The following is a 72,089-nucleotide window of genomic DNA, read 5'->3' as shown; positions in this document are numbered from 1 at the left end:
TTAGCAACTGATCCTTCAGGCCTAGCCCTATTCCTTAAAAGATTCTTCAATGTGCCAAGCCGCCATTCAATTGGATACATCCAACCATACTGTACAAGACCTCTAAGCAGTGCCTCATCAGGTAAATGGACTGCCAAAAGTGCACCATCACATCAAAGAAGGCAGGAGGGAAGATCTTCTCAAGCTTGCATAGGATTAGTGGGATCTCCTATTTCAGGCATTCGACGACATGTACGGAAAGATTTCTGCTACATAGCTCCCGAAAGAAGTTCCCAAGCTCTGCAACTGCTTCATATAGATTAGGGCGCACAAGTCCTCTTAAGCCTGCAGGTATGATTCTTTGTAAAAGGACATGGTAAGAATGAGTTTTCATCCGACCTTGGACCTTTGAATCATCTGCATTAATGTAACTTCCTAGGTTGGCTGCAAATCCATCTGGAAACTTTACACCTCTTAGGTACTTGCAAAATGTATTTCGTTATGCAGGCTTGAGGACATACCAAGCTGGTGGAGTCTTTACCACGTGACCCTCCTGGTAAGGATGCAATTTACGTCTTATGCCCATATCAACCAAATCTATTCTGCTATTCACTGTGTCCTTTATCTTTCCCTCAGTTTCAGCAGTGTGCCAAGGAGGTTGTCGCATATATTTTTCTCTATGTGCATGACATCAAAATTTTAAACTCAACATTCACATCAATTGCAGATTCCCCATGATGAGTCCACCTTGTATATGCAGCTGACATTCCAAACAGAAGAAGGTGAACGTGGACAACTGCCTGAGCCCTGTGACTTTGGTTAAGACACCGGGTGCATGGGCAACTTATGTGGGCGTGTGTAGGATCAAGAACACCGACTAGAGGGGGGGTGAATAGGCGGTTTAAAATCTAAAGCCAACAACACTAGAGGTGGATTCCAAGAATCAACCGCTCCTCTATCAAGAACCTCTTGATCTTGAGCCGGCTTGAATCAAGGAACCGCTCCACACCTCGATTCCACTAGAGTTGCTCTTCACCACTCCGGTGAGGTGAGCACTAGACCTCTCACAACCGAAATCGGGGCTCCTCAACAATCTCCTTGGAGGAGCTCCACGAAATCCTCTTCTCCAAGCCGTCTAGGGAGCGGTAACTCCCAAGAGTAACAAGTCGATGACGCTTGCTTGAAGTTTCCTTAGTGCCACAAAGCTCAAACTCTTGATGCAATGCACTAGGAAGCTCTCACACCCTCAAGAATGCAATCTTTAAGCAAGTGTGTGTGAGGGAGGGATGCCTTAGCTCTAAGATGTCAAGTATGCAGTCCAAAAGGCCAAGAGAGACACCCAAAGGCCGGGCAATGGGTATATATAGACATCCCTCCAAAAACTAGCCGTTACACTCTTTTCTGCGAAGTCGCGGACCGTCCGCGTTTCAAAAACCGGACTTTCCGCCGTTATAAACCAGTGAGTCAGAGTGCATTTAAAGCGTGTCAGAACTAGCTGTTAAACCCCGGCGGACCGTCTGCAGTTAAGAGAACTGACTCACCAGAGACAAACAAGCTCCCTGGTACAAAATTGAATTAGCCTGCAGACCATCCGCGCCCCAAGGGGGGACCGTCCGCAGTTTACTTTTCAGCCCAAACCAGAGAAACAACCACTCTGGTACAAAACTGAGATTAGTCGGCGGACCGTCCGCGCCCCATTGGCGGACTGTCCGCCATTCAACTTTGAAGCCCACCAGAGAGACACCCTCTCTGGTACAATTTTTTAAGTAAAGTGGCGGACCGTCCGCCCACCTGGGCCGGACCGTCCGCGAGCCCACCAGAGACTTTGCAAGCTCTCTGGAACGGGTGCGGACTGTCCGCCCCTCAGGTGCGGACTGTCCGCCGTTACTCAGTCAGCTCTCAAACTTAGTCTTTTTCAAATCTTTTCAAAACGCCGTTAGCCCTCATGCATGCAACTAGACATTTTGAGCAAAATGGCACTAAAGACCCGTCAAGCATGAGTACACAACCTCTCTTGATAGTACTGCTATCTATCCAACAAATCCGGTCACTTTTCATCCACTAAACGCCTTGTGACCAGTAAAATACAAAAGCCCTATTTTACCTTTGCCTTGAGCCCGAGCTTTGCTCATCATCTCCAAAACTCCATACGTTCACAACCAAATCTCTTTCATTCGTGGATCAACCTATACTCATTATCTCAAATGAAATCGTTAATCCACAAACTGTTGTCATTAATTACCAAAACTCGAATTAGGGGCCTAGATGCTTTCAATCTCCCCCTTTTTGGTAATTGATGACAACACTTAATTTTGGAGTTGGAATTGAACTTTGGAAGAACTTACTCATTTTCTTGAAAATTTCAGAATATGGTATGAATAAATTCACCAAGTTCGATGAGTAGAGAGAACTCCCCCTTGATATGTGCATATAAATTTTCATGAATACCAATTACACATATATATATTTAAAAGTTTTGACGGAGTTTTCCCTACAAGTGGAAGTCGAGGCATACAAGATACAAGATATATATGATATGAAATTTAGCTTGGTTAGCACAACCTCACAACCACAAGATGAACATAAATACATAAGAGTAGCACAAACCAACATAGTTCATCACACATTACAAACCAAATGTTCAAATCCAAACACAAGTCTCAAACCAAGTTCATGCAAGACACAAATCAAAGACATGTAACGCAATAGTTCAACACAAATAAACAGGAGTGTCAAGCGGAAGCCGAAAGCGAATGATCTCCATGAGAAGTCCATGAGCTCCCCCTAGATCCAAGCGCTCCAAAGCTCCTTCTCCCCCGTTGGCATCAATTGCCAAGAAAGTCAATCCATCGGCGGTGGAGGAGGTGGCGGTGGGTAGAACGGCTGGTGCGGGTAGAACTCTGGAGGCGGCACTGGAGCCGGAAATACTGAGTAGAAGTGGTCAGAAAATCCGGTGAAGGCTGTGCTGAAGGTATCAAAGCACTGCTCTAGCTGCTCCTGTCTCTGCTCAAGCTGCTCAAACTGCTCAGAAGAGGGCAAATCCTCAAAGCGTGAGTCAAGAGCTGCTATGTCTGAGTGTAAGCTCTCCTGAACCCCCTGCATCCGAGCCATCATGGGCTGGAACAACTGTTGTTGCATGTTCTGGAAGTTGAGGTTCATCTGATTCTGCATCTGACTAGCCAACCCCGCAATCTGAGAGGACATGCTCTCCTGCATGGATGCAAAGTACGGGTCAAAGTAGCCAGCTGGAGGAGCCCACTGCTGCTGTACTGGAGGATGCGGTGGTGGCATGGCATGCTGAGCTGCAGCTGCTCCCATGTGAGCATCATCATCACTGTCATCTTGCCCCTGTGCTTCAGCATCCATATCATCTCCAGGGAAAGGAGTCAGAGGCCTCAAAAGAACTGACGTATCACAGTTTCATAGAACTGATGTATCACAATTTCATTCCAATCACACCTATGCTGTAGAAAATTTGCTAATCCCATTTGCTGAAATCTATCTACTAGATCAGTCATGACTTGTTGTTGTCTCATATAGCCTAGATCAATGGTCTGATATTTGAAAACATTCTTCTTAACTAGATGACCAAAGTAAGCATCTTTTTGTACCTCAGTTTTGAAGAAGAGAATGTTGGTGTCACGAGGCAAGCTGAATTGATCCACTGCTCTTGCATTGGCATAGCTCTCTGCAGTCCACTGTCGGCTAGGAAGATCTAGCCCCATCAAATCTGTAACATCATCCTCAACTCCCTCAGTCTCTTCCTCTGAAAATTCATCACCAACATCTCCCACTGAAGATGCAGCAGCCATCTCACTGAGATTTGGAGCATAGTCCACATCATCAGAGTCATCACTGTCTCTTTGTCTTTTGGAAGTCATAACCTTCTTGATTTTGGAAGCAGTGGCCTTGATGATCTTCCGGGGTGGCCTGAGATCAAGATTTAACCATAAGAACAATTACTCAAGCAATAGAACCAATCCATAATGATATAAGTTAATTCAGCAGCCATCTAGACAATCTGACACTTGCGGACCATCCGCTCTTCTGAATGCGGACCGTCCGCGGTTCATGATCCACCACAGCGGACCGTCCGCGTCCAGCAGGCGGACTGTCCGTGACCCATCTGTTCTGCGCAGGAACACAAAATCGTCCCCAACTTTGATTCACTCATATTTTGAGTTTCAATTCAAATCCACCAACCAAATTTTAACCATAGCATCTCCTCATCACTAGGAACAAGATCCCCCAAGTATTTTCAAGAAACCATGGTCCAAAAACAGATCGGAGCATCTAATCCTAACTCTTTCCAATAAAGAAATCCAAGAACAAGAGTTAGGGATTTGTCAAAATACCAAGAGGACATGATGCACAATCTTGAGAAGAGTCCGGGGATGTTCTCGGACCGTCCGGGAACCACGCCAAAAAGCCTTGACCTTGTCGTCTCCCCCACGTGCTTGAGAGAGAAAGAGAGAGAGCTTTTTGACTATGTGTGCGGTTTGGTGGGGGAGAGTGAGAGGGACATCCATTATAAATCAAAGTCTGGCCGACCCCACCATTCTGTCCAGTTGCGGACCGTCCGCGGTATCCTGGCGGACCATCCGCCTTTGAATTTTAACACTGACACCCGACTGAAACTGCCTCTGGCAAATACTGTCTGACACAGGCGGACCATCCGCTATGTATTTTTGCGGTTGACAATTTCTCTGCAGAGCCTCTGGGGAACAAGTCTCATGAACGGTGGACTGTCCGCCCCTTACCCGCGGACTGTCCGCAGTATCAGATTTCAAACAGTCCAGAATTTTGCCAACTTTCTCAATTCCAACTCCAATTTGGGATCATTGCTCATATAAAAATAAAAAAAATCTCAAATCTTGCATGAAAACCTTCAAAAGACTCATATGAGCAAGTTTCAACAAGAATTCAAAAATTAATCGAATAAAATCATGAAAACTCATAATTGGCTCAAAAATACCTCAAAAATTCATAAAAATGAAACAAAGAGTGCATGAAAGAACCATATGCCACATGTGCTAGCTTTCAAGCAACATTTGAGAAGTCAATGATATTTAACTCATTTCTTAACTTGCAAAACCGAGATTCATCCAAAGGCTTGGTAAATATATCGGCTAATTGATCATTCGTGCCAATACCATCAATCTTGATATCACCCTTGTTCACATGATCTCTAAGAAAATGATGGCGGATATCAATATGCTTGGTTCTTGAATATTGAACCGGATTAGAAGCAATCTTCACGGCACTTTCATTATCACACAACAAGAGAATTTCATCAAATTTCACACCATAATCGAGAAGAATTTGCTTCATCCATAACAATTGTGCACAACAACTTCCGGCCGAGATATATTCCGCTTCAGCGGTTGAAAGAGCCACGGAATTTTGCTTCTTTGATGACCAAGATACAAGAGATCTTCCAAGAAATTGACAACCACCGGAAGTGCTTTTCCTATCAACCTTGCACCCCGCATAATCCGAATCCGAGAATCCAACCAAATCAAATTGAGCACCCTTGGGATACCATAAACCAATATTAGGAGAATATTTCAAGTATCTCAAGATCCTTTTGACGGCGGTCAAATGACATTCTCTAGGTGCGGCTTGAAATCGTGCACACATGCAAACACTAAACATGATGTCGGGCCTAGATGCGGTCAAATAAAGCAAACTACCAATCATAGAACGGTAAAGCTTTTGGTCAACCGGATTACCTCCCTCATCTAGGTCGAGATGCCCATTGGTGGCCATAGGAGTCTTGATTGGTTTTGCATCTTCCATACCAAATTTCTTCAAGATATCCTTCACATATTTTGATTGATACACAAAGGTGCCTTCCTTGAGTTGCTTGATTTGAAGTCCAAGAAAGAAACTCAATTCACCAATCACGGACATCTCAAATTCCCTAGACATCATTTCACCAAATTCCTCACAAAAACTTGGGTTAGTTGAACAAAAGATAATATCATCAACATAAATTTGACAAACAAACAAATCCTTACCAATTGCTTTAGTGAACAAAGTAGTGTCAACCTTACCAATATTGAAGCCCTTAGAGATGAGAAAGTCCCTCAATCTTTCATACCAAGCTCGTGGAGCTTGCTTAAGACCATTAAAGAGCTATAGAGAGCTTGTATACATGATTTGGCTTTTTGGGATCTTCAAAATCGGGAGGTTGCTCAACAAAAACAAGTTCACTAATCTTGCCATTCAAGAAAGCACTTTTCACATCCATTTGAAAAAGTTTTATGTTGTGAGAGCAAGCATAAGCTAATAAAATTCTAATAGCTTTTAATCTAGCAACAGGAGTGAAAGTTTCACCGAAATCCAAACCTTCGACTTGAGTGAAGCCTTGAGCTACCAATCTTGCCTTGTTTCTCACAACCATTCCATCTTCATTTTGCTTGTTTCTAAAGACCCATTTAGTGCCAATAACATTATAATTCTTGGGCCTCTCAACTAAATCCCAAACTTGATTCCGGATGAAATTATTTAATTCTTCATGCATAACATTCACCCAATCCGGATCTCTCAATGCTTCATCTATACGGTTAGGTTCAAGAAAAGATACAAAAGAATAATGTTCACAAAATGAAGCAATGCGAGATCGAGTTTGGACACCCTTACTAATATCACCCATGATTTGATCCATCGGATGATCCTTTGCAAGAACATGATGAATTCTTTGAGGAACAATGGGTTCTTGAGTTGATGAAGAAGGTGCACTAGATGAACCAACTTGATCTTGCACTTGAGAATCATTATTACTTGAATCTTGTACAATTAGTTGTGCTTGATCATTTGAGATATAAGTTGAAGGATTAACTCTAATAGAGATAGAAGGATCATCTTCATCTTCATCTTCTTCTCTTGGTCTAACATCACCAATTGACATATTTTTCATTGCATTTCTCAAACCATCACTTCTCACATCATCAAGATTTTCTTGTTCATTGTGAGACCCATTGGTTTCATCAAACTCAACATCATATGCTTCTTCAACAATGCCATGTGTTTTGTTGTAGACCCGATAAGCCTTGCTACTAGATGAATATCCAAGAAGAAAACCCTCATCAGATTTGCTTTGAAACTTTGATAACCGAGTTCCCTTCTTGAGAATATAACATTTGCAACCAAACACTCTAAAATATGATATATTTGGCTTCCTTCCAATGAGCAACTCATATGGGGTCTTGTTATGAAATCTATGGCAATACAATCTATTAGAGGCATGACAAGCCGTGTTGATTGCTTCGGCCCAAAAGCTATCCGAAACATTGTATTCGGAGAGCATTGATCTTGCCATATCAATTAAGGTTCTATTTTTCCTCTCAACAAGACCATTTTGTTCCGGAGTGTACTTGGTTGAGAATTCATGCTTGATTCCTTTCTCATTACACCATTTCTCAACTCTTGTGTTTCTAAACTCACTTCCATTGTCACTCCTCACTTTCTTCACCTTGAGCTCAAATTCATTTTCGGCCCTTGTAAATAATTTCTTGAATGTGTCATATGTATCGGCCTTGTCATGAAGAAAGAAAACCCATGTATATCTTGAGTAATCATCCACTACCACAAGACAATAGCAATTCCCACCAATACTTCTATATGTTGTAGGACCAAATAAATCCATATGCAATAATTCCAATGGTCTCTCAGTTGACATGACACTCTTAGTGGGATGAGAATTTGCAACTTGCTTTCCGGCTTGACATGCACTACATAACTTATCTTTTTCAAACTTCACATTCTTCAACCCAACTACCAAGTCATGCTTCAAAAGTCGGTTGAGTTGCTTCATGCCAGCATGACCAAGCCTTCTATGCCATAACCAACCCAATGGTGATTGAGTGAATAAGCAAGTGGACAAGTTTGCCTCTTTAGTAGCAAAATCCACAAGATATACATCCTCATGTCTAAATCCCGTAAAGATGTGATCTTTTCCATCCAAGCTAGTCACTACAACATCATCTTTAGTGAAACTATACTTATATCCAAAATCACAAAGTTGAGTGACCGCTAAGAGATTAAACTTGAGAGAATCAACCAACAAAACTTTTGAAAGAGAATGATCGCTTGAGATAGGAATTATACCAACTCCTTTGACTTTGCCCCGGCTATTATCACCAAAGATGATGTCACTATAGCCACCCACATTCTCATCTAGAGAGGAAAACATCATTGGATCTCCGGTCATGTGTTGAGTGCATCCACTATCAAGCACCCAATGTCTTCCTCCGAACTTGTAATTCACCTACTAAAGAGGAAGTAACTCTTTTAGGTACCCAAACTTTTTTGGGTCCTTGAACGTTAGTGACCACGTTAGTGACCAAGCCTTTTGGCACCCAAATGGCATTCTTTTTAGCACCATTTATAGGTATCCCAATAAATTTTGCACTAACATTTCCATTTGAATTTTTCATAAGCATGTAACTTGAATCAAAGGATATGACTTTCTTGTTGGTGTAATTCTTCTCAACATGACCAACCTTCTTGTATTTTTCACAATATGGCTTGCCACTACTCTTCACAAAAGTAGTTTTGGTTTGCACAAAAGCCTTCTTCCCTTTCTTAGGAATATATCCAAACCCTTGCTTGTTCAAGGTGAACTTTTGGCTTGCCCAACAATGATTAAACTTTGCTCTACTATCATACCACTTTCTCAAATCATTAGTCAAGCAAGTAATCTCTTTCTTTAACAAATTATTTTCCATAATGAGAGATTCATTGCAAGATGGGTTATCAATTTTGGTGCAAAAAGAACTAGTAGAGCTAGAGCCACAAGATTTATCATTAATTAAATCACAATTAACACCAATGCTCAATGTTGCTTTTCTTTTATGATTAAGCAAGGCATTGTGAGCTTCCTCAAGCTTCTCATGAGTTTCTTTGAGACTCTCATGAGAAGTCTTTAGCTCCTCATAGGAATCTTGAAGAGAAGTAAACTTCAACCTCAAGTCCTTTAACTTAGCCTTTTCCTTTGTCATGAATTCATCGGCATCATTTAGCATTTCAACAAGATCATCATATGAAAGTTCATCAAGTTCACCATCTTGTTGTACCTTTGTACCACCCTTGGCCATAAGAAAATGTGGTGTAGAGAAGAGTGATGGGGCCTCCTTGATGGCGATCCCGGCAACTCCCTTGGATGTCTTGTCATCATCATCATCATCATCATCGGAGCTTGCATCGGAATCCCATTCAACAAAATAAGCTTGGCCATTCTTCTTCTTCTTGATGAACTTCTTCTTCTTCTCATCATTTTTCTTGTCCTTTTTCTTGTTTGGACAATTGACAATGATATGATCTACTTCACCACAATTGAAGCAAGTCTTGTCCACAAAAGGATTTTTTCTTGATGATTGACCTCTCTTGCCAAAGTTCTTCTTGCTCATCATTCTATTGAATCTCTTGACAAAGAGAGCCATCTCCTCATCCGATTCTTCTTCTTGGCATCCACTTTCTTCTTCATTTTTGCTATCTTGAGCTTTGAATGCCACACTTTTCTTTTTCATATCAATTTCTCCCCCATGAGCTTCATCTTGAGATTTCTTGAACATGTCATGGGTGAGGATTTCTCCCAATATTTGTGTAGGAGTTGCGATCTTCACATTTGACCTTAAAAGTAAGGTCACAATTGTGTCATATCTTTCCGGAAGACATCTAAGAAACTTGTGGTTGAAATCCCCATCCGGTACCTCAAATCCATGTCCCTTGAGATCATTCACAATGACATTTAGCCGGTTGAACATCTCGGCTATACTCTCATCCTTCTTCATGGTAAATTCACTAAAATTCCCTTTAAGCAAATATAATTTGGCCTCCTTCACAGTTGATGTACCCTCATGAATTTCCATGAGCTTCTTCCATATGTCATTTGAATTTGTGAGGCTCTTGACTCTATTGAATTCATTTATATCAAGAGCACTAAAGAGCACATTAACCCCTTGATCATTTAGTGTCTCATTTTCCTCATCTAAGGGTGTCAAACTCTTTGGGTCCAAAATGACATATCCATCACTTACTACTTTCCATAGCTTTCTACTCATGGCTTTGAGATGAGCCGACATCCTAGTCTTCCAATAATCATAATTGTTCCCATCAAAGAACGGTGGCTTCCCAACAAGAATCCCATGATCACTAGTCATTGTTCTACTCCGAGATGGTTAAATCCGCAATTAATGGAGTACTTAGTTCTAGTACCACTTGTAGGATCAAGAACACCGACTAGAGGGGGGGGGGGGGGTGAATAGGCGGTTTAAAATCTAAAGCCAACAACATTAGAGAAATTTAATTAGTAACAAAGCAAAGCACTATGTCATGCTATAACTATCTCTAGAAGGGTTTGCAACCTAGGGTGACAAGATACAAATCAAGCTCTAGTAAAGTAAATTGCTCAAAGTAAAAGCAAGAATTAAAGTGAGTAAGAGAAGTAACCAAGCTTGACACAAGAATTTATCCCGTGGTGTCGATGACTTGCCGGTCACCCCTAATCCACGTTGAGGTGGATTCCAAGAATCAACCGCTCCTCTATCAACAACCTCTTGATCTTGAGCCGGCTTGAATCAAGGAACCGCTCCACACCTCGATTCCACTAGAGTTGCTCTTCACCAGTCCGGTGAGGTGAGCACAAGACCTCTCACAACCGAAATCGGGGCTCCTCAACAATCTCCTTGGAGGAGCTCCACGAAATCCTCTTCTCCAAGCCATCTAGGGAGCGGTAACTCCCAAGAGTAACAAGTCGATGACGCTTGCTTGAAGTTTCCCTAGTGCCACAAAGCTCAAACTCTTGATGCAATGCACTAGGAAGCTCTCACACCCTCAAGACTGCAATCTCTAAGCAAGTGTGTGTGAGGGAGGGATGCCTTAGCTCTAAGATGTCAAGTATGCAGTCCAAAAGGCCAAGAGAGACACCCAAAGGCCGGGCAATGGGTATATATAGACATCCCTCCAAAAACTAGCCGTTACACTCTTTTCTGCGAAGTCGCGGACCGTCCGCGTTTCAAAAACCGGACTTTCCGCCGTTATAAACCAGTGAGTCAGAGTGCATTTAAAGCGTGTCAGAACTAGCCGTTAAACCCCGGCGGACCGTCCGTGCCCCAGGGGCGGACCGTCCGCGCCCCAAGGGCGGACCGTCCGCAGTTTACTTTTCAGCCCAAACTAGAGAAACAACCTCTGTAGTACAAAACTGAGATTAGCCGGCGGACCATCCGCGCCCCATTGGCGGACTGTCCGCCGTTCAAATTTGAAGCCCACTAGAGAGACACCCTCTCTGGTATAATTTTTGAAGTAAAGTGGTGGACCGTCCGCCCACCTGGGCCGGACCGTCCGCGAGCCCACCAGAGACTTTGCAAGCTCTTTGGAACGGGTGCAGACTGTCCGCTCCTCAGGTGCGGACTGTCCGCCGTTACTCAGTCAGCTCTCAAACTTAGTCTTTTTCAAATCTTTTCAAAACGCCGTTAGCCCTCATGCATGCAACTAGACATTTTTGAGCAAAATGGCACTAAAGACCCATCAAGCATGAGTACACAACCCCTCTTGATAGTACGGCTATCTATCCAACAAATCCGGTCACTTTTCATCCACTAAATGCCTTGTGACCGGTAAAATACAAAAGCCCTATTTTACCTTTGCCTTGAGCCCGAGCTTTGCTCATCATCTCCAAAACTCCATACGTTCACAACCAAATCTCTTTCATTCGTGGATCAACCTATACTCATTATCTCAAATGAAATCGTTAATCCACAAACCGTTGTCATTAATTACCAAAACTCGAATTAGGGGCCTAGATGCTTTCAGCGTGCTCAGGAGATCGTTGCTTAACAAACTCCATGAATAGCTCCACTCCAAGGGTGTAGGAAGGTGTGAATTTTCTGCCATTAGTTATCTAATTTCTGTCCATCTCGATATTTGAATTTCCAATACAAAGCAGGGTGAGGGAGTGGCTGGATTGGAACTAGTTCAACATCTACTAGAGGGAAATCAAAGCTATCACTTGCCAAACTATAGTCATATCAACAAATGGATGTTTGCGGGGCGAGGAGACTTACTTCCAGATGAGGTACTAGCCGGATTGGAACCGCTAGTGGAGGCTGAGTACCGATTGGGCGGAAGGGTCTGGGAACACCAGGATCCACCACTGCCGCTTCCGCCGCCACATAAGATTGGGGATTCTGGCCGGAGTGGGTGGTCGTACCATTCGGTTGAGTCTACCCTAGGTTGACTACGGATCGTGACCGTTGATTTACCATCCAGGGGGCAAGAATCCCCCATTGGTGGTCGCGTATGTTAATATGCAACAACAAACAGTTGAACAATACGATTACATTAATTGAACAACAAACAATTGAAAAACACGATTACATTAATTGAACAGCAAACAATTGAACAACACGATTACATTAATTGAACAACAAACAATTGAACAACACGATTACATTAATTTGAATGCATACACAACAAAGGAGTTCAAATCCCGATGGATTTCCTAATCAAACACAAATTAATTGTGCACACGGTCATAGGGATCACAGCATCCAACCAATTGTGCACACAGTCATAGGGATCACAGCATCCAACCCTTGTTCCGAGCCAGGACTCGGTGCCGGCTGTACTTCTTCTTCTTGTCTTCCCTCAGGGAGTGGGACTTGGCCGTCCCCATGACATGATCCCTGACCTCATTCGGACGAGTCCATTGGCTCGCCAAGCCGGGGCAAATAGGGCACCGAAGGTGCCGTCACTATGGCAGATGACATGCAGAGCAGGGCCTCGGGGTACTGCAAGGCGATAGCCCCATCGGTAGTCGTCGTCTGGGTCCGTCTCCGTCTGGGTATCGGTGTTGGAGTCGAATGCCTCAGCAGGAATGTTGACGGTGGAGGACAACATCCGGGGCGGCGACGAAGCAGTGGAGGTGGACGAGGACGGCGCCACCACCACCGGAGAATACTGGGAACGTGGTGGGGAGCCCGCAGCCCCTCCGAGGCCTGCATCGGTGGACGATGGCAGGTGCCTGAGGTCGCCGGCGTCGTCGGAGTGGGGCGAGCGCCTAGAGCGGGACGACAACCTCCACGCATCATGCCGAGATAGTGGTAGTGGAAATGGCGAGGACGCCGATGGTCCTGGAAATGTCGATTTAAAGGAGTTCGTGTCTTCCACAAGAAGTCAACCGATTTAAATAAAGGAGTTCGTGGCTTCCACGAGAAGTCAACCCACGCCGAAGAACAGCAACTGAGTAGGCAACCGGCTGCGGCCATACTTGGGATCTGAATCATTAGTCGTTGATGGGCAGATGAATGGCCACGAGGAATCGGACTGGACTAGAAAAAAAGGCCCACGGTATGTTTCCGGCCCATTTAACCCAACGGTCTAAATATTGACCGTTTAAACTTTCAAGTAATTTGAAAAGTATATTCAAATTGAACTACGTGTCCCTCCAATAGAACCCATAAAATATCAGAAAAATTATAATCAGGATCATATATAGCAGCATAAGCCAAGTGCTACATATGGAATGAATATTCAATTGGTTGGTATGGGTAATTCAAACATCTATGTCTAAGGAGCTACCAAAAAAAATTAATCAAATCAAAAGTTTGTAAGAAAATCGTACAAACTAATACAACAACATAATGTAGGTTCTTAATATTGTAAAAAAAATCACGGGGTTTTGACAAAGTTGGGTCATACATTGTTAAAAAATGAATACATCACCCGCATGGTTACCTATAACTCAACACAAAGTTTCAAGTTTCCATAGCGCAACAATACATGTGAACTCATATACTCTTCAAATTTGGACACAATGTCGTATTTACCTTACAAATGCCAAATATGAACTTATATTTGCTTTTTTTTATGAAAATTGAGTTGTTTCTTTTAAGTACTTATGCGTACTAAACTACGCGATATGTACAAGATCTAAATAACAGTACATAACTTTGGGATAACACAAATTAATGGAAAGAGGGTGATTTAATATAAAATTTCAAAAAAGAATCATCAAATTTCGAGTTAGTATGAGGGAGAAATACCAGTTACAAGTTTTTATTAAGGATTGAAAAGAGAAATATGGACTACATACGACCACTTTTGGATTTGAGCCAAACACGCACCATTCATCTGGGATTCAACTCGAACCGACACGTGGGGTCCTCTGGTCAGTGGGGCATCTGGCCCAAAATTTTCGATGGGTGGCAAATACACCGCCGAAGCCAAAAACATTTCCTCGAAATGACCCTTCTACCCTCAACCAAAAGGCACACCGCTACCCCATCTCCCAAGGGTATTTGTGAAAATCTTCCCCCGCGCACTATATTAATTGCCCCTTGAATCAGTCCCCGCCTCCACCTCACACCTTTCCCCACCCCCCCCACCGAAGGCCACCACGCTGGAGCTTCCGCTGCCTCCGCACCAGATCTGCTTCCCCGTCGTCCACTACCTCCGCACCGGAGCTGCTTTCCCGTCGTCCACTACGTCCGCACCGGAGCTGCTTCCCCATCGGCCACAACCTCTGCACCGGAGCTGCTCCCCGTCGTCCACTACCTCCGCAACGGATCTGCTTCACCATCGGCCAATACTTGCGCATTGGATCTGCTTCCCCTTCAGCCACTACCTCCGCACCGGAGCTACTCCCTCCGTAGGCTAATACCTTCGACGAGCAGCTACCTCGATGATTGACCATGGTCGGTCAAGGTATGCAAAATCCATCCTCTTTGCACAATCCTTCCCTTCATCCTCCTCCTCTATGGAGCCTATAGTGGGTCTGTATTCACCCTCGTGTCAGCAACCACAATGTTCGGCTGGCTGTGCCTGGTGGTTGGTACTGATTTGTTGTGAGAGAAAAGTACTGCTGGCTGGCTGGTGGCTAGGGCTGATTTGGTGTGAGAGAAAAATACTGTTGGCTGGTTGTAGCGAACAGAGTACAACCAGTCACCAGCCAGCCAGATGTACTTTTCGCTCACAACAAATCAGTACCCGCCACTAGGCACAGCCAGCCAAACAAGATCAGGACAAAGAGAGAGGGCGGGAAGGGGGAGTGAGAAAAAGTAACATTTTTATTCTCTATGGGTACCTTTTGCTATGGATTACTGTATGGACTGGTCTCACAGTGTTTCAGCTATATGGTAGATTATATTTCAATAACTCTAGATTGCTTTTCAACAAAATTGTGGTTGCTCTTCTCTGAACTTAGGTTACTAACACTTAAAATCTATTTTGCACATTTAAGAAATGTCTTGTCAATACGAAATGCAATGAAATGCCAACATCAGGGCTAACAATAGAATAATGGAGGAGCTTGGCATTAGTGTTCTGGCATCAACTCTTAGTTCATTGCCAACAAAAAAAAAACAACTTCAAAGGGGGGAGGTTCAGGCACTAAGGGGAAGAGCTCTGGCAATAATGCTAGTCAGGGTGAAGGGTTCGATTTATCAGATTGTATCCCTGAAGTTGAGGAACCTAATGATGGAGATGACGATAAAGACTTAGAAGAGGAGGCGACACCCCTAGCAAATGAGGTGCATTTTCTATCTTGGCTGAGGGAGAGGGATGCGGGATTACATATTTCCAATGCCTATAGAAGCTGCACTAGTGCGTGGGGTACATATCTGCAATACATAATATTGCTTCTGAGTTATTCATTTAAATAACTGTTTTTTAATTCAACAGGGCCCTATACGAACTCGGCGTAGGAAGGTGTCTGAAAAGAGGAAGAAAAGACTTGTTGTCATGGCTCCTAGAGGCAGACAATCCAAGAGGGTCAGGTCAATCCCACTGGCACAAGTTGTTCCTGAACCACATGTGCCTGAAAACATATCACTAGTGGCAGCAAACAGTACCGGTTGTGACAATGCTCTGCAAGTAGAATCGACACCAATTACAGAAAATCGGGACTGGTCATATGCATATGATGGCGGCCTGGACGAAGATGAGACCGAGGGCAATCCCATCCCCGAAGATGATCCCATGTCCGAAGGTTTGTTCTTATGTTACCCTCAAGACTGTTGCACTAATGTTTGTATACTTGTTCAATAATGTGAATTTGAATTGCAGTACCTCAACAAAGAGGTGGCCCGAGGAAGGCGAGGGAAGCAACTAGGGGAGTTATGCTTGATAGGATGACCAAAGCTATGGCGAGAAGGTTGCCCGTAAATGTTGCTGAGGGGAACTTAAGGCCGCATGATCCATTGCAAGCTGCCAAGTTTGCATCAGAGGCTGATGTTATTGTTAGGGGTCAAGTTCCTATCTTGACCATTGGAAAGAATACAAGAAACATACATAACATTTCAATGGCTTCGTGGGAAAGCTATCTGTGAGTGCCTATCTGCTAGTTCCTCTTTTACATTGAACTCTTATATGGCTCTCGTGTAACTCAGATGTCAATTAAGGTTAGCAATTGACCCAAGCCACAAGCCAACAAAAGATGCTTGTGTCAGTGTATTCAAGTCAGCCATACGATAGAGGCGGTATAGGTTGAAGAAGAAATACTTTGTTGGCCTCCCTGCTAATGAGATCCCCACAACCTCTCCTGTCTCCTACATGACTAATGCACAGTGGTCTCAACTTGTTGATAAGTGGTCAAATATGCGCAATAGGGTAATTGCTCTTGCTATTCTTTGAAATATGTATGTATGATGGAGACTAGATAAGACATAATTTCTCATGCAGGGAGTATCTGACCAGAACAAGGAAAACCATGGATGTGTCAAGTGGCCTCAAGCAACAGGATCTCGCTGCTATGTTGCCCAATTGCATAAATATGTAAGTCTCAACACTCTTCTAATGGAAGCTTTTCATTATTTTGCTTTCTTAATGAAATGACCTCACACACACACATACACACACACACACACACATGTAGCAAGTACTATTGTCAATTATTCCTGCTTGATCATCATGGTTTCACTGTTTGTTTGACCACCATTTTGGTATGTCCATCAGCACAATAACAAGAAGAATGATACCGAAGGCAGTGAAGTCAATGGGGAGGAACCCCAGGAGCCAGTTAGGGAATCTGATGATGAACTCGATGCTGTGGAAGCATTCAAAGTCTGTCATACCAACCATAAGAATGGAATGAGTGATGCCGCTAGAGAAGCAGTTGTAATTCCCCTTGCATGGTTCCTTGCTCTTCCATGATTCGGCTAATTTTGTTGACATTTACAATTACAGTTCTTTAGCAATAGTTAGAATTTCATGATTAAATACGCCTTTTAGTTGTTTCTGCAAGGTTTTTGTCATGATTTTCCCAATGCTCTGTACTGCTGCATCATATAGTTTTAATATGCATGGCTCATGGCTGCCCCTTTCACTCAGTGGTGTGTCATGTTAACACTATTTAGTAGCAACTATCCAATCTGCCTTTGTTCCCAGTATTTTTGATACACTACTTTCTTTTACTACAATTAGTGAAGTAATAGTTCATCTATGCATTTTGTAGATGTCAGTGGAAACTATCTAGCAGAAGCTGTTGCTGATGGGCAGGCACCATTGATTAGTGCTGAGGTGGTTTCCAAGGTCATCTCGCCTAACAGCTCCAACTCCACTTTCTTCAAAAATGCTGGTTTATCCACTCTCTCCTTGAAGCCTCCGTCAGCTGCTGAACAAGTGCTACTTGAAGAACTTGCTGCGCAGAAAAAAAGCTGCTATCACTGAAGAATTTGCTGAGGTCAGGAAGAGAGTGAAGCAGCAGAGGAAGCGCTGCTGAAGACCTAACAACTGTATGATGAAATGAAGAAGTGACAGGAAGAAAACAATCTCGTCCTTCAGAGAATCTGGCAGCCTAGCATTGCTGGTATCTTTTCTCAGCCCTGATCCTATCATTACCTCCGGTGCTTGTGGGTTCTGAACTATTTTGGTGGTGCGACGAACTATCTATTGTGTTGTGGTGAACTATAGATCCGTTGTCTGTAGTGGTGTGATGAACTATATGTGGTTGTAACTTATGTGGCTCCCTTTCTGTGATTTCCTGCCGCATCATTTCTTCTGTGACAGAATGTAGTCCGTTCGGCTGGCTGGGCTGAAATAGTTGGCTGGGCTGGAATGGAATGATAAAAATGAGGCTGGCGCCAGCTAGAACCAGCCCAGTAAAAAGTTCTGTGACGAAATGGTTCTGTGATGAAAGCACCACGTGCAACTGTATGAAAATGATGCGTGGAACAGCCGGAAACCGACACGTGGAACATCCATAAAACGCCACGTGCAGCACCTCGAAAGTGACATGTGGACCAAGAGGCACACGACATGTTTACAAAAAAGGAAACGACATGTGGGTCACCGAGAGAATGACACGTGGTCAAATCGAGAAAGGACACATGGAAAAACTGGAAGATGACACATGCCAGTTGCTCATATCGCCACGTGGACTGTTATCGGCTCGCAACGTCGCTATCCTCTTTGTGACACATGCTGCCCGCCATGTTACCTGCCAGCGTGGACAAAGCCACGTGGAGCGCCAGCGTGTCCTATGGCGCCTGCCAGCATAGAAGTGCACACGTGGATCTGGGTGTTTAGTGACGTTTCAGCGACGCGTCAATGAAGCAAAAATGGTTTCGCGACAAAATTTCCTTTCGTCGTGAAAAAAACATTTTAGTGACGTTTTGGCTGTTTTGTCAAGGTAGACCTAACTCGATGCTCTGTTTTTGACGAACTAAATTTTGTCACTAATCGTCACAGGATTGTTTACACGACGAATTTGGATCCTTCTGTGAAAAAAGTTGTTCGTCACTGATGCATCGATTTCCACTAGTGAGAGCCGAAGGTCAGAAAATTTGAAAGGTCGCATGGGTTGTGTGTGTGCCTGGAGAGTGGAACTCGAGGCCTGGAGAATGTCTTCTTGGAGATCACATGGGTTGTACGTGATTTAAGAGTTGGGGCCGATGTGTAACAGATGAGATTGTTAGATTTAGTCCAGCATCAGAAATTGATGGTGGAAGAGTACAACATATAAAGTGGGGCTGTCCTCACCCATCAGACTAGTTGAATTAGGCCTGAACCTTGGTTTGTTAGGCTCCAGTGGATTTAGAACTAGTAGGGAGCTGGCTCGTGGGTATAACAGGTCGGGCTGCATTTCGCTGTGCACTCTAACAGTTCCATGGGTGTGTCCCAAAATGGATTTTCCCATAGCTCTATTCTTTTGCAAAGAATAAATCAATTTCGCTACAAGGAGTGGCTAGCATTACTGATCTGCAAGAAATTTTTCACCTACACATCTCAATTGAAGCTTTCAGTCAGTTAGAAACTCTCTTAGGCAACATGATAACTGCAACCTTCATAGTGAGAATGATTCTTGGGTTTACATTTGGGGCAGTCCTCTTTACAGTTCACACAGAGCTTATAAATACATGAAAGGTCGTTGGAAGATTCATCCTGTGTTTCAGTTACTTTGGCATTCTTGCAACCAGCTTAAACATAAATTCTTCTTTTGGTTGCTCTTGAAAGATAGATTAAATGTCAGAGGAATGCTTAGAAGGAGGACAATGCATCTAAATGATTATACCTGATTTCACTGCCCCTGTCAAGATGATGAGACAATTACGCATCTGTTCATGGATTGCCCTTTCTCTCAGCAGTGCTGGATCAATATTGGGTTACATATACAAATTAATTTGGGTCCTTTAGCAGTCCTAGAAGACTTGCAGAGGCAATTGCAGAACCATTTTTCATGGAAGTGATAGTACTTATGTCATGGAGTATTTAGACAACACGGAACAACCTCATATTCAAGAATGAAGCTTTCTCAATTCAAGGGACCAAAAATGCCTTCATAAGGGAATATGCCTTGGTTATCCATAGAGCAAAGAAAAAAATATTTTCCAAACATTGTACAATAGCTAGAATCACGAGCTTAACTGTCAGTTTTGAGTGTTTTTTTTTCTTTTCTCCTGTACTCAGTCAGTTGTACTCTTTTTGGTGTTTTCTTTTTAATATATAACCATTAGGGGTTCAAACCCCTCATGTTATCTAAAAAAAATAGTTTCATGGTATTTTAGATGATGTTGCAATATTGGAAACAATGAGATGAAACCATCCACTTGGAATAGCCTAATGCTAGGTATCAGAAGTCTGATGGATCGGATGTCCTTCCAACCGTTCCATTTTAGACTCGGCTCCCTCATTTCATTCACCTCCACGCTTCTTGTCCCTAAGATTATCGTTATATATATGTGCATGGTACAACATTGGACATATATAGACTATCACTACTACACATGTCTCCTGCAATAACACAGCCCCTTTTCGAGTAATAACGGGCACCGTAGCAAGCGTTATTGTAGTGGGTGGATGATGATGTCATAAGAGCGCCTGTTATTACTGTGAACACTGCAGTAATGGGCGGCCATGATGTCAGCGCACCGAGCATTATTAAAAATGGAGGTGACACAATAGTAACGGCCAACGCTGATGTCACAGATACCCATTGTTAAAAATACAATTTTCAATAATGGGTGGGGCTTACTTCACTACTGCCCGTTATTAGAAAAAGCATCCCCAATGACGGCCAGGGATGACGTCATAGCCGCCCGTTTTGACAAATCGTGTCTACAACAACAGTCAATGGATGATATCATGCGACCGTTATTGAAAACTCTTTGCAATATCGGGCACATGATGATGTCACAGAGCCCGTTACTCCCACATCGAGCCCAGCCCGATAGAAACCCACGCCCTCTCCCTAAACCCTGTCGCTTTTCCCCACCCAACCCTCTTGCGGAGCCCCTGGCTGCCGCCGCCGCCGCCCAAGGGCTCCTCCACGCCCGCCGCTGCCTTCCTCGTCCCCTCCCCGAAGCCCGTGCCGCCACCCTCATGGTTGTCCGCGACGGCAATGCCACCTCCACCGGGCCCTCCTCGAAGCTCGCACAGCAGCCCCCAGGGGGACGTCCGAGCCACCGCCCCCCAAGGGCCTTAGGACGCCTGCGTCGCTGCCGCCCCCAGCGGCGTCCAGAGGCTGGGCCTCTCCGGCACCGTGCCACCACCACCGCACGGGACCAAGCCGCGCTAATGCCACCACCGCACGGTGCCCTCTCTTTCTCTCAACCTCCCTATCAGATCTGCTCTCCCAACCTCAAATCAGATTTGCATATACCGTGGCATGTGTATGCATATATTGTATTTCACTATCTTCTAAAGGCCAGTTTCTAATACACTCCATATATTTACTATTTTTTTATCAAGGCCTGTTGTTTTTTTTGTTGTGTGATCATTCTAATACACTGTGCTCGTGCCAAAAAATAAAGTGCCTCACGTGTATATTGATTGATATATAGTTATGACTTAAGTTCTTCACACATAATGTTTGTCTCATTTTTTTAAAGTTAGTAAAGCAAAAATGCTGAGTTTACTGTCAAAACATACACCTTACACACTCTCATTCACAGGTGCTGCAATGCTCCTTTCTGCCTTAACATTCTTAAGGCATTGTAGTATATCATTCTTTCTTGGAGCTGCATCACCGTATAGCTATCATTCACAGGTGCTTGGCTATCTCCCTTTGCTGAATATTTGATCCATGCCTATCTGCAGCAAAGAGCAGTAAGTACTTAATTGGTATTAGTATAGTGAGCATTGGGTAGTAGAAGCTGTGACTTGATTTATTTACCTAGAAAAAAACACAGAAAATGACTTGATGAGTTGTTAATTCTTTATCTCATAGATTTGTTTTGCAATTGTAGTCCAACTTATTACAAAATTTGTTTATGGATTCCAGAATTCAGTGCCTAAATTATTGCAATTTTAGATCTCTATTGGCACAAGTAGATTATTTTGTTTATTTCATGAGAATGGAGACAACAATTATATAGACTTGGAATAGCTAGATTTGATTTAATTTTCCTGTGGTTTGTTTTAAAGGAACTATTGGACATACATCAGTATTGTGTGATCAGCAAGATAAATCATTCTCTTTTATAACATTGTATTAGTGTACATGGTTATTCATTCATGTCACTCAGGAATAAATCCATCTCCAAAAGTCTCTACCGTCATATATCTGATTGCATTTTAAATATTTATTCCAGCTATGCATAGGATCTGGTATGCGGCAAATCTGTCAAGAACTGGACCTTGGAGGTAACCTTAGATTATAAATAGGATATGTTGTTGATGTAATCTGGATCATGTAATATGTTGTTTAAGGACCCACAGTTAGCTATTAGTGTAGAATAGAAGCAACAATACTGTCATTTTTGCTTGTATGAACCAATGCTAGAGATGAGGCCGAGTGAACATATTGATGTAACAATGTAATGATCAAATGTGTTTTTTTTTGTTTTTCTATAATTATTTTCCCTATCACTATATCCCAGTGTGTGGTTAGAGTTGGAATTGCAGTAGCATTACCAATTTATGTACATTGTGATGTTGTAATGCTAATGTTTTTGTTGTCCTGTTAAGCCTCTGTTACCTCTAATCTAACAGTGGAGTAGATTAGTGGTAACAGGGGCATTTTTTATTTTCTTGAAAAATCACTGCAACAACAGGCATGTTGATGTCATCATTGCCGTTATTACAGCGGCCATTTTAAAAAACGGGCAGCATGATGTCAATGTGGCCGTTATTGCAGTGTGTATTGTCAATAACGGATATTATGATGTCATCATGCTCGTTATTGAAAATAGACACTGGAATAACAGGCCAACTGTGACAGTTATTGCAGTGGTGGAGCCTGCAATGACGTTTACGTAGCAACGGCCACGATGTTCGTTTTTGCAGTGCCATTTTGTCCATTTTTGCAGGGTGCGATTGTAGTAGTATGGTAAAACTACAAGTAGTACCTGTGGGGAAAAAGATAAAATCAAGACAAACTTTTAGTCTTTAGTATAAGGTTACTTATCCGATACTAAAGTTCCATTCCGCGCATCTTGCATACCTTCTTGCCATCTTATATATACAACAAATCTGGTTGGAAAAGGGATGTTTCCTTTTTGAATTCACCCATGAAGCACCTTTTGGTATGCGTGGTAGATTCTTAAACCAACTCTCTCTGTCCCATGAAGAGTGCAATTCTATTTTTTTTCAGACAGATTAGTGATGCCGTGAATGCTAGAACTTTTATGCCCTCATTTGTTTGCCTCATGCGATTAATTTTGGCATGCAAATCAAATCTAACCACTTAATTATGCAAGTAGTTGATATCCAATCTCTAGGATCCACTCTTTATGAGATTTTTTCAAACTCAGGACTGCACTATTCATGGGACGGAGGGAGTATATACATTAGTATTGGTAGATGTTACTAACTGGTATTAATGTGAGGTGGACATCAGTACCAGTTGGAAGACCAACGTACTAAAGGTCTTCAGTACCTTTCGTCCACCACAAACATACTGAATACTGATAGGAATCGGATCTCGTACTAAAGATAGCATTAGTATTGGATCCATTTGTTGCCGGTATATTTGTGGTGGATGGAAGACACTTTCAATCTAGTAATGATAATAACTATACATTAAGCTTTTTATTAGTGTAGTTGTATGGTCTACTATAATGGATGTGTTTTACATGGTGCTTTGACTCCTCGTTGCTAGCTAGGCTTCCCCTTTTGCACATCATAAGTCTAGCTAGGATCCCTACCCACCCATCCAAACATATCCAAACATGTTGGGCTTGCACTATACAAGTCCGGTTGAAGGGATATGCAAGCATCCAATCCCGACACCCATTGTAATTTCCACATCCCATCCATCTTGCCACGCAGATGGGGTCACCTGTTGCCGCATCTAACTATTGGCGAATGCCCATGAGCAACTGTTATAGCATTGACACAATAATGCTATAACAGTTATAGCATTGACAAAATAATATATTATGAATTTTTCATCATTATTTTGTCAATAATTTTGTGTCATAAAGGTTAATTTATTATTAAATATAATAACCTATCATACTAATAATGAAATTTTTTGACATATTTCTCTAAAATATTTTATGATGTCCGCTAACATCTTGCAAAATTTTAAATAAAAACTTTGCTTGTGCATGGATAAACAAAAGATAAATCGTATTAAGGGGTAAAATTGGATCAAATAACATAGTTAGGGAAATTGAACTAACAAATAGTTCAGGGGGTTATTTGGACTTTGATGATACTTAAGGGAATATAATTTGAACTTTTTCCTATAGCATTGATCAGGCCGCATACAAGCATGATGTGTCACCATGGCGCTAGCCCCCACTGTCTGCTTCTGTTCGGTCAAACACCAGCTCAGCCGCTCATGGATGAATTCGTCAGATCGAATATGAATCAGATATGTATAGAATATTTTACAATGTTTAATTCCGAATTCGGATACCAATCTTATCGGATAAGAATACAAAATAAATTGTTCGAACTGGGATACCTTCTCTATTTGAAAGATAGCATCATCACCATTATCAATTTCATCTATCAATAATTTATACTGGATCAACACATTATACAAGTAGATAGTAACGAATCACTATATAATACATATACATGAAGATTGCTAACAAAAATAACATACTTATTAACTATGTCAGCAGCTAGTATATTTTCTCCACGATTACCGTGGCATCTATGTCAAGCTCATGTTCTTTAATCGTCCCACACTAAGGTTCATGGCATCTCCCAACCAAATGCGTGTGTGGCACCTTCCTTCTCTATGTTTGTTCCCTACTAACTCTTCTAGTCGGCTGCTATGGATGCATTTGGTTTGAGAGTGAGGTAAGATGGGATGAATTATCCCTATTTCAAAATAGTAATTAAAATATTTAATTATGTATATTAAAAGTCAATGAAACTATAGACACATAAATAATTTATTAATAGATATTACATATTTATCAAGAAATAAATACATTGAAGTATATAAAATGATAAAAGTCCATTTTACCCCTGAACTTGTTACCAAATCTGAAAAACAACCCCGAACTCGAAAACAAGAAATCTTGCATACCTACACTTCCAATACCGGTCAAATTAATACCCTTGACTGTTTCAAATAGGTTTTTTATGGTGGTTTTGCTTAAGTGGAAGTATGACCCACATGTTAGGAATTTCTCCCATATGACGTTGCAAAAAGCAACAGTAGCAACAGAACTAACCCAACATAAACAATGCTAGCTCGTGATTTGCAAGAGCATGCAACTTGCAAGGATGATAATCTGGTCACAATGGATTTAGAGACCCAAGTGCTGCGGCTACATGGCCGGTTTAACATTACAAGATACCATATAATCTATGACAGAACAATTTTGTCATAGATCACTTAAAAATCGTCAAAAGCAGTGTCGGCGATGGTTTTAGAAAACGTCATGGATTGAGCATCACAGATTAAATCAATCGATGGTTTAACAAAAACCATCACAAATTGAAGCAATCTTCGACATTTCTTATTCGTCATAGATAAACTTTGAGCCCACGCAGCCCAGCTCAGGTCCAGTGTTTGTGATGAAAATAAATGTCATAAACTTCATCACAGATTGAATTGTCATGTGATGTGGTTGCTGACATGGATGGTGACGTGGATGCTAACATGGTAACTATTGCTGACATGGCTGCCAACATGGCTGATGACATGGCGCTCATGACGACATGTCTGCTGATGTGGACAATGATGTGTCTGCTGACGTGGACATTGACTTTTCGTTTCTAGCCCATTTATTAATTGGCCCAGTTTAGAAGTGGGCCATTTTTTGGCCCAACATTTTAGCATATAAATATAAAACATCCCATATACACAGCCCATATAAACACAATAGATTAAACATATCAATCATTACATGAAATAAGTTTTGATCCATCTCAGCATATACATAAAATAGCACAAGTTTTTATTTAGCGTGAAACCATAGTCTAACTTAAGTTTTAGTCTAGTACAAGATCTTACAATAATTGCACCATGGCAATTTTAAACCAATCCACTAGTAGAAACTAGCAGCAACAGCATGCAATCTCAAAGACCATCTTACCATGTAGCTTAAACATGCTCATATATCTGACTCAGAACAAGCTATCCAAACCTAAACAGCAGACGCAATCACCATATGTCCCTTGGCCATGATCTCCATCCTGAGGGAAAATATAACACAGTTCAGTCCAGATCACACTAAACAAGAGATTAATTATTAATATGCAAGTAGGGGATTGTTTTTTGAAATCTAAAGAAGCCAAGCCATAGATCCAAATCACACTAACAAGAGATTAATCATGAATGTACGCAAGGATAGGTGATTATTTTATGAATTCTCCAAAGAAGTCACTAGAACATAGTACTGTAAATACTTACAAATCAATTATTCCAATACAAAAAAACCATGATTCTCCCGATACAAGAAATAGTGAAAGGAACTATAAGAAACAAATGACTGGTGGTCTCCTATGAAAAATAACATAAACTGACTACCAATTATAGTTGGAGATAAACTGACTACTAGCACTAGAGAAAAATAAGATAAGAACAGAGCTACAAACAAATACTTTAACACCAAACTAGTCCTGTCAGCCATGCTTGCAAGAAGTAAATATTTTTTTCTGTAATTATCTGAAATTATGCCCCAAGCATATGCCTCCTACAAGCAGTGGACTGATTGCCCAAAAAGCACCTAGGCCGAACAAGAAAAATGACCGTCAGTTTCAATGCGCAACAAAGTCAAGAGTGGTGGTGAACATTAGCAATTGTTGCAAACCTATCAAACAGCAACAAGAAGTGATAAAGAAACCATATATATGCTGTAGCTTCCAAGAGTATTTTTTTTGCTAAACTACTATATATGCATTTACAGTCACACATACTTGTTGAAACCGATTTAGGGCTAACACATGAACACACTAGAACGTGCGGCGAGCAGCTGCACAACTTGCAGCGCCGCAGCACCAACTGGTCAGACCGATGTGGTGGACCGGTCCGACGAAGATCCAAGTAACACTCGCCCGGGAGGGACCCCATAAGGGCAGGCGCACCTTGGATTCCCCTAGGCTCAGCAGGCCAGCTAGAGCATCCTCAAACGCCATGGAGACGAGGGAAGAACAACATATTGAGGTTGGAAAAGATTAGGGTAAAGGAAAAAGATAAAAAAGATAAATGTGTTTGATAGATGCGATTGGACACGCTCAATCGGTTGTGGCCCTTTATATTTATATGGTGGGGAGGTCTTGCCCCGCAAGGAATCCTTTTACAGATCTAAAACTATGAATTAATCTAATTACACTCGAACTCCTCATGGACCGGTCGGCTCCTGCCGAATCGGCTACAGCACTATACCAGTCAGACCGCTTGGGTGCACCGGGCAGACCGGTCAGTTTAGTCTGATTGTCAATTTTGGTAGTCAACACATGCCTCCTTTTTTGGCAAAGCCTGCGTGCCAGAAAATATTCTTCTGAACCAAAATTGTCTAAGGCCCATGAATAAAACATCGGCCATATATTTACACTAAGGGCGACAAAAACTATCTGCCAAGACTTACTTCACTTCACGTTGGTGATAAAACAACTTGCTTCAGTCTCCATACTTTCCTTGTGGTTACTGATTTTACTGGCATGACTTCTGCTTGTTGCTCCATTGATTCCTTATTGCGCAAACGTTGATCTCCTTTTTTGAGTGTGAGACAAACTTGAGGGACACCACCTCGGCTTTAAATATTTTGAATCTTGTTTCATGTTCTTCTCACCCTCTTTGCTGCAATTAAATTTTTTTTTGACCAGATTATTGCTAACCACTTTTTGGGAAGTACAACTTGGATATACAGAATGATATTGAATATAATATAACTGCATACACATCCTACTATAATCCAAAGGTACATAACAAGGATACCAGCAATACAATGGAGTAATCGGTCCATTAAATGAATGTGGCACATCAACTGAATTACCTTGACTTGGAGAATAATTTGATCGGCCGTCCTTTCTACTTCTGAACATCTCCTTCTCATATTTGGTCAAGAGCTCCTTGAAGCTCGGCCTTGCTTTGCTCTTGTTATTAAGAATTTTTGTAGAACTCCCAGACGGACCGGTCAGACCGGTTTCCAGACCGGTCAGACCAGTGTTGGGTATTTTAAAAATGTGAATAAATCCACAAGCGCATGGATACCGTCGTAGCTTTTACCCGTGAGTATTCAAGGGTATCGTATCCACAGGGAATGTGTGAGCACTAACTCCTAACTTAGTCGATCCAAGGACACACCAGGATATGTGGCGAGGATGGATAGGATTCCTGTGGCAGTACTAAAGATGAGTTAAATGTCGATCTCTCAGGCAGAATACTCGCTTCAGACACCGTCTTACCCTTGAAATGGTCAGGAGACTCCGACCAACGGATCTACGCTATATACGAACATGGAGGATTATGAAGGACCGATAGGGCTGTCACCACCTGTGGCCTATCTCTACAAATCATGGGATATAAGCCAAACGAAGGTAACTCTTAGCCAAGACATCACGTCTACACTACAGGTTACTACTGCAGTCTAACTACATCTGATGTCCCATAGTGAACTACAGCACTCCGTATAAATACAGAGCGATGAACTCGCGAGTAAGAGAACTGATCTAACTCATACGAAAGTACTATGTAAGACAAGAATCATAAATACTAACTTACTCATACTAGAGAAAGCCAGCATCCGTAGAGGTACAAGACCGGAGAAGACAGCTGACAGGCCCGGTGCTTCCCCGAACTACTCCTCAACCTCCTACTCTAAGCACTAGCCTAGGCAGCACCTCGTCTTTGCAATGCAGCACAAGTTCTACATGATGGTGTGTGTTGAATAGGGGCTCTCCACCTCCTTATATAGCCCTCTCAAGGGCGTGCATCGTCAGGTAAGCTTCCAAGATGGTACCTTCCAGAATCAGCGTAGAGAATGCGCAGAGAGTCTCCTAGAGAAAGTTGGGCCTGATTGGGCCCAGTAGGGGGGCGGCCAGCCCAGAGGGTCGACCAACCCCTTTCTAAGGCTGTTTAGGCTAACCTTTGGTTAGTGCACTCCTTATGGGATCCTTATGTGGATCATGGGGTGCACGGTCAGAAGTTGATTTGGTATGTCATATGGGCCCTCAATCCTTGTGTAACACAAGATATGATCTTCTGTGCATTTATTCTGTGTTCCCTGTGTTTTTTCATATTATTCCGGACTTGTGTACCCGCAATTAACAATTCACTAACACTTGTGGACTTAATTAGTAATAATTCCTACCACTACTGCTGGTGCTTGGTGCTTATTCTTTAAGTGTTTATGCAGGAGTTGACGACATATATTTTGCACTTAACAGCCGTCAACAATTGGTCTCAGCAGACCTGGCGCCTTTCTTCTGGTCTTGCCCTACGAGCGTTAAAATTTTCAATGAAAGCTCAGAGGACTTCTTTACTAGGACTTCTTGGCTAGGTTTCGAAAGCTCATATCTCTCTTCACCAATTATTACATTTTTCCCTTTTGTTGATTCGGCTTGATTTGGCTGAATTAACACTTTGGGATTATTCAATTCAAGCATATGCGTATGCGCAGGAAAAAGATTCTGATCAACCTTCATTTGTGGAATAACTAATCGGCCTTCATTAACAACTGATTGAATTTATCTCCGAAGCACATTGCAATCATTAGTGGCATGAGAGAATGAATTATGCTATTTGCAATAAGCATGTTGCTTTAAATCATCAAGTGGCAGAATAGCATGAGACAATTTAATGTGTCCTAATTTCAATAACTCATTAAATATTCGATCACACTTGGACACATCAAAAGTAAACTTCATATTTTCTTGTTGATTTTTATGAACCGGCTTGAGAGAGCCACAAGTGCAAGGTTTATCATTAGAGGGCCAAACAAACTCAGTAGCGTAAATATATTTTCCTTCATCGTCCGAACAGTTTGAATCACGCCCAAGCACATAAACAAGACGATTAGGTTTTTCATTGGACTTTTGTCAGGCGAGACACAAACACACAGGTCCCGCTTGCCAGCGGCAGTGGGAGCACTGACTACCAGACCCCATCGTGCAAAGAGAGAGAGCCCCACCGTTTTGGGCTAAATTCGGCCCAAGTAGCCAGACCCCAATTTGACCCAGCTCCCCTTTCGGCCTGTTAACGCCTTCGGCCTTTTTCTTTTTTGTTTTTGCTTTAACCTGACACGAGCGCCCCTGGCGGAAGCAACTCCTCTGCAGTACTACCCCCTCACTGACGTGTGGGGCCGGGCCCACGCGTCAGTGACTCAACTGCAGAGAGCAGTACTACAGAGGATCCTCCCGGCCCATTAGCCTCTAGGTGTGGATGACCAGTGGGGCCACTGACATGCGGACCCCACCTTTGATTGTTGACTGGTCAACAGTTGGAGTTGACCAGGTTAACGCTAACATCAGTAGGGCCTACTGCTGACGTCAGCAAACCTGATCCGCCGGTAACAACATAATGACATAATGCTAACATCAGCATGCCACGTGGTACGCTCTTGTGCTGCCACATCACCCCTGTGTTTTCCCCTTTTTCCAAAAGCATTTATTAATTCCAAAAAATGATTTACTTTTAGAAAAAATCAAAATAAATTAACCGGACCTCCGAAAATTATGAAATCCATTTCATAATTCTTCTGAAATCATGCTCTACCCATTAGATTAGGTTTTGTTTTGTGGTTGGATCTTATTTGATCAGTTTTGTGTATTCTTGCACTTTGGTCCCAGTGTCTAGTGGGTCAACATCCCGAACGACCAGAGGATCCAGAAAGACGTATCGGAAGACCAGAAGTCCCCCAAAAACTAGGAAGACTACAAAGAACCATCAGGTTCACGCCCATCTATGAATTGAATACTTATTAGGCATTGCTTGCTAGATATGCTATCACTTTACCTTCTTGTTTTGATGAGATGAAATTGCATAGCCTATTTTACTTACCATACTCCTTCTACTCCTATGTTTACCTTGATGGAATTCATGAGATACTTTGGTTATAATGAGATTGAGTATGTGTGGGACTTTGTTATGATATTTTGGTGTGAGTGGAGATCCACATATGAGTTGCTGGCTTGGAAGTGAGTGGATATCCTACGGAGCATCTAGGGTGCATGTCTCTTTGGGGACACCGTTCCTTTGGGAACTCTTTGCGGAGTTTGGGAGGCAATACCTATAATGGGTGCCGAATGTAGTTCCAGTTGACGGATATGCACTTGGATGGAGATACTCACCTCGTCAATATAAGGCCCGAGAATAGTGGACCTGGAGAAGGAACTATATCAAATGTGCACAACACTTATCCATTGTGAGGGGTGGACCTGGCGCGATCTAGCTATGCGCGACACCAAGCCTGTAGGAGGATAGGGTATTAGTGTTAGGGGAGAAGACTTCGACCTTATGGCTCCCGATTAGTAGGATTTCGTGGGATCTAGATGTAGAAGGCTTCATAGTCCGGGGCGACCTCTCATAGGAGGATGCACTCCAGACCGAAAAAGTAGGATGGCGGCCATAGCCATTGGTTTTGTGATAGTAGATCGGCGCCTAGGGTTTAGTCGATCGATGGGCCGGCTGGCGTCGAGGCGAGTGGGTACAGGTGTAGAACCCCTGCAGGGTGAAAACTATACATATAGTCGCATACTCGGTCTTGTACAATTCTTGATCCGACATCACTTTCATTGAGTAGTGTTACTTGATTTCTACCTCCCACTAGTCTACTCTCCTGCTTGGATAGCAGTAGAGGTGCAAGGAGTGGGAGTTCTCACACCGCGTCGGGGGTTTGGAAGGTGTGTGTGCGATCGGGAGTCTGGGATGCCGAAATGGCCTGTGTCGGGATGTTTGGATGAAGTATATGTTTTTATACTTGCTTATTGCTTGCATAGAAAACCCCAGCTTTATCCTTTAGCTATACTTCTATACTATTGCATCCACTTAAAGCATGCATACAGATGGTGACGTGAACCTATCTTGTCCTTAGGGATGGCCTGATATATATGCAGGATCCGAGCGGAGGGATCAACCAAGATGACGAAGGAAAAAGTTAAGGACGACCCGAGCTATAATCCGAGCTACTTGTGGAGGAGTGATGTCAAGATGAAGATTGCCCCGAAGACTAGCTATCACTTTTGTTTTTTGTTTGATTCCTTTTAGCCTAAGAGGCTTGTACTCAGAAATTCATATCACAATCCTTAGAATTATGTAATAAATAAATCCATATAATGTTTTAAAGTGATGTATGTCGTAATAAGCAATTGAAATAAGTTTTGTATGTGATAGCTACTGATCCAGAGAATGTCACGATGATACAGGAAGCAGGTTCTCCTTTCAAAAACCCAGTTCATTTCACGGAAGAAGAGAGAGAGAGAACTCACCGAGAATCAGGCCAATCGTCGGCCGCCGGGATCCGGCCCGCTCCTCCACCACCGGCTGCCTCTGCTCGCCTCGCGCCATCTTGTCGTGAGGTGGTAGAGGACTACGCGCCATCTCGTCGTCTGCGTAGCCCCAGACATGTCGTAGAGTTTGGCATTCTACGGCAAACGAAATCGGTGATCTACGTTCACCTACCCATACGGCGAACATCGCAAGCGTAGCATGGGGCTCGGATCTGTGAAAGCGTATGGGACCTGGAGGATTATATGTAAGGAAAAAAATTTGTTCTTTTGTTTATTGGATTGAATTATAATGGATATCAAATTTGAACATATGCCCTGCAAGATTATGTTGCAACAAGATGATCCAAAGATCCTGAGCTTTTCGGATCCTCCTTCTCCATGGTGGGCCCTATAGTTATATCATACAAATGCTCACTATATTGACAGAGGAATTCAGTTAGCAATTACGATTCTTTGAGCATATTATTCTTTTCCCCCCTTTGACAATGAGTTCTATCATGGCATGTTACTACATTTCACCATTGTCTTGTTAAACTCTGTATATATTCAGGTTGAGATATAAATGCTTGTCTTTTCTTGTTCTGTATTTCATTTTTTTAATTCATTTTCAGGTCCGGAATGAGAAAGCAAGAAGGTACTTGAGCAGCATGAGAAAGACAGACCCAGCTCCATTTTCTCAGAAGATTCCCAATGCAGATCCTTTGGCACTTAAACTATTGGAAAGGCTATTAGCGTTTGACCCAAAGGACGTCCAACTGCAGAAGAGGTAATCCTTTGGTGCTCTGCTACATTAATTTTTTCTGCTGCCTCAGTTCATTTTCCTCTATGAAATTAGGCATGTGATGTTGCTTGCAACCTTACTTGGTAATCCTAAGTGATTGTGAGGTTTCTTTAAATACTTTTTTGTGTCAAGCATTGCGTGATCCATACTTCAGAAGTCTTGCCAGGGTTGAAAGTGAGCCATCCTGTCAGCCAATCAAAAAAGTGGAATTTGACTTTGAGCACAAAAGAATATCAAAGGAAGAGATAAGAGAGTTGATATTCCGTAAGAAACTGGAATATCACCAGCAATTGCTGAATAGTGTTGATGACCAAAATTGGCAGCAAACCAGATCAACCGGTCTGACCGGTCATCACAGGCGGTCTGACCGGTCTGTGATACTGTGGTTAGTCCGGCAGTAGCCGATCGGTCTGACCGGTCCAAGCAAAGTCCAAGTACAACTAGAGATTTTCATAGATTTAGATCTTGTAATAGGATGTCTTGCGGGGCAAGTCCACCCACCCTATAAATATAAAGGGCCACGGCCGATTGAGGCATCCAATCGATCTAAAACACAACAATACATTACTTTTCTATCTTTTTATTGCCTTTTCATTTATCTCCAAACCCTAGCTCTTCCAACCTCACATCTGTTATTCTTCCTTCATCTCCACGATGTTTGAAGACGTTCTAGGTAGCCTACCGATCCTAGAACAACCCTACTTGTGCCTGCCCTGATGAGGTCTCTCCCGGGTGAGCATTCGTCAGACTTCGCCGCTTCACCCCGGCAACCGGCCCGACCGCCCTATGCAGGAGGCGCTACATTGTGCCCCTCCTTGTGCCGCGCGACCTAACACGTTCATGTGTTGGCCCTAGATTGGCGCCAACATATTTTGGCGACTCCACTGGGGAAGAAAGATCTAGGTTGGATCAACTACCGAAGTTGACAAGGACAACCTCATCCCATCAACCGCTGAGCATCTTCCTGAAGATATTTGCCAACTGCTAGAGGAGCGCAAGAAGAAGCGCGATGAAGAAGATCTGAAAGCAGCGTTTGCAAGCATCAAAGTTGATCGACGTGGCAAGGTCACCAAGATCAAGGAGATCGACTTCACTTCTACCTCTTCGGATGCATCTGAGGTAACACCCCCTGTAAGTGCCACATCTACTGGTGTTACTATGGAACAAGTTGAAAATCTGTTCGCTGAGTGTTGATGGCTACTAAGTACCAAATCTAGGCCATCAACTCCTACATAAATACATAAAATGTAAACATCAACATAGTGGTAGGGGTTTATTACTGACCATTTCCATGAGTGTTGGTAATTATTTGAATGCAGGTGAAATAAGGGTGAAAACACACTTTATGAAAAGGGAAACACACTCCTCAGTTCAATGCAAAATGCGCAACTACGTACAAAGATCAAATGGCCGACTAGATAGCCTCACATGAGAAGGAATGCAGCCCACAAGCAAGGTGACACATCATCAATCCGTTGCAACACCCTCTCGATAAATCAGACGCATTCACGAGGATCTATGGGCCCACCAGAGCTACCAAACTGCCTCAAGACAAGCCATGACCCACATACATAACATGGGGGCCCACCTAGCAGTGCCCAGACCAAGGATTGGGCCGTTTTGGCCACCTTTTCTGGTCGACAGACCTACATGGTCGGCCGACCATAGGTCGGCGCCTCTGGTCCTCCCTCTTCCATGTGTCAACTCCTCATTCAATGCATAGGTCGGTTCCAGGAGGAAGGGGCCCAATCTCGGGGCTGAAGAGGCCATGGCACCCCCTATATATATATATGATAGGAGGGGGTAAGAATCAAGACATCCACCAAGTGCTCTCTCAAGCCTCCTCTTGCATTAGAGTTATGTTAGATTAGGGAGAGGGTAGAGGTACTCAGGAGGGGCGCCGGTATTTGGTGCTCTTCTCTATTTTATACCTCTACGAGAGTGAGGGAATAGTTCGGGAGAAGTGCTGGGGTGTCAGCATTCTTCGGTATTTAGTAAGTATTCGTGTTTCCTATCTCTAGTATTTTACTTGGTATAGTAGATGCTAGTAGTGCTTGTAGTTGAGTGAGATCAATTCTCTTACTCGCGGGTTCATCGCTCTGTATTCGTACAGAGTGTTGTAGTTTGCTACGGGGATCCATACGTAGTTAGACTACAGTAGTGATCAGTAGCGTAGGCGTGGTGTCTAGGCTAGAGGTTATCCTTTGTTTGCCTTATATCCCATGGTTTGTTAGAGGCAGGCCGTAGGTGGTGACAATCCTATTGGTCTTTTGTAATCCTCCACATTCGGATATAGCATAGAGCTGTTGGCCGAAGTCGACTAGCAGACCAGTTGTAAGCCAGAGCCCGAAACGAGTATTGTGCCCGAGATCGACCTTTAACTCAGTTATAGTGCTATCTTAGGAATCCTCTCATCCTTTGTCCTTTATCTTGGTGAGTCCTTGGACCGATTAGAATAGAAGAGAGTGCACACACGTTCCCTGTGGATTCGATAATCCTTGGAATACTATGAGGTGAAAGCTACAATGGTATCTGTGCGCTTACGGATTTATTCGTGACGCTAAAATACCCAACACGGAGCTAGATGTGCGAGTAGTTGATCTGTTTACTGAGAAGTTTTTGATATTAACTAGTAAACAATCGATAATCGATGACACATCGCTTGTTTCTACTGTTGAAACTTCTGAAGTCCCTGTCTCTCAGCCAACGGTATCTTTACCAGCGAGTCAACCGCAGTATGGAATGCTGATGCATTATTTCAGTGGTCAAATGGTAATGCCATCGAACGCATTGGCAGCTCAGCAAACATATTCAGATCCGCTTACAAGCATCCATGGTTCTGCTAACTTTCGCCGAACATATGAGTTGGAAAATTCTGTGCCACCATATTCGTCTCATACTCATAACATGCCATCGGTACCCCCCAGAACTACCATGCCACATATCGGTCCTATCACGGATGAGATGTTTGACCGATACTTGCAACGATGGCAGCACAGACAGCAACCGGTCAGACCGACCCCATCAACCGGTCAGACTGGTTCACCTCAACCGGTTTGATCGGTCGTATCGACCGGTCATACCAGTTCCTCCAGTCATGCGACATCAAACTAGCAGACCGTGTCTACCTCCACACAGCCAAATTCATCAATTAATCTTGAGAAATTTATTGCTGAATGTAAGAATGATTTGGCTAAGATGATCAAAGAAAGTCTCAGGGTAGATGTTCAAGGCAAAACTTTATCTTACCAAAAGTTGTATCCTATGTCTTTTGATATGGTTACATATCCTGCTAGTTTTAGATTGCCTAAATTTGTGAAGTTTAATGGAGATGATAGTAAAAGTACTTTCGAGCATGTTAGCCAATATCTTGCACAATTAGGAGAAGCTAGTTCTTTAAACGAATTGAAAGTTTGTTTGTTTTCTTTATCTTTTACCGGAACAGCTTTCTCCTCGTTTAATTTTTTGGCTCCTAACTCCATTACTTCATGGGAACAATTAGAGCAAACATTTCACGATCACTTCTTTTCTGGAAGTTCTGAGCTTAAATTGTCCCATTTAACATCGGGTAAGCAAATGCGCGATGAGTCTGTTAATGATTACATTAGAAGATTCCGTGATACAAAAAACCGATGCTTTAATGTGAATCTTGCTGAAAAAGATCTAGCGGATTTAGCTTTAATGGTTTGAGATCTATCATTAAAGACAAACTAGAAGGCAATGACTTTTTTGCCGTTAATCAAGTGCATCAAAGAGCTTTGGCTGCAGAAAGCCGAAGCAAAGAGTTGCACGAAAGTCATAGGCATCATTGTCCCAATACTCATGCTCTTGAGTATCATTCAGATTCTTTGGATGATGAGTCTAAAGAAGTTAATGCCGCTGAATTTGTGTGGTCACCTAATGACAAGCCGAGTACTTGTTCTTCTTTAAAGCCGATTAACAAAAATCAGAAGAAGAGATCAAGTTTACTTTTGATTTGTCCAAGTGTGAGAGAATCTTTGATGAACTAGAAAAGATTGGGAAAATTAAGTTCTCCCACACTATTCCATAGGCAGAAGATTAAAACGGTGTGCCTATTGTAAATTCCATAATACTTTCTCTCATGCTACTAACGATTGCAATGTGCTTTGTAGAAAGATACAATCGGCCAAAGATGAAGGATGATTGATTCCTCCTACAATGCAAATTGACCAGAATCATTTTCCAATGCATACGCATGTACTTGAATTAAAAAATTCTAAGGTTTTAATTTGGCCAAGTCAAGCCAAATCGACTAAAGGAAAAAAACATGATCATTGGAGAAGAGAGACCTGAGAGAAAGGTGCTGCGGAGCAAGACTCCTCGAGCTTCAACAAAGACATCAACACTCGGGGGGCAAGACAAAGGAAAAAGGACCGACAATAATCTGACTGGTCAGACCGGTTCTTTGAGCAGTCTGACCGGTCCCAGGGCGGTCTGACCGGTGTCCAGGGCGGTCTGACCGGTGTCCAGACCGGTCTGACCGTTGTGTCCAATAAATCTAGAAATTCCTCCATGGTTGGAAATAGAACAAGGCCGAGCTTCAAATAGCTCCTGGCCAAGTATGAGAAGAAGGGAGCTGTCCAGAAGCAGAAGGAACGGCCAGATGAAGCCAAAGGTACCAAATCAATGTCAACATCTAGTGAGCAATCGGATTCTCGCCTACGTCAAGGTAATTGTGTTGTTACGCCAAATTTTGAGCCGATTGCCCCATGGTTCTGGTCATATCCTTGTTATTATACACCTTTGGATTATAGTAGGATGTATATGCAACCATATTATATTCAATATCCTTCTATGTATCCGAATTGCATTCCACAAAGACTGATTAGCAATAATCTGGTCAGAAAAGACCTTAATTGCAGCAAGGAGGGTGAGAAGAATGTGAAGAAAGATTCAAAGTACTTATAGCCGAGGGGGTGTCTCTCAGACTTATCTCACACTCAAAAGAGAAAGTTGCAATGTTTGCGTAATCAAAAATAGATGGAGCAACAAGTGGAGGTCGAGCCAACAAAGTTGATAGCCATAAAGAAGGTTTGCAGGCCAAAGCAAATTGTTTCATCATCAACTTGAAGAAAAGCAAGACATGGCCGATAATTTTTATCGCCCTTAGCACAAAAATGGGCGATGTATTAGTAATCATCATGCTTAGACAATTTTGGTCCAGAAGAGTGTTCTTTGGCACGCAAGCTTTGCCAAAGAACAGGGGGCATATGTTGATGACCAAAATTGGTAGCAAACCAGATCAACCGGTCTGATCGGTCATCACAGGCAGTCTGACCGGTCTGTGATACTGTGGTTAGTCCGGCAGTAGCTGACCGGTCTGACCTATGGTTCTGACCAGTCCAAGCAGAGTCCGAATACAACTAGATATTTTTATAGATTTAGATCTTGTAATAGGATTTCTTGCGGGGCAAGTCCACCCACCCTATAAATATAAAGGGCCACGGCCGATTGAGGCATCCAATCGATCAAAAACACAATAATACATTACTTTTCTATCTTTTTATTGCCTTTTCGTTTATCTCCAAACCCTAACTCTTCCAACCTCCCATCTGCTGTTCTTCCTTCGTCTCCGCGACGTTTGAAGGCGCTCTAGGTGGCCTGCCAATCCTAGAACAACCCTACGTGTGCCTGCCCTGACAGGGTCTCTCCCGGGCGAGCGTTCGTCGGACTTCGCCGCTTCACCCCGGTGACCGGTCTGACCGGTCCCTCTGACCGATCTAACTACCCTACGCAGGAGGCGCTGCATCGAGCCCCTCCTCGAGCCGTGCGACCTAGCGCATTCGTGTGTTGGCCCTAGATTGGCGCCAACAAATAGCTACATGAACGGCATAGAGAGGACAACCTATCTCTACCCAAGGTTTTAGCTTTTCTGTATTTGCACATGTATGGTGCTTTCTGCATGCATGTATTTACTCAGGTATTCCATTGTTTCAACTATCTCATGGGAATACTCGCTCGCTATGTTACTGTGGCAGAACCGCCAAAATTAATCTGGCTAAAGTGCGTAAAACCTAATCATTATAGATGAAATAATTAACCCGCACTTCAAATGGAGTAATCTGACAGTCTGTCGGGTAAAATCCCGATAAAATCACTGTAGATTGAAACAACATACCTCACTCGAAGGTGAGCCCAGAGATTACAATAACCCTGAGTTTTATAAGACAAACTTCAATAGTAAATATTATTACAAATTGAATTTGAGAATTTAAACATGATACCTCAGAAATTTGAAAGTAGATAAGTTCTTCAGAGTTTATAAACGGCGAAAAAGAAAACGACATCTAGCGACGATATATGACATCATGATGAAGCCTATACATGACGTCAATCTCACCAAGCAATCCAAAAGTTACCTGAAAACAAAATCACAAGCAAGACTGAGTATACTAATACTCAGTAAGGCTGACCCGACTAAGGGTATATAATATCCCTTTAACTGGACATGCAAAGATTATGAAGGCTCTAGGTTTATTTTGCTAAAAAACAACAAAGTGTAGATCCTTAATTTCAAGTTTTAGCTTTCAGATTCTAGTTTCATTAATTATTCTAGATTTGCACCTATCTATTCAAACATGGTAGAGGAATTATTTGCATCCAACAAGATTGAGTATATTTTTGTTCCAGTTCTTACACTATGTGGCAAAGAGATTAAGCAGTCTCAATATCCGTGAGAGGCGGAACAGCTCGAACCAAATTTCAATCCTTGCAAGGTAAAACCTAACACACACGCTTGGAGTACCGTTGAGTCATTCCCAAGCAACCGTTTGCTTCTCATTTCGGTTCATGGATCAGGGCCACTCTCCCCGACTACAGTGAGCCCGACCCTCTCTGCAACCATGGTTGTTTTTGTGTTGCGCAACATAACTTATCTTTCATTTTATTTTCTTTCCTATCTCTAAGAGAGAGTGGAAGGTATGTCCATTTGTCGGGCCGAGGAGTTACTAGGCTTGCCGCTTACCCATAACTCATGGCATGTGGCTAGTACTTCCAAACGCTTAACCAACACTACCACACACTGCTTCCTTAGCAATTTTAACTACACAGGCGGGATATAACTATGAATCTCTTAACCAAATCCCGTCCGTGGTCCTTATAGTGATTGCAAGAATATAAACAATCAACTCCTATAAAGCTCGCGAGCGACAGGCAATCACTCAACTTTTACCGGTCCTATTAGCATAGCATCTAATCGGACTCTGTTTTTAGTATTCAAACAACCTAGAATTATGCATCTAATGTTTTCATTCAACTCCAATAACTTAAATGCACAAGTAAATAACAACAATAAGTTGCATAATTTAAAATAATAGGATTATGCACCGGGGCTTGCCTTTGGTGGTGTTTATAAAGTCAGTAAGCTTTAGTTCTTCCGAATATGGATTCGGGGCTTCAGTTAATTCCGTGATGTTGGTTGGACTTCATGTAGTTTACTTTTGGATTCTAAGTTCACATTCAGGTCTTCGTTATCTTTTGTAATGTTGACTTGGGCTTCGAAAATATCTCCATCTGGTTCCTGGAATAGTTCGTACGTTCCGTCGACTAGCGATATCGTTTCTATATGCAATGCAGTACTCGAAATCAGTGAAGTGCTTAAGTATAGCTTTCCTTCAATAAAAAGTTGTTATCCAATAAAGTAAACATTCAAGATTAACTTAAAAGTGTTACTTTATTGGGCAATCGTTTATAGAGTAAAAGTAAACACAACAAATTCCATGAAATAACAAAGCTAATTACACTAAGAAATATGGTTTTGAAATCAAAAGAAAGAGAGGGTAGTTTTAATCCGAAACATGGGGTGGGTTGAATTCAAATTTAGAATTTGAATTCAGAAGAAAATTTAACAAGTAGGGTTTTAAATCGAACATATACTCAAAAATTTAAAAGGAAAGGCCATGTGTATGGATCAAGCCCAAACATGGAACTTATTTTATCAAAAACAACACTAGCATGTATGAATTAACCTTAAAACTCAAACATAAAATTTAAAACTCAAACTAAACAGTGCAACAATTATCCCAAAAATTACCATAAGCTAATTATGATTAGTAGAGCTCATGGTAAAAAGATAACCTTAAGAAATTAACAAAAACATGATTTAATAAATAAATCAGGTGCATAATCTAGAAATAAACAAAGTACATGAAATAATAAGCAAAAGTCAAGCATTTAGACCACAAATTTCACACAAGACTATACATGGCAAAAGGATGCTAGGTTTCAAAAAATAAGCATAGCAAAGCTATGGTTGAAAAGATATAAATAAATTACTAATTTGCAAACAATTAAACTAGAGCACAAAATATAAGGTTTCATTCAAACTTTAGTAGCCAAAGTTGTAGAGCTAGTTAAAAGGAACACAACAAAATTTATTTGGCATTTTTCTAATTTTTCTACTAATTACTACGAATTTTGAAAGTTCACAAGACGGAAAAGAAAAGGGCCTTGTAACTTTTGCAGAAAGGGCCCTAGAAATTTTCAACTCAATGCAATCGGGTCCCTGGGCCATGTCCGGCGGTGGGGAGCTCTGCTCCGACTGGATTCCGGCGGCGAGGGTCAAAGGGCCAGGGGCACAAGTAGACTATGGTGCACCTGTAGGTGGCTGGGATTGAAGTCGGGATGGGCTGTAGCAGTGGCGCGACGAGAGTAGGCGGGTCGGCAGCGACCTGAGCCGCGGCGGCGGCGCTACGGCGAGGCACGAAGAGGTTGGCCGGGCTGGGAAGCTTCACTAGGGTGAGGCGAGGCTAGTGGGGTGTTTGATTTTGACAGTGTGTGAGTGGAGTGGCGGGTCCACGGCGAGGCCGTCGAGCGGCGGCGCAATGGTGGCCGGTGGCCTTGCTCGGTGTCTTGCGAGCAGAGAAGACTCGACCAGGGCTATTTATAGCCTAGAGGAGGGGGGGCTGAGTGAAGGAAGTATGGGATAAGCTCGCCGAGGCCGTGGGCACCTCCCAGCGACGGGGCTGGTCATCCAGCGGCGGCGGGCAGTGGTGGCGCATGGGGAAGGGGTTGGGGTGGCGTGGCGCGGGCAAAAGGTGCCAGGCCGAGGCGGTTCGAGGGCGGTGGGGAGTGTGGGCACGGCGCGTGGAGGCGGCGAGCCAGCCTAGGGGCGGGAAGACCGGCGGCGAAAGAACGGTGGTGGCGCCCCTGTTTCCCAGCGAAGGGAGGAAGAACGAAGGGAGAAAGAAGAAGGTGGGCGGGCTGGTTTTGTGATTTTTGCATAAACTCAGGGGTCTAACTGTAAAACAAAATTTCCCGTTGATCTAGGGCTCAAATGAAAAAAAGTTCAACATGAAAGTTGTGTAACTTTTTAAGATGTACAACTTTAATGTTGGGCAAAAATTCACTAGATCAAAGTATTTGAAAATATTTTGAAATCCGCCAAAACTTTTATTTTGCAAATATACATAACTTAAGTTTTAAAATTTTAAATGTAACCCTGAGCATAAATATATCTTTTTGCAAGGGTAAAAATGAAAAACAAGATATGCACTTTAACCCTTCACAAAATTTGATTTTTTTTTGCCTTTTGCAAAAACTATTTTGTAAAAAGAACTCTGTACTTTTCCAAAATTACAAAAATATCCTTGCTATAGAAATCATGGTTTAAATTTTAAAACACAAAAGCTTTATTTTAAAGGGGTGTTTTTTGACCATAAAACCTGGACTGTCACAGTTACACAGTGTTGTTGAAAATTTAAGAAGCAGTTTTCTGATCTTGAAGAAACGTGACGCTGAATCCCACAAGACAACTTCTGGAAAAAAAAGGTGATGGTTTGTCCCAAAAAAGAGCCCCCTCGAAGGTACAGAATCTTTCTGGCCGCAATGCCTTTTTCCGCTGCTCTCTTGAGCTGTTCAGTTTAGTTGATCGAGACTAGACCTCCATGTTTTGAATACACACTTATTTGTTGCCTACAGCTATCCAATGCTAGCTGAAATGCTTCTCGATTCGTGATCCTCTTTCTTCTTTGGTGATGGGATTCTGCTGGTCAACTGGATTAGATAAGTGGTTTCATGTTTTTTTACTTTAATTTGGAGCAGTCACTTGAAACAATGTGTATCTTTGGATTAATTATGTCTGGTTGAATAGGTATTGCTTTTCCTTCAATCCAAGCAGTTTCACAACTGATAAATGCTAAAAGCATCTTTGTTTTTTTTTCTCTGGAAGATAAAAAAGGTGCTCTGTTTACAAACAGTCCACTGATAGGATCATTGACACATTATTTCCGATCTCAATGAATAAATGCCAAAGCAAATACAAGAAGAATAGTTTGGCGAATCCAGCATAATTCTTAGGAGGTGTTTATTTCCACCTATAGATAACTTCAGCCTCGCAGTGTATCTATGGCAAAAAAATTGTAGAAAGGGCTTAGGAGGAGCTCTATGGGTCCAATGGCGGTAGGAGGGGGCCCTCCAGATCTACCATTGGCTCCACCCCTGGTTTGAGTGCTTGCTTGCCGTTGTTTAAGTAAACCTAGCTGAAATTGTCAGGCACCAGACAAAAGAAATGTTGTATAGGGATGAAATAGTTTCAATTAAGCGTCCTGTACAAATTATGTATGCCTTAAGCACTCTCTTTTCATATATGCACAATGGAGAAACTATATTTATGGCACCGTTTTAATTATGTGTTTGTGTTATTTGTTCATGCTTGGTTGACAATATTACATAACATTGCTATTTTGGTGAATGATCTTTGTGCTGCGGTTATATTTTTTTCTGCCCGTAGCAACGCACGGGCATGAACCTAGTAGAGGAAAAAAGGCTGCAGTAGGAGATGGTAACTCGTCCGGTATCATTGCGGACAAGGGAGCTCTGGCAAATCGAGTGAAGGTAGCGCTCGTCCGCACCGACGTGGTGTAGGGCCCGCGCACCTCGCGCCATCCCAACCACTTGGAGATCGAGGTCACCGACACTCGAAGCTGCTGCTGCCGTCGCCGCCGCCATGGCCACCGCGGGCGGATCTGGGCGCCATCGCCCTCCTCCGCACGGATCCGGACGCCGCCGTATCGAGCTCGAGGCTCACTGGCCCGGCCCGCACGCCGAGCTTGGGGTGTCGCGCCGGCCTCTGCCACCCCTCGCGTGGACGGCAAGCTCGAGGCCACGGCAAGCTCGAGGCCACGGCGAGCTCGAGGAGCTGTGAGGGCGGCCGGAAAGCTTGGAGCTCGGGCTGCCGCTGCCGCCGGAGCTCGGGCTTCCGGGAGCTAGGGGCGGGCGCCGCTCGCTCAGACGGAGCTCCGCCGCCCGGCTGCCACGCGCAGTCTTTCGCTCACGCCGGCCACTGCGCGCCGGGGACAGAGTAGGGGGAGGGCAGCCTGCTAGGGGGCGGACACAGAGAGAGAGATGGGGGGAGGGTGCCGAGGGGGGTAAAGAAAAGAAAGAAACTGATGTGTGGGTCCCATTTGCTGGTAGTTGGTATAGACTACAGATATAGAGGATGAATGAGTGTAGAGAAACAGAATATAGAGAAGAGAATCTTAATGACTAGATAAGAATATTCCTTTTAGGTGATGGATTTAGAGTACGATGAGTGCGGATAGCCTAAGCCAGCACCACACACATGAAACAAATCACGGTGCAACTGCATCCATCCCACGAGCTAGGCTGGTCCTAGGTTGTCCACACTCGTCATACTCTTTTTCGTCCTTTAAAAAGAATATTCTATCCTAGTCAATATCGAGATTCTCTCGTTTATACCCAGTTCTCCAGAATCTATCATACTTTATATCTCATCCTCTATACCAAATATTACTGGTGAGACCCGCACTTCAGATTTTTTTTCTTTTTTCTCCTCCTCCTCTCTTATCTACACCCCTCCCCCAGTGGCCACACCGCCACACCTCCTCCACGCCCCTCCGCCACACCGCCGGCGAGCCCCCGGCACGCGCCGGTTCTCCCTCCTGACGCCGCTAGCTGGTGCGCTTCTCTTCAATACCCTCCCGCTCAGCGCCGACCTTCCTCACTACCCCATCGCGCGGCTCTCTCTCTATATATTCCAGGTCCATGGTGGCAGTCGGATCCGCACGCCCCTCCTCCCTCCCCCTCCCTCACTGGATCCGCGTGGGGCCATGGCAGCGGCAGCATCACCAACTCCAGCGCGGCAGCAGGTGGTTGGGGATGGGGCGCGGAGGCCATGTGATGGGCCCCGTGCCATGCGGGCCGCTATGCGGGCATGTTTGGTTTACGCGTAAAATATTTTGAAAAATAATAATTTTATATGCATGAGTATTAAACGAAGTTTGGTTACAAAATATTTTCACTTTACGACTCAATCTAATGAGTCTAACTAATCCATAAATAAATACAGTAATGCTACAGTAATTATACTCTAATCATCCTCCAATCGCACGGTCAAAGGTCTAGCTACAGCACTGCTACATTACCATGGTTGCAGAGTTGATTTTGTAATTAAACTTCACTTAATACCTCTAATTAGTAATCAAAGTGGTGAAAAATTTTGGTGATTTTTTTTGCACACACAACCAAACAGGGCCTAGGAGTCCGCTCGCAATAGCGATGCCAACCCATAGGGGTTGTTTGGTTTGAGGCTAAATTTTAGTTCATATCACATCAAAGAATCTTAATATTTAGAAGTATTAAATAAAGATTAATTATAAAACTAACTATAGAATCCTGGGACTAAATTGCAAGATGAATCTAACGAGATATATTAATTTATGATTAGTGGATGATTATTATAGCATCGCTGTAATAAATTATGGATTAATTACCCTCGTTAGATTTGTGTCGCGAATTAGCGCTTAGCTGTCGACCTCGTCGAGGGCTACTTCGACGGCAGCCTCCACACGCTCGACTTCCTCGCCGCGCTCGACGCCTCGCTCCGCCGCGCGCGGGATTCCCAGCTCCTCCTCCACCTCGCACTCCAGCGCCTCCGGGAAGGCGAGGGCGATGCCCTGGATCCCGGCGCCGCGCCTGCGACAGACCGGTACGCGCACATGCTGGGCGAGCTGCGGCGCTTCAAGGCGGCCGGCGACCCGTTCACGCCCGAGTTCTTCGCCGCGTTCCAGGCCGTGTACCTGGAGCACCTGGCCATGCTGGGCAAGCTCCGGCAGCGAAAACGCCGACTGGACGGCCGGATCCGCTCGGTCCGCGCATGGCGCCGCGTCTCCGGCCTCGTGTTCGTGGCCACGTTCGCCGCGCTGCTCGTCTGCTCCGTGGTTGCCGCGGCCATCGCCGCGCCGCCGATCGCGGCGGCGCTGGCCGCCGCGGCCTCCCTGCCGGTGGGCTCCGTGGGGAAGTGGGTGGACTCGCTCCTGAAGCAGTACCAGGACGCGCTGCACGGGCACAAGGAGGTGGTGAGCGCAATGCAGGTCGGCACCTTCATTGCCATCGAGGATCTGGGTGCTCGTCGATCGTCTGGAGGTTCAAGTCGCCTCCATGGTTGATTGCATTGAGCTGGCAGAACGCGGCGAGGAGGCGGTGAGGCTTGGCATTGAGGAGGTCAAGAAGAAGCTAGAGGTGTTCGTGAAGGGCGTGGATGACTTGGGGGATCAAGCTGACCGGTGTAGTCGGGACATCCGGCGTGCTAGGACAGTCGTGTTGCAGAGGATCATCAATCCTCCAAATTGACATCAAGGAACAAAAATGGTAGATTGAGAGGTATATCCATGTCAGAAGATGCACTTTCATTTGTTTTGTGAATTTTCTATGTGATGCACATATGAGATGATCTGAGTGGAAATTCTGGAGCACATGAAACTGATATCAACTGACAGATATACTAATTCATGGTTGAAATTATGTTTATAGTGTTACCATGAAATTAGCTCCACAATCCATTGGCCATGCTAAGTTTTCAAATAGATGATTTGTGAAGTGCCAAGCCCAATTCAAGATGCATCCTAAATTCCTAATCTAGAAGGGAATCAGTTACCCTACGAGAACTTGATAGAACTTCCAAACTAATGGTGCATCAGCCACTCGAACCTGATGATTGTGCAATCCATCTCACCTTTGTTCTGGTCTTGGTGAAAGTTTCTTTTTTCTTTTTTGAGGAAACAGTATTGCTGAAAGTTTGTCGATTTGCTACCAGCATTGAATGTTCTTTTATGTTTATGACATATCATGCTCTGATATATTTTTTCTGGTCTTCCCAAATTCAGAATTACATGATTTATTTTAGGCTTTACTTAAGTCATCTGATGATTCAGTGTACATACCTTAAAACATAGAGAGGAAATATTGAGATATGTTTTGTTAAAACACCAAGAATTGCACAAGATCTTTATCTGGAATCTGCTTAGCAGCGCAGTGTCCTGTGTGCTTGGCAACAACACAGGCTTACTTCCACAGAATCATTGATAGGAGATAGGGCTGTGACCCCAAAACTTTTTTTTACACATGTTTTTTTTAGGTTTCTGAAATGGCTATTGTGACAGATGTCAGAGGCAAGAATCATCACTCATGAGAATGGTCCAAAATGGTTGCCTTCTGTCAGACATTTCTTTTTAGTAAAGGACTAGTGGTGTTCAATCAGCTTATAATCATTAAAACTGCCAAATATAGCTACTAAACAAACCCAGTGTCTTTCATTGTGCAAGCATAGCCCCAGATGAATTGGTATACTCCATGAGAAAATATACAGCAGTAGGTAGTAAAATTATGCATAATAAAAACTTAAGATGGCTTTACTTCCACATAACTTATTTCATGACACGGTGCAAAATGATATGCAGTAATGCCCTGGCGTTGCAATGTGCAGGTATCTTTTTTTTTTCTCGAACACGCAGAAGAGCTGTGCATCAATATATTAAGAAGAAAAGGGGGTAAAGAGCCTCCGAAACAGAAAAAAGAAGAAAAAAACAGAAACAAAATTACAGGGTTAAAGGGACTGTAACACACACAATGTGCAGGTATCGTAAGCTGTAGGTTTAGCAGGTGCTTGCTGCCACAAGCCAAATTAGTATATGGATTCATAGTCTAAGGGCCAAAATTTCTGATTACCACCACGCAGTATGGGACATGCAATTTTTTTGGTCTCAAACAGGCTGCATTTTGAATCGAAATACAAATTACATTCCATAAATCAAATAAAGTAGTCTCCGTTTGCAAAAGGTGTAAGGAAACATTTGTTACTAAGTGTCATTCACCAAAAAAGATTGGCAGAAGATTAGCAGGTCACTTCTCTGAGCATAAAAGAATCATCAGCCCAAGGTATTCGCCACATTATCAGTACATGAACAAAAAGTGGAAAACTTTCCACAGCTCGTATTGTTGTTTCAGGTAGCTTCAAACTAGCTACCATCTAGTTTCAATTTCACAACATATGGCAACTACTTGTTGCGTCAATCAGCCAATGTCACTATAGCAATTTGCACAGTATCATGTGCCTAATGATGAAGTGGAAAAACTGATCCTTCCCTATGCTCCATCCTGTACAAAAATAGAACAGAAGCTATGCATTGTACTAGAAGGATCCAAAGCAGCAGTACTTCTTTCGTATCTTTCCAAATTTACGGGTAGACTGCTCTTTATGAGACTTAATGCTGCTCTGCGAGCTGCTAGAACTGTTGGAATGGCTTCCCTTCACATGGCTGCTTGGGAAATAGGAAGACACAGAAGGACTCTGCTGCTGAAACCCTTGGCTTGAATGTTCACCTCTATCACCTTCTGGCACTGGCTTCTGATGTGAAGTTCCAGGCACCATGCCATTGTTATCATGGAACTGAACTAGCCCTGCAAGAAAGAAGAGTGTACCGCCCATAAGAAAACTAATGAAATTGTTGCGAGGTTCTATATTCCTTTGGTTTTCAAACTATAAAATTGAAATCCAAGAAGGAAATTTAGCGAACTCTTAAATTACAACTTAACAGAAGGACCGTGCTACCTTGTTCTGAAGGGCTGAGTACCACATTAGCTGATTTAGTAGGTGCAGCTATGCTAAACTTGTGGTCTTGATTTTGTCCATCAGTTGTGTTACCACCTTTCAAGATTTCACGCAGGAATGCATCACTATCAAAATAATCCTCAGAAACCATAGATCGCTTGCTTGAGTTTTCTGAAGTTGATGCAGAGGCTTCTGAGGTTAGTAGGTCATTCAGCTCTATGTAGTCCCCAGTAGCAATAACATCAATATCATCTAGAGAATTCTGAGGTTTTTGCTCAAACTGTACTTTGCTAGAACAAACATCCTCATTTGCATCTGCTGTCACCTGTACGCAGATTGTAGATTCATCAAGCTTATAAGTAGAAATCCCATATTATGACAACATTAATGGTTACAATGGAAACTAAATATGTAAGCATTGAAAGACAAACATATATAATTTTTTTTGAGGCCACAAACAGATATAATAATGCACTTAGAAATTACATTCTTTTGTGTTCTTTTCAAAATTGCTCAAGCATCTTGAAAAATGAACAGTTCAAATAAAAGGTAAATGAATACACCAGCTAAGTAAGGAGCCAATGGGATTATTCCTAATTTAAAATTATAGACTATATAAGTTCCAGTGTTTCACAACAATATACACTAAAATGGGATCAAATGGATGAGCAGACCTTTGGCTCTTCTAGTTTTGCAAGATACTGAAGGTAAGTCTCCAAGCTATCATTAGGAGCATCTACATTCATAGAATTTTTTTGACTTTTTGCATCTAGCTTTTTGTCACCCTGAAAGAATACTCTACACAAAGACTTGTAGTCCTGTCATAAATGCAAAAGATATCATTATCAGCCGGCATCCCTGGAGAAAAACTTACAGACCATGTGCAAAATGACTAGGAGAAACCACTAGATACCTGTGGTAGATTAGCTTCGTCATTCTGTTCCACTTGATATTCATGCATCACCCACCCAGTTCTCTTGCCACATGGTTCTTGACCTTCATAAAACTCCAAAATAATTTTCACGCCCATGATACCTATACTTGTTGGTACTTTGCATGACTCCGCATGTTTCCAGTATCCATTTTTTGCCTTTCTGATACTGTTTTCAGCACTGTTATTAGGTTGTTCATCATCTGACCAGCTCAAGTACCATGTGTCTACTACAAGATGAGTAACCTTTGTAAGAAAAATTTGTGGATCATCGTGACTTTAGGGTAGTCACAGATATTATTTGTATTCAAATGACAAATGGTGACAAATCATAAAGTCAAATAGTGAAAATCACACTTCTAGCTGCTCAGCTCCAAACAATTTGCAACAAAGCCTATAATAAATTACATGCTACCAAGTTGGATCCCTGTACTAAATACGAGAGAAAAGGATTCCAATTTTGAGTAAAGAAGACATTATTTTATTATGTGCCAAATTCCCGATAAACCACAGTTTTGGGGATTGAATGCAAGTGACGGCATAAAATGATTGGCCCATTATGACTGCATAAACTTATCCGGTAAATACCAGACAAGCGTAGTGACAGGCAACACACTGCAGAGTCTAGGATTTATACAAATTACCATACTTGGATTTGGATGACAAGACTTTAAAAATTTCAGCCAAGGAAGACAACAAAGCATTCAGTCAGCTGGTTAACCACTAAGATGTCAATTAAACTCTCCCAGTATAACAGCCAAAAAGTTGATGTAACTTTCAAAGAAAGCTGCTATACATCAATAAAATACAAATGATTTCACATATCACTATATTGCAGCAGATTCTGCAACAGTCAGCTTTGCACAAGAACTATGCACAATTATCAATTCTATGTGCTTTCTTCAAAGGTCCAAAATATTTTTCAAATGGTTTACCATACGCAATTATCTTTTTTCTCGAACACGCAGGAGATTTGCGTATCAATATATTAAGAAGAAGATGGGTGAGAACACCCAAAGAACAGCACAGGTTTAGGTTTTTCGCCTAGGGGAAAAACAAACCTGTAGAAACAAACCCCCTAACATACAAGAGGACTTACTAAAGCTTAAACACTAAAAAGCAAGACCCAAGACCAGGACTAAACAGCTAACCGGCTGGCAGCTGGGCAAGGAGGTGGGAAACTCCTCGAGCTCCAGCGATACCCCAAAAGTGCAGCTCCTCCCTGATGGACCATACGCAATTATCAATTCTATGTATTCAAAAACATTTTTGCCAACCAGTGGTCAATTCTGAATTAGAATTTGTTGACTGCAGATTTGTATGGTAGAATTTTCACAATGTACAATCATACAGAAATGGGCAAATTTGAAAGATAGCAGTTACAATTCGCATCTCCCAGTGAAAGCAAGCAAGAAATCCCGATTACTTTGAAGGCATTCAATAAAATCATTTGTTTACTCGAAACAAAGTTCTATGTAGCCTTAATATCTTTCGTGGTTTGAACCACCAGTGATCAGCAATGAATGACTGAACTACAAAAATTATATCACCATTACATCATAGTATTTGTGTTTACAGCAAGACACCATGAATTTCTTATGGAAGATAGCATTGCAGAACAAAAGTCATAAAACGATTTGCATCTTGGGCATAGGCTGGATTCTCACCAGTGAAGATCCGTGGATCAACGAGGGAGAAGTCCAGACCCACAAGCACGTCCTGCGGAAGGGGATCCTCAGCTTTCCTCTCGGCCAAGAATCTGACAAGTTCCTCCTCACTCCAGGAATCCCTGATACTGATGTTAAGTGCTGCCAGTTTCAGCTCAGGATTTGGGGGGCACATGGTTATCCTGGAACAAGAGACACATGACATTTTTTGTTAACATTCAGAAGTACATATATCTGTACCCTTCCCTATTGAGCGTTGTGCATGCTTCTAGTCCTAATTACTTACAAAGAGCTCACCACTATTATTAGCAAGGTTCCTGCCTCAGATATTCTTGTTTTGACAGAAAGGGAACACAGGCTTTGCAGCAGAAGATACCGACGCACACGAGGCTTCATCAAGAATGAAAATAGTGGCGATCATAGAACTGGAACACGAATGAAAGAGAATCTGTATGGAAAAGACAGAACGAAACAGAAAGAATGACCAGTAATCACCCTCTGCTGAGATTTTAAAGCGTACACACCAAAAAGGAATCCAAAAGCTCCCGTGAAAGACACCCAGGAACAATCCCAAAAGCTTCTCTGAGAAATCACAGCACAAATGGAAAGCCACCGAAGGACCAAGAACACGTGCAGAACTCAAAACCTCCGGTAAAAGTCAGAAGCGGGATATAAACTCGGGAGCAGAGGCGAATTTGGCAAGAACTCTGTAGCCACCCAACCAATTTATCATCAATAGCAGAGACTAAAACAGAACAACCTGCGAGTTCTTAAAGCAAGCGCCACGTAAACCCATGAAGACCCAAGAAACATTCAAGTGAGAAAATCCAAGGAATTCGCGAAGTTGACTGAAGCGAACCCCGAGTCCCGAAAGAATGCTGAGAAACTCAAAGGCTCCAGTGAGAAATCACAGCAAAAATCGGAAGCCGCCCAGCCCAAGAAGCAAGAGGACGAGTAAATCAAGAAGAAGTGACGCTCGAATAGAAGCAACCAAACAAACCCCCAGGATTCCACCCCTACCGAATCGCATCCCATCGCATCATCCCGCGTCATCCCGACTGGTGAGGCCCAAATCCAATCGCCCCGTCACCAACCAGAAGGAAGGATCGAAGGAGGGAGGGAAAGCAGGGGGGGGTGGAGATGATTCGCGCACCACGGAGCCCCGAGGGCGAGCGAAACCGCGGCCTGCTCGCGCGTCGCTCGCGGCGGTGGCGAAGCGAGGGTGACGGCTGCCGAGCGCCGAGGCAGCACACGGGCACGGGCGGGCAGCGTGGCCGGCGAAGGCGAGCGAGCGGTCGGCGCGTGCGTGCGCGGGCGAGAGGGAGGGGGAACCCATTTATAAGAGCGCTGGTGCCAGGCGGGCAGCGTGCAGGCTGGGGCCGCTGGTCTCGCTGCCCGGTGGGGCCGCTCAGTGGGACCCGCGCTTCGCGCCGCGGCGGGAGTGGCGGATGGGCGGGCTTACATGGGCCCACTAGAAGTTCCAGAAAGGCAGCGGAACGATGCGAGCGGCTTGGGCTCCGCGGACAGTGACAGGTGGGGTAGAAGGCTGGTGGGTCCCAGATTCCACGGACTGCAGGCGGGGTGGTCGGAAGGCAACGTGGCCCTGGCCCGAACCCAACCGCGGTTAACGCGAGCCCCGCCCACAATTAGCGGCCTTACCGCGGTTGGACGTGTCCGCCCCTGCAGGCTGGCCGTTATTTGCAGCCGGCTGCCACTGCGCGCCCTTTTCCCGTCCGCCGCTGGGAGCTGAGGTCAGCCACGCCACGCCGACGTCGGCAGCTCCAGGCGGATGGTTTCGATTCGGCACGCAGATCGGCAGATGCCACTTGAGCAACGGAGTTCATACGACCTGTCCATCCAGCAGGCCGATCACTACCAATTTTCCTCTGGAGCTTCTTGACAAGTTGCAGAGAGAGACTCCTGCTTCACTTGACAGTCAACTCCGTGGCTTCTGTTCATACTGCGCCAGTACAAATTTTTGAGGAAAAAGAACAAACTCCATATTACATTTGCATTTTGAATTTTTCCCATTACTGCATTTCTTGCAAATGCCCGATACTCAATTATGCTGCAAAGGCTCAACACTGGTGTGCACATGCCTAACTGACACATTCCTGTTTTTAGTCATTTAGAGCCATTAATTAAGTCTTTATCGAGGTTAGATGCTTCCAGAGTGTACTTTGTTTTAGATTTCCGCATACACCATCCGTTTTTATTTATTATATGTCATATATATTAGATTTATCTTAAATTAAATTTGTCTAACTTTGACCAAATCTATAGAAAAGTATAGCAATAATTATAATATCCAACATATGCACTATCAACCTATACTTCATGGAGGATTCCATGAAACAAATTTGGTATTGTAAAGGTATTGACGACCAAAATTGACAGCAACTTGGAGAGACCGGTCTGATTGGTTTCCTTAGGCAGTCTGACCGGTCAAGGTTTTTGTAATCAGTCTGGCATGACCGACTGCTCTGACAAGTGGATCTGACCGGTCTGTCCGGTCTACCAAGAGTCCGAGAGCAATTAAGAATTTTTATAGATTTAGATCTGTAAAAAAAATTTCTTACGGGGCAAGATCTCCCTACCCTATAAATATAAAGGGCCACAACCAATTTAGGGTAGCCAATCGATCAAATACAAAACTCATCTACTATTTTATTGCCTTTACTTTTATATCCAAACTCTAGCTCTTCCAACCTCATTATCTGTTGTTCTCTTTGTCTCGACGATGTCTGAAGGCGTTCTAGGTGGTCTGTCGATCCTAGAACAACCCTACGTGTGATTGCCCTGACAGGATCCCTCCCCGGCGAGCGTTCATTGGACTTCGCTGGTTTACCTGGCGAATCAGTCTAATCGGTCCCTTAGACCAGTCTGACCGCTTTTGTGTAGGAGGCGCTGCATCGAGCTCTTCCTCGCATTGCACGATCGTGCGTATTCGTGTGTCGATTCAGAAAAGGTGTCAACAAAGTGTTATTGTTTCTTTTTGTAAGTTTGGCTAAAGTTTGCCAAGTTTGATTTAACACTACTCTAATACGATATGTAAATAAAAATAGAGAGAGTATAAAAACGTCTATGAGAGATTAAACGGTATTGCACTGAGTCTTGCTATTTGCAAAAGGAAGTTTTCATGGCGACAAAAGGTGAATAAGTCCAATCATAAGCATTTGAACCGTTTTGAATCAGCTAATGGCATGCCATAGCTCTACATTGTGGAAATCGGTTGAATATATATGTGTGCAATGGAGTGGTTATTGCAATACAGTTGAGTAGGGATGAGGGATCTTAAATTCCATGTAATATATAATTTGTTTCTTTTTTCTATTTTGCATTTTCCCCATATGATATTTGGTCTTAGCTCCAAGGAATGAATCGTCTTTGGAATACTGCACTTGCGGGCTTTACATATACGTGCACAAATGCCAACATGAGTTTAATTGAGGGGCCAATCGTTTGGCACGGCAAGGATTTGTTGTCTAGCTAGTAAGACTATTCCTAGCGTTAGATTTTATTGCACGATTTTATAAAGTGCCATGTCATCTAAATATATTTAAGTTCGTCAATGAATCCACCAATGCAAAGTTTCATTAGCCATAAGATTTAATCGTGAGGCATGTGATTGGGCCCAATTGCATAAAATGAAACTGTGTATCCCACAACCCAAGTTTCAACCAATTTTATAGTCTTAGAAATAGTGTATATAGAGTTTCATCGGGATCAAACTCTCTCTTTCTTCATAATTAGCTTACCATATTATCACAAATACTGATGCATCACTATATTTAATACGCATAAAACCTCTATGAAACTTACACTGGAATTAGCCTTGGCATAACATAAACTAGTGTATCCTCCTTATCTATGGATATAGTGCAAAATGGGCAGGTAGACTTTTATGCTTTTTCTAGACCGGCATGCCACCCTCCTTTTAGGTGTGGAGGGACTACACTCACTGACATGTGGGCCCCATACTCGGGGGGCCGTATGTCAGTGGGAGAGTCTGCAGGGAAGACTCGCCCCCCTTTTAGGAGGAGATTCATAGGATGTTGGCCAAAGAATCCTGCTTGTGTTCACACTAGTAAACTAATGGCATTAACTTACTGCAACGACCCAGAGACTGTTTGATTTTCATTCTAGGAATTCTAGAATGGGTTTGACCGCCCACTAGGATTGCCAAACAAAGGCAGTTTACAAAACTAACTTCAGAACCCTGCGCTAGGAACCCTGACGAATCTAATGAGATCTTTAACCATGTGATTAGAGAATGGTTACTGTAGCATCAATGTAGTAAATCATTGATCAACTACCGTCATTAGATTCGTCTCAAAAAGTTATACTCATCCTTTGTAAATAAACTTCATTTAGTACTCCATGCATATGAGATTTTTTTTGAGAAACATGCATTCTAGGATTCTAGGATTGTAGCGGGCCCACTGAGATACAGCAGGGGACAGGAGTTGCTCCTTGCTCATGTCCTGCCCTTTGAATTGACTAGTCTCTGCAGTCACTAACCTCGAATAAAAGAATTATCATGGTATGTACCATTACACTTTTAATTGTTAGTTATATATAAGAAAAGAAGATGTCATGTCCTAAAGACCTGCCAATTAGAATGTAGCAGTAGAAGCTGGCTCCTACATCCTTGAAACTTGGTGTATATCTATATGTATATTCAAGCACTCAGAAAACAGCTTTTTTTTGTTTAGAAACTACGTCAATCCCTTGTTAGAAAACTTTCCATCAAACTTGGATGGGGCGGAGGGCGATCTGGTGATGAGCACCATAAAAAAAGTACAAAATTATTCTGAAAAAGTGGTTCATCTTCATGGTGGAAAACTTTTTAGCTTTCCAGCATTTCTAGATGGGAACATATCATGTGCAAACCAATCTCTCTGTGCAAATTATGCAAACTTCAATCTGGACCACCGAATCAACATCCAAAGGGTATGGAAGATTGGGTAATTTTACAATTAAACGCCCGTCTTTGGATTGGGTAATCACACTTTTGCAAATCTCCACTCCCACTCCTCCTGCGCACCCCTTGGATGATGATCCGGTGGTGCATATTGAAGTTTGCATAGTTTGTACGGAGAGATTGGTTTGCACCAGATATATTCCCTTTCTAGATATACTCATATATGGCAAAGTCACCTAGTGATACATGCAATTCTATTTTTCTTCACAATAGTAGGACTCTACGGCTTAAACCCACTGCTTGTGCTTGAATGTTCATCTCTGACACCTCTTGGGAATGGCTCTTGCTGTGAAGTTCCAGCCACCATGGCATTTTCATCGTGGATCTTAACAAGCCCTACAAACATTGAGTGCAAACACTATAAGCAAACTATGAAGTTGACCTCTAACTGTCTATACTAGAGTTACCGAACTGCGCTAATGCTGATAGCCATTGAATGCCACCTTGACCGTGAATTCTTCGGGACTGAAAGAGAGATTTACACTATGTTCCATACATATTTTACTTAAAATTATTAAAGTTCTATAAGTTTTGGCAAAGTTATGATTGCAGGATCTACTGACAGAAAATGATGACTAAAATGGTGCCAATACCAGGCTAGCCGGCCCCACCTAAGTTGACTAGTCTTGGCCCCTTTTACCAAGCCACATCATCGATCCAGGGGTAAAGAACACACACTTACCATCATTACAGACCAAAAGACTCCTCCCTGAATTGGACGGACCACACTCTGAAAGTGCATTTGGTGCTCTAAGTGGGTTTTGACGTTGATGACATGCATAATTAATGACCTAATGAGTTTATTGAGCTATGCATAGGCTCAAAATTCATTGAAAGGAAAATGAGTAAGAAAAGATCCCAATTCAAATGAAGAACGATGTTTGAGCTTTAAAGAAGTTTCTTTATTATTTTAGAGTAAATTGCACTCAAAGTCTCCAAACGTATCCCGAAGTTTCACCTAGATCCCTTAACTCTCAAATTATCCATTTGGATCCCTTAATCGTGGTAAGTGATTCATTTGAGGTCCCAAACATGCCACGCAAGCCTCCGACGTTGACGAGGCATGCCACGTGGTAACACGCTGGTATAGATTTACAAAGAAACCCCTATATAATCTTATCTTCTCTCATTTGCTCCTCTCTCCCACCCTCCCTTTCCAATCTCTCCCTCACTCTCCCTTTCCTCTTCTCCACTTGCATTCCATCGAGCACCTCCGCCCGTCGCTGAAGCTCACGTTGGTGCTATTGCTGCGACTGGTGTGACGGCAGCCTGCGCGGTGGGCGTGGCGGCAGCCCGCTCCCGCTTCTCAACCTTGCGGTGCGGCTCGCCATGCACTGGCTTGCGGTCACCATCGCCGTCATGCCCGACAATGTCCACCTCCTCACATCGCTGGTCACTGCGTACCTGTCCGTGGGCGTCACTCTTCGATTGGTGGAACACCCAGCAGCGGGGTCGCCACGTCACGGTCGTCATCTTCGACTTCTTCACAGGGTGCATAGCAGTAGGCGGTGGATGGCCGCCGCTGCCGACGTGGCCACGTCGGGCGTGAAGGAGAGGTTGTCGCTACCACACTGTCACACCCGGTTTTAAGGACAAAACCGAATGCATAATTATATGTATGTCAGGATCAATTTTCATATATATAGAGACATCATAAGTGAATAATCAGTAATAGTATCACGAAAAAGAGAGAATACAACAAATAAAAGACTATCAGAGTTATACAGCTTATCTTTGAAACGAAGGCTTCAAACTTTACAGGCAATCGGCTGGGGGTTGCGTATGCCTAGAACTCAGCAACATCTCTAATAGACTTCACCACAACTTTCTCCTTCTGAGCAACAGTAAGTAAGGGTGAGTACACTTATGGTTGGTACTCAGCAAGGCCATAAGAAATAACCAGAACATGATTTAAGTCTATCTTCAATTAAATTAAGCATGTGAGGGTCCAAGCCGCTCATGACCGTGAGCACGGCCGATATATCAGTTTTACACTCTGCAGAGGTTGTACACTTTCACCACAATTCGCGTAAAAGTTTCGAAGAACTTTGAACCCAACCATGCATGTGCTGACCAGGCACAATACCACACTTCCAAGGTGTGATTGCATAGGGACGCTACGAGGCCTTTCCAAAGATTTCCTAGCATGTAATAACCCGCTAAGGTTTCAAGCCAAAGCGGTCATAACCCTCCCTAATGAGACGGTACCTTAGCCAAGGACCACAAAATCAAAGCCTCAAGAGGACCGAGCTATATCCCGTCGATGCATTCCCTCTTGCCCTTTCGGTAAGATTGTCACAAGCTAAAGTTTCCAATTAATTAGCCAAAACCAGAGCCATATAGTATTGTGGTTGTACTGTTTTCTTAGGTGGTTCTCCATGTTCCAATTAAACAAAGTATTCTTATAAATAAATATAGATAGAAGTATGGCTATGGTCACTTGCCTTTCTCCAGTAAAAAGCTACTCTTACTACTCTTCAACTCTTGTTCACTTGGAAAACTTGATCTTCAAACTTTGAACAATGATCCTTCTACTTGAAGCAATCATCGGGCAACCATACAAAGCAACAAAGTATATCTAAGAACAATACACCAAAAACAAAAGAAAGACTTTTAAAAGAACGCTCTAAAGGATAGGGCTCACTTCTACAGTTACGAGAGCACAAGAAACGCAGAAAACGGAAGTACGGTTGGAAGGATAGAGCTAACGAAAGATTTATATTATAACAGAAAGAAACTATAAGCTAGATTTATTTTAATCAAAGCCACATGTAAAGGATAACTAAAAGAATTATCCTTGTTTATAATTAACTCACGTTATACTTTCATTTGCAAGGGCCAAGCAAAACTTAGTCCAAGTAATATATGTGATTGTCTATGTATAAATTATACTAGTCAATAATTAATTAGAAAGAAACATGTGAGAGCATCTAAATGCACAACTTTATATGATTCGTGTTGAACTAACCAAATTAAATTGAAAGCACATTTGAGTAGATATTAACCCAGTTCACATGAATTATGAAAACCGGAGGTAAACATCTAATTAGCTTTTACTCAGAAAGACTAGATGAGAGAACATTAATCAAATTAAATCTATATTTAATTTTAAAATAGGAACTACGATACAACAATGCTGAAACATGATAGCTCACGCTAAAACAAGACTAACGCAACAAAAACGGGTCGAAACGGATCTAAAACGCGGAAACTAGAGTAGAAACAAGGTTGTAAGGATCTATACGTGATTAACTATAGACTTTAGGGGCTAAAATGAAAGAAAAGGGACTGTTTTGCAAATACTTTTGAACTAGCATGGACTGCGGGTAGATTTTCACAAAAGCGAGGGGTTCTTTTGCAAAAACTCCTGGGGTTGACCAATATCTGGTGTGATCTTGATCAGGGCCGTTAGATCTTGATCGGACGATCCAGAATGGATTGGGGGTCTGGGTGGTGGCGCTGGCGGCAGTTGGCGCGGACGCCGGCGCCGGGCTTCACCGAAATGGCGGTCCCGGGCTCGGTTTCAACTCGGGTTTGGGTCAGGAGGACGAGGACGCGACGGGGAACGCATCTACGGGCTCGGCGAGGGGCAAAGACGCGGTGGAGGACAGGCTCGGAGACGAGGGGTGGAACGTCGGCGACGGCGAGCAATCGAGCACGCGTAGGAGCGAGAGGGAGAGGGGAAAGATGAAAGTGATCTAGGCCTAAGGATGGCAACGGGTCGGGTTCGGATTGGGTGGAGTGTCTGGGTACCCAAAACCAAAACCCGAACTTAAAACCCAAACCCGCCCCGAACACCGATTCGGGTGAAAATTCATCCCCGAAACCAAAACCCATGAATACCCGAAACCCGACGGATAATCCGAAACCCGAAATTATTTTTCACAAACTAGCCTCCACAAACGGGCACAAGCAGCACTCCAACAACTGACATGCACGCGCCCAGCCTCCAAGGCTCCAACGGCGGCACCAATCAGGACCTGGGATTAAAAAAACACGCATGTAGCCATGCACTGTGCCCAACGGCCGACGCCACGCACCCGAATGGCAGGAAACGGATGGCCTAGGCTCTAGGGTGGCCCCATGCGGGAGCAGCGTGCACCCGCTCCACTCCGGTCAAACCTGCGCCTGCCGGGCGTGTCTATACATCACATTCTGCGATTTGAACCGGTTCTATCGCATAAAGAAACGGGCGTGAGGCTGCGTTGCGCGCCAGGCTGGCGGGCGCACGCGGACGGGTGCGACGTGCGCGTCGGCGCAGGAACTACGAACGAACGGGGACGCCGGCCCATTAATCTTATTGGCCTGGAAACATTAATTTTTTTTCATTCGCTTCTTCTTGTTCACATTTTTTGTTCTTTTCTCTCACGAGCTTTCATTTCACGGGCTTTCTGTTCTTATTTGTTTGTAAACATTTCAAACAAAGTGTCAAGTGAAAAAAAATGTTTGAAAACAATTCGCAATGTTCTGGATAGTTATCAGAAATGTTCAGAAATATTGTTCCGAAACATTTCATAGTGTTTTTTATACATATTCATATTTGTTTAGAAACATTTCAGATTGTTCCAGAATAAAATTTACATTTGTTTTGGAAATATTTCAAAGTGTTTTGGAACTTTTAGTTTGTTCCGAAACATTCGGATTTGTTTAGAAACACTCTAGAGTATTCTGATTACATTTGTTTTGAAATATTTCAAAGTGTTTCGTAACATTCTGACTTTTGTTTCTATTGTTCCGTTTTCATAGTGTTCCGAAACTTTCATTTTGTTTCGAAACATTCAGATTTGTTGAAAAACATTTCGAAGTGTTCTGAAATATTTACATCTATCTTGGAAATACTTCAAAAGTTTTCAGAGTGTTCCAAAATGTTTAGTTTGTTTAGAAGCATTCCAGAGTGTTTCGGAACATTTCAAATTTGTTTTGGAAATATTTCAAGTACCAAGCAATATTCTGCAGAAAAAAGAATAAAAAAGAGCAAATAAAATAGAAAGAAGTACATAATCATGTACTCACAAATTGACGACGAAAGCTTGAAACGACTTCTGCCTTACTGTTTGAATGCCAGCCTGCATTGGAAAAATATAGATTTTAATATAATACACTTGGGAAAAATAATAAAATTATTTTAATAAATCTATCAAAATGCGAAAACAACAAAATAGCAAATGAAAAAAAAGTGAAAAGAAAGAAATAAAGAACAAACGAATGTGAAAAGAAAGAATAAAAAAAGAACGAATGAGCCATTGCGAGCAATCGTGAAAAGAACGAATGAGCGAATGAAAAAAAAGAAAGAAAGTGGAACTGGCCGATTCTAATAAGTACAGGGGGTGTGTTTAGATGAGGTGAAAAGAGGGAGAAAAAGGCACATCAGTCACTGTAGTACACTGTAGCATTTTCGTTTGTTTGTGGTAAATATTGTCCTACCATGACCTAACTAGGCTCAAAAGATTCGTCTCGCAACGTACATTAAAACTATGCAATTAGTTTTTTTATTTAACTACATTTAGTACTCCTTGCATGGGTTATTTGCTATATTTAATGTATCGATGCGATAGGAGATGTGATGGATGTGATGGAAAGTTTGGAAATTTGGTGGGAACTAAACACACCCAGGCAAACAGCCAACTTGCCCAGGTGCCTGCACCCTGCAGCGTCATCATGGCCGTGCGCCTGTACCTGCCTTCGGTCTGCGTTGCGCCTGCGACAGCTCGCATGCGGGTAGCACGCGCGATAAATAGAAATCCCCCGCCTGCCCATGCCGCCTGCTCTCCCTGGCAAACGGACGAGCCGGTCCCACCTCCCACACGCCAGGCCAACCACCAGCCGCGGATGATTGAGGCCCTGTTTACATTTTTACCCGTAAACTCTCTAAACGCAAAGAAAACATCACATCAAATATTTTAACACATACATGAAGTACTAAATAAAGTTTATTTATAAAACTTTTTGCATAGATGGAAAGTAAATCACGAGACGAATCTAATGAACCTACTTAATCCATGATTTGCAACAGTGATGCTACAATAACCATCCGCTAATTATGGATTAATCATAGATTAATTAGCATTATTAGATTCGTCTCGTGATTTACAACTCATCTATGCAAAAAGTTTTGTAAATAGACTTCATTTAATACTTTAGATTAGCAAGATTCCATCGCAATTTTTTTTTGCGTTGGAACTAAACACGGCCTGAATCTTTCGGGTTCCCGTTAGAGATCCGCGGATTAAATTAAAGATCCGGTCCAAACCCGCTGCCTTTTGGTATCTGAACCAAAAAAAATCCGTGGGTGAAAATCAAGTCCCAAAACCCGAATCCGCGGACCCAAAATCCACAGATATCCGACCCGACCCAAACCCACTGCTATCCTTATCTAGGCCCCTAAGTGGGTTTTGGTGGTTAATGATAAAATACCATACATTTAATTATGTATTTGAGTATGTGTGCAGGTGATGAGTTAGAACAGGTAATCAAGTGATGATGTATGACCCCTCAAAAGGAAATAAAAAAGAGATGTTCAAGTTTACTCAAGAGATAGATTTTATATTTAAATTTGAGTATAGGAACATCGTACTATCAAGAGGGACTTAGTTTTCAAAAAAAAATTAAGAGGGACTTGATTCCATGGTGTTTGATTTGAAACTAGTGCACAAGAAAATCTAGATAAACATTTGTGAGTCACATATACCATTCAAATAGTTATACATGAGATTATTTCCTGCCAAACCCGGATTCTCCAGGTATAGGCCCGGAATCTCCGGACCTTGCAGCCCGGAATGTCCGGATACTTGAGCCAGAGCATCCAACCCATTTAGCCCAGAGTTTCTGGGCTTATACTCGGGAGTTTCTGGGTAACCCTCCTCCAACGGCTAGTTTCTGAGTGGAGGGGTATAAATACCCCTCCATGCCCCTTCAACCCCTTCTCTTGCCCATTTGACGAGCTGAACTCTAACCTAAACCAAGAAAAGCTCTCACACTCCCCTCTCTCCATCCTTGAATTATTCCTTTGAGGGATTTGAGTGAGAGTGAAGCAAGAGCAAGGATTCGTGCTAGTGAGCCTCATTTCCATCTCTTGAGCACTTGGTTTTGGTCAAGCTCACGGATTTCAAGTTTGTTACTCTTGGAGCCTTGTGCTCCTAGACGGCTGGGCGTGCTTGTGATTGCTCGGCCTCGATTGTGAGCAGCACAAGAAGTTTGTAAGCTTAATTCCTCTCCGAGGAACTCATAGTAAGTGACCTTGGGCTTGAGAGTTGATCTCGCCTTTGGATGAGGAGCATAAGGATTCTTGAGCGCCGTCTCTTAAATCCTTCCTCAACGGAGATGTAGCACCTTAGGGTGTAAACTTGGGAAAACAAATCTTTATCTCTCTTGTGTTGTTTACTTGACCAACTTTCTAGGGTTTGAGCTCGATCTACTCAAATACAAGTTTCTAGTGAGAACTAATTGTTGGAACTTTGCCTCAAGGAACCCCTGGTACTTGTGTTTTTACTCGATCTAATTTCATGCACTGATTCGAGCAGTTTACTTACATCAATTTCATTCCCGGAGTTTCTGGACAAGAACTCCGGAGACTCCGGAACCCAAAACCCGGAGTTTCCGGGCTCCTGCCCGAAGTTTCTGGGCTCATCTGTGACTGACAGATTTAAGTGTTTTTTAAGTTGTAGATTGCCTATTCACCCTCCCCTAGGCATCTTAAGGTCCTTTCAAAAGAGGTATTCGAGCATCCTCAACACCACGTGAAGTTCTGGCGGGGGTCGAACTCGACGAGATTGAGGCGAAACGGCGGTGCGGCGCAGAGCATCCGAGCTCGGCTTTGGCGGTGGCGAAACTAGGGTTTCGCGAAGCGAGAGGTGGAAGCACGGGTCGACAGGTTGAGCGGGGGGGGGGGGGGGGCGTTTCGTGCGCCTTTTATAAGCCGGATGGGCGTGCCTTGGCGTGCGAGCCAAGGGAACCGCAACGGGGGCGAGCGCTGGCTAGACTCTGCTGAGTCCGTGCCCAACCCGGGAGGAAGAAGATGGCCCTGATGGGCGGGGCCCACGTGGCGGTGACGATGAGAGATGGCAGGGCGGAGTGGGCCAAGTGAAGAGGTTTGGGCCAGTTTGGGATGAAGAGAAAAAAAGGAAAGAAGAGGGAAGAGATGGGCCGGCTACTGGGCTGAGGGAAAGAAGAGAGGGGAAGAAAAAGAGACTTGGGCTGGACCAAAAGGAAGGGGGTAAAGGGGATAATTTTTGCATTTTTGAAATTGATTCAAACAATTTGAGTTCAAATTTGATTCAAGAATTCAATTTGAAATTGAAACTCAAACAATAAAACAATGCAATGCGACATGAATGTAACACAGGGAAAATTTTAATTTAATTTAGAAAACAACCAATATATATATATTCTTACACACTAAATTCCCTGTGAAGAAAATAAATGTTGGGAAAATTTTTAAAATTATGAGAAAATTGTTGTTTTATTTATACTTTTAATCACATCCTGAAATCTAAAAATTTTAGGGTGTGACACACACTCATTGAAGAGCTCTGAATGGGAGGTGTCGCCGTTATCGCTGTAGCAACCCATGCTCTGCCGCCGTGGGGAGCTAGACGCAACAAACTCTATTCGAGAGAGAAGGACCGGGTGGGAACCCTAGGGCCGGTGGGGGGAGTGGGATGGAATTGGTTCCTTGCTCTGCCAGCGGTGGTGAAGCGAAGTAAGGAAGACAAGAACATATTAAATAAAGAAGGGGCAGGTGGGTTACAGTCTGCAAGAAGACAAGAATGGAGACGAAGGCGTGGCCGAATGATGCGGGCGAGGTGGCGCCGTGCTGCGGTGGCGGAGGAGTCCCTGGCTGTGGCGAGGCATCGCATGGCGAAGGATGAGGTGGAGGAGGAGAGGCTGGATGAGAGGCTACCGCGGGCCGCGATGCTGGAGCCAGGCCTGGGCTTGCACAAAGCATGCACGGGCCGACGACCGGCGCGACGGCGGCCTACGCAAGCGGCAGTCGCGCGTACGGCGCCATGGCAGCATGTGCAGCCAGCTGTTCGAGGAAAGTCAACGTCCCTTGCAGTGGCGAGCGGAGGATAGAGGAGAGAGAGGATATTGAATTAAAATAATAGAAATTAGAGGGGGTTTCTTTGTAAATCTTTGCTACCGTGGTATCACGTGGCATGCCACGTGAGCATTGAAAGCTCGTGTGGCATGTTTGGGACCTCGGATAAACTATTTAATATTATTTAGGGACCTAAATGGACGATTTGAGAGTTTAGGGACCTAGGTGAAACTTCGGGAAAAGTTTGGGGACCTTGAGTGCAATTTACTCTTTATTTTATATTTTGAATTAGTGTATTTTATGTTTTGATTTAGGGTATAGGAAATACGGTAGTATAAAGGGGAATCCAGAAAGATTGCATGAAGATGCCAAAGTGCTTGAATGAGATGCTAATTACCCATGAGAGAGACACAAATCACACAATTACACTTTCAGTTTCCTGCAGTTTCAGCTTAGGTCGGAAGTTCCAACAAAGGCTAGAAGTTGCCACTAACTTCCAACAAGGGATACTTGGCCAACTATTTTTAACTAGGTTGGAAGTTCTGACCTAGGGTCAAAAGTTCTGACAATCACTTATCCTACACAGCAACAACTAGTTTTTGGGACTCGGGTATTCATACCCCCTCAGCTCCTCCTTCATTTGCTGCTAACCTAACTACGAACACTCCTGCACAAGGATTTCTACTCATCCTAATCTCTTCTAGAGCTAAACCTTGCTTGATTTGAGCTAGGGCTTGGGTGATTGAGATGTGTGGCTTCAGTTCTTGAGTGAAAAGGCAGCCATGTCATCTCAAGAGCACTAGGAGCATCTTTATCCTTGGATTTAGGTTCGTTACTCTTAAAGCTTGCTTCTAGATGGTTAAGCATCACCCGATTGAGCATCCTCTCATGTGTGTGTGTGTGTGTGTGCGCGCGCGCGCGCGCGCCCTGGAAAGTTTATATTACCTTTCCTTTGTGGATTTCATAGCAAGTGACTCAATCCTCCATTGTGGTTGATTTAGAGAGAGGGAAAGACTCAAGGCACAAGCCTGCTCTCTATGAGCTCTTCAACAGAGACGTAGCTTCCTTAGTGAGAGTGAACTTTGGGAACAAATATTGTGTCTCTTGTCCAGGTTGCATCTATTTAGTTGTTGTTGACATAGAGCTTGTTTTGTCCCGACCTATGTTTTCATGTTGTTTCTCTGTGCAAGACCACCTGCAGGTTCCTCTAGAATTCAGTGCTGAACTTTTGATTCAAACATGTTCTGCAAATTCAAGTTCAATTTTGAATTTCGTTAAGTTCTTATTATTGTCGAAAGTTTCAGTCCATCGAAACTTCCTACACACTGTCGGAAGTTCCGACCTATTGAACCGGTGTGAAGAATTTTTTAGGTATTTCAGAAACACCTATTCACCCCTACTAGGCATCACCAAGATCATTTCAATTGGTATCGGAACCTAGTCTTTTGATTAAGGCTTAAGTGCTATGGAATTTCAAGATGTCACATGATGGGGATGGTGTTGACGTTGCCAAAGTTGCCATTGCTCAAGCCAATGTCGATGCAAGCCTTGCGGAGAGTTTCGGAAACCCCTTTGGGAATCGAGCCTCTAAACTCCCTTTCTCCATCCAATGCGAGCCCCCCCTTCTATGGAACAAACAAAAGAATTTTAGTCTCATATCTGTGAACTCCCATTCCCATACATCAATCACCCTCAACCAAATGAGCTGTCAAGTCTCAACCAAAACCTTCTCATCCTCTTGTCTTCTCTCTGTCACATGAGGACTCCCTGCATCGTCATCCCTGATGCCGCCGTCGTGACCTTCCCGCTCCCGTTGTCGTCCGAACCACTACCACGGCCACCTGAGCGCCATCGCAATTGCCACCATATATGACATCCCCTATGCCATCCATGGCCTCCTCTCGCCCGTCATGGTCCAAGCCACTACTGCGGCCTCTCCTGCACCATTCACGTCCTCCCTGCGCCCCCATCGCCGTCCGTCACTGTCCCTAGGGCCACCACCTCCCCTCGCCCTCACCGTCCCCATGCCTACTTTCTCCTCCCCGCATTTCTCACCTTTACCGCTGCCGCCACAGCCTCCACCGCCAAGCGTCATGCTCGGGTCGGCACAACCACGCCAGGCTGATGTGCTTGTCGTGCTGGCATGGTACGACGATGCGTGTTTAGTGTCGTGCCAAGGCCGTGTTAGTGTATAGGGCCAGCTTAGAGCCGATGCAGCGGAGGCGACCGCCAAGGGCCCATGGAGGCGAGGAGCCCAACATCAAATCTATTGTACAGGGATATGGACCGGCCTACTAATCTAATCGCCGGCAGAAGACGAGGTGTCGTTGCCTTGGTCTCTGCTACTTGCTGCCGGCTTCCGTTCCTGATCAGCAATTCCTACTTCTTGCTTTCTATTCCTGATCGGCTCGGCTATTCTTTTTCCTGATTGGTAATTCTAATTAAAGATACTTTATTTAGTGTCTTAGATATTTTGCTCTTTTTCATGAATGGCTTGGCTATGTGCAGCATTGAGAAAGATATCTTGGACAACATTAATCTAGATATGATTGTTATTGACTTTGCGTCAAGAAATGCTGGAAGGAGCTTTTTTGTGATGGGCTGAAATATTATTATCGATGGAGTCATGGGGTTTAGCTATTATTTGAGATAATCATATACTCATTTTATTTTCTATTCTTTTGTTTGTATTATAGACATTGTTCTTCAAGAATTATATTTTTTTAGATAATGGAACAGTCATATCCCGACCTCTATGTCGCAAGTTATATCCAGCCCTTATTACAAAGTAAACACCACCAGATGCAAAGGAGAAAGGGAAATGGTTTTAAAAGCAAAGCCTATTTCTAAACTACCACCCATGTCTCGCTAAGATCTCCATAGCGGTTGATTCCAAGGCCCAACACGCTGCTGAGATGGCATTTCGATCCTCCTCCTTGTAAAGTATCGCCCACGTCCTTCTCAAATGTGTGGCCCTGAAAAGAATCTGCAAACATGTTTGCCTTTTAACATTATAAAAACAATATCATTTCTATAAAACCAGAAGGCCAACATAAAGTGCTAACCCCCGTATAAATCAAGTTTTTATGTCCCCTTTAATTCCAAATAACCAAGACCCGAACATATGTGTAATACTTTTGGGTCTATGTGTTCGAAATATGTCCTAGAGGCAATCGTAAAGATGATCATATTTCAATGTATTCATGCTTAACAAAGTGTTCTTTGAATATCCATGAAAGGCAACTTGTATTGTTTAAGCAATTATGTGAATTGTTTGTGAAACACTTTACTTGTATGGTTATTTTAAAGATGTTCCTAGTCGGAGTTCATGGAAAGAACACGCATGAATATTAGACTAGCACATGTATTAGTTGTTGACTATGTTTCACGAGTCGATATGGAGATATCAAACTAATAATGTGGGCTCATGTAGGACATGAGACTGAACCGACCCGACACGAGAGATGGTGATTTCTCATTACACAATATGTACATTGTGTCTTTAGACCTGAGATTGTCGCATGTACTCAAGATGTGAACCAGCTTACTTAGGAGCTATCAAATGTACTCCTGCAATTGGGTAGTTATAAAGGTGGTTTTTGGGTTTGTCAAGAAGCATGTTGTGAGACATGGTCAGTCAAAATGGAATTTGCCCCTCTCTGTTATCAAAAGAGCATGGCCATGCAAGGGTTAAGTATTAACCAAGGATCTGAATCACGGCATCGAGAAAAAGAGGTCAGCTTGGAGCTCGACCAAATATCGTGTGGCAAAAAGAATAGAAACTCCGGATAGTCCGGAAACAGGTCCGTATACTCCGGACAAGGGTTCGGACATCCAATCCAGAACCCCGGATACTCCAGGTATAGGCCCGAATACTTCAGAATTGGGTTCGGACGTCCGATCAGGTGTCCCGGATACTCCGGTTATAGGCCCGGAGACTCTAAAACTTTTGCATATTGTGATGGCTCGTCTGATTTGATCCTTGCATGCGTTTAGGAGTCATATGTCTTGCTAGAGGCCGCTATCAACTATTGGACAGAGTAAGAGTACTCGGGCCATGACTATTCGCACGTGAGCCCATGGGGTCACACACTTAAGGGGATGGAAGCCCAACGAGGATGAGATCTGAGTTGAATTTGGCTCAGGGCTTGGAAGCCCAACTAGGGCGCAATCAGGACTATATATACAAGGGGTGAGGTTCATGGAGAAGGACCAGATCTCTCTCTTCTCATGCCCGCGTCCATTGCCTGCTCTTGCGCCTTAGCCCTAGGTTTCTCTTGCGGTCCTAGCAGTCCAGAGCGTGATGCTTCCTCCGCTGTACGTGTGTATAACTTGGAGGTGTCGCATCTGCTGCACAAGGACGAGCCGCACGTGAGGAGGTTCTCGCAACTGCAGTGCTGGCTTCCATCTGCACTACATCGACGCGCTTCAGAAGTTCTGCACCCGCGCGTCTAGTGGTAAACTCGTGACCTATAATAGTAGTAGTTCCTGGTTTATGGGTGTAAAATTTTTTGTTTTTGGCTGCCCATATCCCTACACTATGAATACTGAAAGTTGGGTGAACTATTCTCCAAACTAACTTAGCTAGATGATGATCAAGGAAAAAGTGAGCAATGGTTTCTTCAGCTAAAATAACAACATTGCATACTTCCATTCCAATTGCGTTTAGCCAAGTTATCTTTGTTGAAATAACCCCACGGTGCAACAGCCAAATGAACACCTTTACTTTAAGAGGGATTTTTAGTTTCCATAGCGGTTTATTTATCGATAGGATTATCTCATCCATGAGAGCAGCGTACATGGAGTGGACTGAGAATTGTCCACTTTTGTGGAGTAACCAGATGCAAAGATCAAGGTTATTTATCTGCACGTTGGAGGCTAGATACACCAGCTCCTTCCAATCATCCATATTCCGCCCAATCAAATTTCTTCAAAAAGATATGTTGAAAGGGACGAAACTTACGACCTGTTGCACGGTGTCATATTTTCGGCGAACCAGGTTATAAAGATTGGGAAAGCGCTCCCTAAAGGAGGTGCGCCCCAACAAGACATCATCCCAGAAACTTACTTGTTCACCATTATGAACCTTGAAAGAAACCCATAGTTAGAAATCGTTATTGACCTTTATTAGCCCTGACTAAAACTGGGAATTCCCAGTTTTTTCTCCACTTGAGCAATTGTTTTGTTGGCGGGATACTTGTTTTGGAGCAATTGTTGCCAAATGCCCTCCTCGTTAATAAGCTTGAAAAGCCATTTACTGAGAAGACATTTGTTTTGTGTTTCTAAATCCATAATTCCTAGGCCACCTTGCTCCTTAGGTCTACACATTATGCTCCACTTTGTTAGTCTTTGTTTTCTTTTGTGCACATCCCCTTGCTAGAAGAACCTTGATCTAAAGTGATCTAACTTCTTTAGAACTTTTTTTGGAATCTCAAAGGAGAGCATATAGACTGAAAGATTGCTGAGGACCGAGTTAATTAAAGTGAGCCTACCTCCATACGAAAGCAGCTTACTTTTCCATGTGCTTAGCTTCCTTTCAAATCTATCCTTAATAACTTTCCAATCTTTGTTACTGATTCATTTATAGTGCAGGGGGATTCCCAAATATGTGAAGGGTGCCTCTCCAACATTACATCCAAAGATGTTCATGTATTCTTGTTGCACCTCTTTTGCTTCAATGAAGCAGAACAATTCATTTTTATGAAAATTAATCTTGAGTCCGGATAGCTACTCAAACATGGTCAGCAACAGCTTCATGTTTTTGGCTTCCTCAAAGTTATGCTCCATAAAAATGATTGTATCATCTGCATATTGTAAAATAGATATACGACCATCCACTAGATGTGGGACAAGGCCTGAGATCTGTCCATGCTGTTTTGCCCTTTCAATCAAAATTGCCATCATATCTGCAACCAAATTGAATGCAAAGGCGACAATGGATCTCCCTATCTCAACTCTCGAGCCCTTTTCCGTTTGGATCTATTTACTGATGTCATCATTGACTTTGATCTCTACACTTCCCTTTGTTACAAAAGCTTCAATCCAGAAACACCACAGTTCTGGAAAGTCTTTCATCTATAGGGTTTGCTGGACAAAATTCTAATTGACTTTATCATATGACTTTTCAAAGTCAAGTTTTAAATTAACTCCATTAAGTTTTTTGCATTGGAGTTCGTGTAGTATTTCATGAAGGACCACAACTCCCTCAAGAATGTGTCTTCTTGGTTTGAAAGCAGATTGAGTTGGCGAATTATTTTATCCGCCACATTCAAAAATTATATATATGTCATTAGTATTATTATCTCCTTTATTATATTAAAAAATTATTTAGTCCAAGAGGCCCTCAAGCTCGCTCGGGGGCACTCAAAATCATAGAGCCGGCCCTGTGTCGTGTAGTGCCGTGTGTCGTACGGCCGATTTGGCCATCATGCAACTGCCCAAGAGACGGCAATGGAAGCAAACAAAATTACAAATATACTAGCATTTCACCACCTTGCTTCTGAGGTGTTGTTTGGTTCCAGAAGTTTTTTTTAGCCTCTGTCAC

The 72,089-nt window shown here is 43.2% G+C and overlaps 1 protein-coding gene, 1 long non-coding RNA gene and 1 pseudogene across 8 annotated transcripts; 2 read left to right on the top strand and 1 right to left on the bottom strand.

Annotated features, from left to right (window-relative positions):
* Positions 1 to 21,016: 21,016 nt before the first annotated feature.
* Positions 21,017 to 22,343, top strand: LOC120648671. Of its 2 annotated transcripts, none has more exons than XR_005665031.1 (2): positions 21,017 to 21,466; positions 22,011 to 22,343. It is a non-coding gene; the product is annotated as an uncharacterized LOC120648671 (long non-coding RNA). The 2 variants fall into 2 exon arrangements; XR_005665030.1 differs by having other exon boundaries at positions 21,017 to 21,525.
* Positions 22,344 to 28,287: 5,944 nt separating this feature from the next.
* Positions 28,288 to 46,781, top strand: LOC120647947 (annotated as a pseudogene).
* A 1,376-nt stretch (positions 46,782 to 48,157) lies between these two features.
* LOC120651249 (NAC domain-containing protein 102-like) lies at positions 48,158 to 52,832 on the bottom strand. Of its 6 annotated transcripts, none has more exons than XM_039928690.1 (6): positions 52,678 to 52,832; positions 51,525 to 51,706; positions 49,840 to 50,087; positions 49,601 to 49,744; positions 48,927 to 49,251; positions 48,158 to 48,775 (listed from the first exon to the last, which is right to left on the bottom strand). In XM_039928690.1, exons 2-6 carry the CDS (start codon positions 51,697 to 51,699, stop codon positions 48,507 to 48,509), a joined length of 1,161 nt encoding a protein of 386 aa, XP_039784624.1. In that variant the 5' UTR covers positions 51,700 to 51,706; positions 52,678 to 52,832; the 3' UTR covers positions 48,158 to 48,506. The 6 variants fall into 6 exon arrangements, with proteins under 6 accessions (XP_039784624.1, XP_039784625.1, XP_039784623.1 ...); XM_039928691.1 differs by having other exon boundaries at positions 49,840 to 50,084; XM_039928689.1 differs by having other exon boundaries at positions 51,822 to 52,831.
* Between the last annotated feature and the right edge of the window lie 19,257 nt (positions 52,833 to 72,089).

The sequence above is a fragment of the Panicum virgatum genome, chromosome 9K (genome assembly GCF_016808335.1).
Source record: "Panicum virgatum strain AP13 chromosome 9K, P.virgatum_v5, whole genome shotgun sequence".
In the NCBI taxonomy this organism is placed as follows: Eukaryota; Viridiplantae; Streptophyta; class Magnoliopsida; order Poales; family Poaceae; genus Panicum; species Panicum virgatum.
Note: the sequence above shows the minus strand (reverse complement) of the source record. Positions and strands in the feature narration are given on the sequence as shown.

Coding starts and splice junctions, on each gene's coding strand:
- LOC120651249 (XM_039928686.1), bottom strand. CDS start 51,920: ATGAAGCCTCGTGTGCGTCGGTATCTTCTGCTGCAAAGCCTGTGTTCC. Junction 51,707..51,810: donor ATAATAGTGGTGAGCTCTTT/GTAAGTAATTAG, acceptor CTCTTGTTCCAG/GATAACCATGTGCCCCCCAA. Junction 48,776..48,926: donor ACTCAGCCCTTCAGAACAAG/GTAGCACGGTCC, acceptor TCTTTCTTGCAG/GGCTAGTTCAGTTCCATGAT.